This window comes from Mustela putorius, unplaced genomic scaffold (genome assembly GCF_011764305.1).
Source record: "Mustela putorius furo isolate JIRA1106 unplaced genomic scaffold, ASM1176430v1.1 tig00000633_pilon_pilon_pilon, whole genome shotgun sequence".
Classification (NCBI taxonomy): Eukaryota; Metazoa; Chordata; class Mammalia; order Carnivora; family Mustelidae; genus Mustela; species Mustela putorius.
In genome coordinates, this window is record NW_025421430.1 from 153,293 (window position 1) to 225,381 (window position 72,089).

A 72,089-nucleotide genomic window follows, 5' to 3' on the forward strand; every position below is an offset into this window, starting at 1 on the left:
CACGTCGCTCGCTGCTACCGCCGCCGCTGAAGCCGCTGCCGTCTGCCCCGTCGCCATTGTGCGCCGAGGCCGCTTGCACCCTTGACGCCGTCGTCGGAGCCGTTGCTGGTTCCGCCGCTGAAATCGTCTGCGCCGCCACCGACGCCGCTTGTGCCGCCGCTGAAGCCGCTGCCACTGCTATCCCCGCCGACGCCAACGCTTATGCCGCTGCCGCCACCGCTTGAGCCCCGGAGGCCTTCGGAGCCGAAGCCGCTTGTGCAGCTACGCCCCTTGGTGACATCGAAGCCACTGTCTGCGGCGTCACTGCTTCCGCCGCCGCTTCCGCCGCCGCCACCATCTGCGCCACCAGCGGCGTCAGCCCCCATAGCGGCGATGCCGCAGCTGGGGCATCGGCGGCCTAAGCGGCGTCTGAGGCGGTGCAGAGGGCGTTGGCCGGAGAAGAGGCGGCGGCGTCGCCAAACACGCGGGGACGGCGTTGGCGTCGGCGGCGCAAGCGGTCTGGGCTGTACAAGCGGCGTCGGGATTCACGTGGCGGCGGCCGTGCAGACGGCGGCGGCGAAGCGTCGGCGGTGGCGGCAGAGTCGGTAACAGCGGCGGTGCAGACAGCGGCGTTGGCGGCGGTGCCAATGGCGGTGGTTTGGTCGCGGCGGCATTGTCGGCGGCGGCGGCGGAAGCAGCGGCGGCGCATACGACTGCGTTGGCGGTTCAGGAGGCCTCCGGGCAGACAGCGGGGGCGGTGCACAAGGCGGCGGCTTCGGCGGCGGCGGCAGAGTCGGCGGCGGCGGCGGTGCAGACAGCGGGGTCGACGGTGCAAGCGGGGCGGTGCAGAGGGCGGTGGCTTCCGCGGCACAGGCGGCATCGGCGGCGGCGCAGGCGGTGTCTGCGGCGGAAGCGGCGGAGGTGCAAGCGGCGTGGGCGCAGACAGCGTCCGCTACACAAGTGGCAACGTCTTAGGCGTCGAGGACTCAAGAGGCGACGGCGGCGGCAGCATAAGCGGTGTTGGCGGCGGCACAGACGACAGAGTGGGCCGTGCAAGCGGCATTGGCGCAGACAGCTGGGCTGCATAAGCGGCAACCGCTTGGGCGTTTTCAGCTCCAGCAGCGGCAGCGGCGGCGTGGGCGGTGGTAGCAGCGGTGGAGCAGACAGCGGCCTCGGTGCAGACTCGTCGGCTGCACAAGCGGTGTTGGCGACTCAAGCGGCGGCTGCGGCGCAGATGACAGCAACGCAGATGGCGGCGGCGAAGCGGCGGCGGGGGCCACGGAAGCGGCGGCAGCGGCAGCTCGAGCGTGGGCCAGCAACTGAGGAAGGGCAGAGGTAGGGTTGAGGACTGGCGCCGAGAAGGGAGGGGCAGGTTTGGGAGGAATTCCTGGATGGCATTTCTCCTTCCAGTGGCGCCACTTTGGGCTTTGGTGCGGGGGAGCATGCGGGGGTAGAGCCCACCCTTGTCCTTGCGGGATAAGGAGAGCCCGACCAGGTACCTGCTCTGAGCTGAGAGGGTGGAAGGGGAGGGAGGGCTGGGGGGGGGGCGAGAGGGGGCTGGCGACGACCAGTCTCCGTGGCTACTCAGGGCCGAGGGAGGCGCGCGCTGCTAAAATGGAGATCCTCGGGGCTGGGGGAGTCTGTGGGGGGTCAGCGGGGCGCGGTCGCTCCCGCGAGCGGCTGGCGGCTCTGGTGCAGCAGCCCTGGCGCTGGCTCCTCAGCGGCCCTCCGACGCCGCCACCGCCAAGGCCATTCCTCCCAGGCAAAGGGAGATTTACCCAGGTGAGGAGGGAGGGAGGGCGCCAGCCTGGGAGGGGAGAGTGAAGGAGCCGGCCCACTCCCGGCCACTGGCCTCTCGCTGCCTCTGCGTGCCCCGTCCAGATCCAGCCAGAGTCTCCTCTGCTGCCCCCGCCCCCAGCCCCACGCTGCAGTCCACAAGTCAGCCTGCTCCCCGCGCCCACCACGGCCTCTCTTGGGCCGCTGCCATCTCCGAAGCCTGTTCGAGGTAGCATGGTCTGGGGCCTGAGGTTGCGGGGTGCCCTTGGGGACGCCCGATGCACTCCCCGGTCCCTGCTTCGGTCCCTGAAAAGGGTGGGTGGGTGGTCTCCGAGCCAAGTTTGCAGCACTGGATGCCTGGGAAATTGTGAGGGCTCACCAGTGCCTGCGTTTTGCTGTTTCTCCTATTTAACTGGATCCCTGTCTCTTCCCTCCCCTTTCCCCCACTCCTCACTCCTCAGAAGGCCAGAAAGACCAGGGAACCTGCTGCAGAGAAAGGCTTTTGGGGTTAGAGCATCTGCACCTTCAGAAGCTGTGCTGAAGCCTTGATAGGCAGCCTCTGCCATGTGAGGGATAGGCACCTCCACCAGGTACCTCAAGATCTGGGTTAGCTTTGGTGGGTGGACTTTTGTTGCTTAAGGTGTGGGAGAGGGTGGAGGGCTCTCCTTGAGGTTCTCTTTCCAACTTGTTGAGGATGGCTTTATTGTATTTGCAGGTGGTTGATGTGTGGTTTTGGTTGTGTGTATTTCTTGTTCAGTGCAAAGGGGTCCTATTCACAGCATGACTTGAGGGAGTACATTTGTCCAAGTTTTTGTCTCATTTCTAACGGGCTGGATTGGTTTGACACTTGTGTCCATTGGGTTATTGGTATGGATGGGCTCAAAAAGAGAGGAAGCAGGGATTTTTCTGTGGATTGGAGGAGTTTAGACGTTTTCTTTTGACCATGTGTAGAGTGGTTTTAATTTGCCTGTCCTGAATTACGTTTTCTTCTCCTGAGCGATTTGGTGGTGGAGGTACAGTTATGCTGGTTGTTGTGCTTTTCCTGTTTTGAGCGGCAAATGTGTGTTCTTTTCTTGTGTTTGGAGAAAAACGTTGGGGTTGGATAAAGAAAGTGTAATTTTTTGGAAAGCTGAACTGTCAGTTTGTGTTTGTTTGTTTTCTGATGATCTCTGCAGAGGGGTGATGGGTGTCTTTCTAGACAGCGTTAAGGTACACATTTGTCTTTTTGGGCAGCACACAATCTCCTCTCTCTTGGGGCAAGGGATAGTTACTTCTGTAGGTTATTACTGTAGGCTTTGCCGTTTAGCTCATTGGGTTGGGGATAATATAAAGTTGAGACCTTTGTGTAGAGGCTAGTCTGCTTTTCCTTAGTTGCCTGCCATTTTCTGAGGCCAGGCCAGCTAACTTGTCAGTGTATGCTGTCAGTTGCTGGGACGGGAGGTTTCAGTGACGTAGGTTCATCCTGTGCTTCAGTCAATGCTGAAGAAATTCCAAGATGAATAAAAACAATTTTGGTAGGGACGCCTGGGTGGCACAGTGGGTTAAGCCACTGCTTTCGGCTCAGGTCATGATCCTGGGGTCCTGGGATGGAGTCCCGCATCGGGCTCCTGGCTCGGCGGGGAGCCTGCCTCTCTCTCTCCACCTCTGCCTGCCTCTCTGCCTGCTTGTGTGCTTTCGCCCTCTCTTTATGACCAAAAAATCCAAAACCAAAACCAAAAACAAAACTATTTTGGTGAATGGCAGCTGGGTGAGGAAGTTGTCAACACTAACTCAGTTCGTTAGAACTTCAGGTAATAGTGGATCCCTGGATGTCTCCTCTGCAGTCTGAACTGAAACATGCTGTATTCTTTGGCTCTCAGTTTCTCTATGGCTCTGTCACCTGGGCCCCTTTGGTTGTGTTGTCTTCCTCCCCATGGGGAAGTTCTCTTCTTCTTTTTAAGGAAAGGGGTTTTTTGTTTGTTTGTTTTTAAGGCCTATTTATTATCTTAAATATGCTTGTTTCCTTGAGAGAGTCTCTGTGGGGGCAGGGGAGGGCAGAGGGACAGAGAGAGAATGTCAAGTACACTCTGCACTGAGCCAGGAGCCAGACTGAGGGCTCCATCCCAGGACCCTGAGATCATGACCTGAGCCAGAGTCAGGAGTAGGATGCTTAGCCCATGGAGCCACCCAGGCACCCCTTTAAGTCAACTTTTTGAACCTCAGCATATATACAGAGAAGTGCACAGATCATAAGCCAAAAGCTTGAGGAACCTCCACAAGGGGAACACACCATGCGACTTTACACCCAGGATCCCAGAGTCTGTGATAACCCTCTTGAGGGTCACTTCTGCCACGGTTCTTGACTGCCGTTGCTGGGGAGCTGTTGTGCATGTTCCTGAATTTGGTGTACGTGGAGTCATCCAGTTGGATGCACTCCTGGGCCTGCCTTACGGAGAGTCATCCATGTTTGAGTGTGTGGTGGTGAGTTGACCAGTGCTGCTGTTTCATCCTCAGACTATTTTAGAGCTCCACTCTGCTTTTAGACCCTTAGACATTCTAGAAATAGGATAGCTCCTTGGTGCCTTTTAATTACCTGCATTAAAACAGGTAATTTTTTAATGAACAAAAGGTGTTCATTTGAACACAGGTGTCTTCTCTCAGCTGTAGTGTAAGGATCAAGCCTGGTGTGTGGAACTTTTCTACAGCCCATAAACAGAGAAAGCTTTTGCCTCCTCAGTTGTAGAGTTCTATCAGTCACTGCTCTTTCAAGTCATTGGTGAAGTGGATAGAAAATGCCTGCTTTCAGGGAACCGAACGGATGTTGAAAAGGTGAGACAAAAAAGGTCTTCAGTGGTGGGAGGCGCACCCTTGGAATAAGTGAGTCCATGGGAGACATAGTTGGTCTGTGTGGGTACATGGGGAAAGGCCTTACTGAATCTGGGATTTATGATTCTTGGAGGTCGTTTGTTGGGCAGGCCAATACACGTTAGTTTTTTGTTCCCTCCTCCATCCTTTTTCAGCTCTTCCTTCACTTCAGAGGTCATCCACACCTTTCCACTTCTTCCCACAGGCTGGTAACTCCCATTTACTGTATAATAACCATCACCAGCCTTATGCGTCCGGGCCCGAGGCAGGCAAATCCAACTCTCTCTGCTTGGTCCACTGGCAGTTTTCATGCCTTTTCTTTTCTTTCTTTCTTTCTTTTTTTTTTTTTTCTTTTTAAAGATTTTGTTCATTTATTTGACAGAGATCACATGTAGACAGAGAGGCAGGCAGAGAGAGAGAGAGAGAGAGGAGGAAGCAGGCTCCCCGCTGAGCAGAGAGCCTGATGTGGGGCTAGATTCCAGGACCCTGGGATCATGACCTGAGCCGAAGGCAGAGGCTTTAACCCACTGAGCCACCCAGGTGCCCCTCTCGTTGCCTTTGTAATAAAGTCCAAATGCCAAGCATCACGAGGGGCTCCTGATTCAGTTCTTTTGTGTTCCTTTAGGATTTCTGCAAGCAGACTGCCACCAATCCCCATCTGCCCTCCACATATAGGGGTCTGTGTTTCCTGCCAACTGCTTTTGTCTTGGGCTTGGACCATGGGACCTCATTTCCATACCTTCACACCTTCTCTTCCTCTGGATTTTCTCTGAAATGCTTTACCTTGCTTCTGTGTCCTGCCTCACTACCATTTGGACTCCTAGATGTCTCGGGAAGCCTTTTCATCAATCCAGTCAGGTGTAGCTCATCTTTGTAACACTCGAGTTGTATTTTTATTGGCTTACCTCACCCTCCAAATCATGTACAATTCGTTTAACACTTGAACAGAAGTTTTATTGGATCACCTATTCCATTTTACCATTTTTGAGGGTAGGACCTTTTGAAAACAAAACAGAACAAAGAAACCTAATGATTTTGAGGGGGGTGGGACAGAGGGAGAGAGAAAGTTTTAAGCAGTCTTCATGCAGACTCTGAGCCCCACATGGGGCTCCGTCTGATGACCCTGAGATCCTGAGCGTCTGACCCTTAACTGATTTGAGTCCTGTCAAAGAAGAATTGTCAGTAAAGACACTGCAAGAAACCTTCAGTGTTAGTCAGAAATCAGGAATAGTGGAAATCATAAGGTAAACAAGGGAAATTTTAATTTTACAACAGGATTAGATAATGCTCTCTTTTCCCTCCCTTTCTCAGTTTAGAAAAACTATTTAAGTGATCCTTTGGTTGAGAAAAGAAACTGGTAGAAGGGATACGTTAAAAATAATCTTACTTAAACCTTCATATTAAGAGCATTCGCAATACATTTTAAGATGAAGTTACTACTGCGGGGGACAGGAAATTAAAGGGGGTGTAGGCTGCCAGTATTATCAGCCTGTATTGGATCTTCAAATCTGTCGAGTACTTGGTGGTTAGTCAGGGAGAAAACAAAAGAAAACCAAACTTAAACCTGATGACTGCTTTCTGAGAAGAGATGAGATTTCCTATGTACGGTAGAAGGTTTATACACTGTTCATTCTTTTCTAGAAGTAAAAGTTGTCGAATATCATAAGTCTGCCAGAATATTCGAGGTTTCAAGAAATAAAAATTCAGCTTAAAACGACCTTCAGTCAAAACCAAACCGTTCTGTGGTCTTGGGGTGCCTGGGTGGCTCAGTTGGTTAAGCATCTGCCTTTGGCTCACGACAGGATCCTGAGGTCCTGGGATTGAGCCCCACGTCGGGCTCCCTGCTCAGAAGGTCTTACTTGGAGGGAAATGGGGCACTTACCCAGGTGGATAGGAGGTAGCGCTACCGTAGTAACACCTGCTTGTAACCAGGTTAATACCCATGTGTTCACTTCGAATTTCAAACTTTAATAAGCATGAAGGTTGGAACTCGGTTTTATCTGGTACTACCAAAGCCTCTTTTGAATTTTTATCCCGCGAAGGAGAGAGATTATCAGCACATTGGTCAAATTTAAAAAAAAAAATAAGTGATGTATTTGTAGGGTATGTTCCTGTATCATTCCATATATTCCTGATTCTCCTTTCTTTTGGTTGTGAAGGTGGTAATACATGCTTGGATGGAATTAGGGGACAAAACAACATGAAGGTCACTTTTATGCTGCCCATGCAGAATTACTTTTATTTGACCAATTTATTTGTTTATTCCCTGGACCACAAATATTTGCATAATTATAGTTTTTTTCCTGCTGCTGTTTAATATGCTAGTTCATTGAATTTTGAACGTGCTATAGGTTGTAGTTCCATGTAGAAATGGGGGTATCAGGCAGTGTATGATACAAAACTAATTGAGTCTCTGGTTTGAAAGACATCAGTTCTGACCTGTTGGTTCTCTGTGGTTCATTTTGGGTTTTTTCTACTCTAAGGAAATTTTTTTGTGATCACTTCATAGTTTTAGGGATTCCTTTTTGTAGGAAATAAAGCTAACATCCAGTTTCCAGTTTTCTTTTTGTTTTTTTTTTTGTTTTTTGCTTTGGGGGAGAATGAAAATATGTCTCTGGATTCTTAGGATCTGTGGCATGATTAACTTTGCTGAAGTCTTTCATGAAAAGAAAAAGTATGGAAGACAATCCAGATTTAATGTTTTTCTACTAAATTTGTTTAACATTGTGGAGCTCCAACGTTCCTATGTATCGGAATCCCCTGGAATGCTTGTTGAAACACATTGCTTGATTTCCGGCTCTACCCACCACCTTCTGGGTTTTTTTATGAAGTAGGTCTGGGGTAGGGCCTGTGAATTTGCATTTATTTCTTAGAAGTTACTAGGTGATGTTAGTGCTGCTAGTGCTGGTCTAGAGAGCGCTATTGGGAACTATTGGTTAGATGACCTTAAATGCGAAAGAGAGGCCAGCCATGTTTCTTAATGAAACTGGAGATAGTTTTATTGTTACAGAAAATTGACATCTTGGTATTTCACAGGGAATTTAAGAGAAGTGATATGCATTCACGTTTTAGTTAATTAATTAATTAATTAATTAATTAAAATGATTTTATTTGTCGGGGGAGGTGGGGGAGAATGAGGAAGCACAAGCAAGGAGAGAGGCAGGCAGAGGCAGAATCAGGCTCCCTGCTAAGTGGGAAGCTCCATGCGGGACTATATCCCAGGACCCTGGGATCATGACGGGAGCTGAAGTCAGTTGCTTAAGTGCCTGAGCCACCAAGGCTTCATTGCATTCATTTTTTTTCACTTAGAGCTGGAATTAGATGCAGTTTCTTAATAAAGACATTGTGTGTAGTAGAAGAGCACTTATCAATTGGGGAACCATATCCACTAAATTTTTATCATCCACATTGAAAAGTCAGATATTGTCTTGGGTAATTAATATGTGTTGGATTTCAGATACATGTAATTTTAAAGGATGTTTCTTTTTAACATATGTTTGAGCCAAGTTTGATAGTCAGTAAACTAACCTTTCAATAGAATATTGGCCAAAGAATATGAATAGGTAGTTAAAGAATGACAAATTAAGTCCAGCAACATGAGAAATATATAACTTCTATTACTTCAATACAAAACAATATTTTTGGGAAGTCAAATTTTAAAGACTACAAAATTGTTAGTGCATCTAGTAGTAAGAAGTGGACATTGTAACAGCCGTGGTGGCTAAGATAAGCTGCTTTACATTTTCTGAAGGCCAGTTGGTAGCAATTCCTTTAAAAATATTTGTAGCTTGTGACCCATCATTTGCACTAGGAATTAGTGTTCTCTGCATATACATTTTCTGTGTAAATTTATTTGTTACATCATTGTTACAAACAAAAAAAATAGCTTCCTGGCCAATATACTCATTAAATGTTGGTAGTTTGCTTCATGAGGGGCAGTTTGGTCTTTTGCTAAGACAACAAGGGTCTGTGGCCCATGAAAAGTAGAGCTTTGATAGTAATTCTTGCAAGTAAATAAATAAAATCAAGTTAAAAAAAAAAACAACCAAACAAAACAGTCTACATAGAGGTCAGGGAATTGATACAAAACTGTGTAATAGTTACAAATATTTTGCAGGTCTTAAAAATGTCAGCTTTACTTTTTGTATGGTAAAACTGGAAATAACCCAAATGTCCTTCTGTAGAGGAGTGGCACATCCATACCAGATGGAATACTTCTCAGCAATTAAGAAGGAACAAACTCTGGATGCATGCAACAACTAGTGTGGATTTCAAGGGCATGATGCTGAATGAAAAAAAGCCAGTCTGTACAGGTCACACACTGTAGGCAGCCATTCACGTTTTTGTTATCACAAAGTTAGATTAGCAGTCACCAAAGGGTTAGGGCTGGTGAGGTTGGGGGTGGGGTGGGTGGTTGTGACTGGAAAGGGTTACCAAGAGGGAACGTTTTTGTGTTGATGAAATCTGATCTTGATTGTGGTGGTTGTTACCTGAATCTACACTTGTGATAAGGTGACCTAAAATGGTACACATGTGTTCCAATGTCAGTTTCCTGGTTTTCATGTACTGTAATCCAGAGGATGCAACCCTGTCTGGGAAATGGGGTGCAAATTATATGGGACTTGATACTGTTTTTGCAACACCCTGTGGTTCTGTAGTTATTTCAAATTAAAATGTGAAGTTTTATAAAGAATATATAATAAAAGGAAGTGTTCCTAGGGAAGTGGGCGGTAAGGATCCCATGTGTTGGAATGTCACATAGACCATGATGGGTTTCAGTCTTTACTGTTTCACATCAGTGTCTTCTCCAAATGACATAAAGCTATGAAATTGGGTAATTTCCCCTTGCCAAACATTTCCCATGGGGTTAAAAATTGCAGGGCAGCCACACAACTTTTAGAGTATAGGATGGCACAATATCCTAGTCCATTCACCGGGGCACCCATCTGTAGCCTAGGAGGATGCAATGGGGGGAAGAAGAGGGGTGCTGGAACCCCTCCAGGGCCTTTTATGGCAGGAATGCCTTCCCGAGAAGGTAGAATGGTGATCAATAGCGAGGTCTTGAGGGACACCTTCTTGAGGGTGGCTTTTGACATATGGGCAGCTCTGACATATCCTGTGTGGGACACCACCCAGGCATCAGGGGGGATTTGGTAATGGACCTTCGTTTCCTTTTCTGGGAGCATGGCCTTAGTAGGCTTCTTCAGTCCCAAGGACTCTACCATGGGATGCTTTTGAACGCACTGGAAATAATTTGGATTGCAAAACTTAGGAGAGGACTGAGCTCCTGTAACACTGCATGGCCTCAGTGGGATCTATCAGTTAGATCTCCTGTGCAGGAAAAGGGGTGAATGAGCCTAGGGTGCCTTCATTGTTCATGCCTAGGCCATCATCGCTCTACACTAGGACCCCGACCTAAGGGCGTTTTGCAGAATGTGTTTGCCTGAACTGAACGAGTGAGCTAGTCAACTCCCTCCTGACATATTGGGTGATAATTACGTCAATAAGCCTTCTAGTAAACCCAGGTTGCTAGGCCACCCCTAGGAAAGGGGACTCTGACTTTCCCTCTCTCTGTTTCTCCTCATAGATGGGGGGGGGGGGGCTTCTCCTTTACTCATTTCTGTGTTAATGGCTATAACTGGAGGCAACTGGGGTTAGTCTAACTCGAGATGGAGACTTTGAGGAATATTCCCAGGCAGCTGCCCAAACTCCCTTTGTTTCAGGGAAATTCCCTTTCTTCTTTGGCCTGACATGGACTACTTAACCCCTCCTTCCTGGCGGGAAAACATGGCTTTTGCTCCTCTGTTCGAGCTGTCCTTTTAACCATTGCTGGTTCTCTAAGGTTTGCTCTTCCAGACTAAGGAAACTTTATTCTTAAGAGGTCTGTGATTTAGAGCTATGTAAAAATATTTATTTTTAAATAAAGCCTTCAACTTTTCTATGTGAACCTCTAAAAACTCAAAAGGTCTCAGGAAGTATTTTCCTCCATCGCAATCAGTCTTTTTAATAAGTTCAATAAGAATCTGTTCTCCTTGTAACAGAACACCATGGGAAACATGGGATATTTTGCCAAGGCTTTGACTGGAATGCCCTATTTGAGAAAGACAAAAAGAACAACCCAGATATGACCAGACAGCTTTAAGGAACTAAGGTTGCCTTTTTGAAACCTGGAGCCATAAAGCCCCTTGAAACTGTTGGCCCAATACCTGGCTTACAGTGTTCCCAGCAGCCTCACCAGGTGAGTAAAGAATGTCACTTTCTGGCAGGTGCTGGAACCTCGGGATACCCTGGGGGACCTCAAGAAGAGGAATTCACCCAAATCCACAGGTATTGCAGGCATGTCTGATGGCAAGTACATGGCTTGGCTTCTGGCCTGGAGAGGCTATAAAAAGTTCAACCTAGAAATTCCTTACAAGAAGTTCCAGTAAAGCAGATTCTAAAAGATCTATATGATCGCTCACTGTTCTTGCTGAGCTTATGTAAATAATTAGGCCACATCTGTTAAAACTGGACTTGTTTTTCAAATAAACTAGTCCTGATTTGCCTATCTCTGGAAATGAGGGTTATTTTAGAGAGAAATTTACGTTTTAATAACACACCTTTATGAAGGTTACATTCTAGATTGAATTGTCTTTAAATGTTTGTTTACCTAAGCTAGAGAATTTGAGGTGCACTTCAGAAAAGTTGCACAATAGCTCATTCCGAGGATCTCTTTGCATTTTTATTCTGTGGGGATAATAACAAGAGCCCATGGCACTTGGTTAAACCACTGGAAAATAAAATTGATTCCCAAACAGTTGTATAACTTAACTATCACCTTGACCATTGTACTTCTCTATAGAGCATAACTGTTCAGATGTTACTGATCTTGCTTACTGTATTTGGCCAGATTTAAGATGCCCCTGTTTAAAATACAAATGATAGTTGGTTTACTGATGCCATTAGTTTTCATGATGAAAAGAGTAAGAAAATCTAGGTGTGCCATAGTGCCCATTAGCACTTTGTAATTGCCAAAGCCTTAAAAAGTTAAATATATCCTGCATTTAGCCTGGCATCCAAAATCTTCTGGAAAGGTAGAAAAAAAACTAATCCTACTTTACAATGTCATATTACTAAGCTTAGTCTATAAACCCAGGAAAATTGAATTACTCTCCTACCAATAGGACTTCTCACGATGAGAACTGCTCCAAAATAACCTGTGGGACTCAGCCCTTTTGACTTATTACATAATAATATTATATAATAATTATTATAATTATTATATAGGAATGAGTTATTATATATATATGTATATAAAATATCTCTTTCCATAGATCTGTTATTAGATGAAGATTATAATGCCTTATTAAATACTCACTAGAGGCTGGTTTAACTTATAAGATACTAATCATGTACTCCCCAAACCTGATTTAATTATAGTTGAAAACCCACCCCATGTAAATCTCAGAGAGACATGGTTTTATTTAAAAAACAAAACTGGAAGACACATACAACAGAAAGCCTACATCCAAACTGGAAAGGTCCATATCGGGTCATACTATGTATCCCCACTGCAGGAAAGCTAGAAAGATACTCTTCATGGGTGCGTATATCTAGAGTAAAACCCTAACCTCCTTCACAGAAACCGAGTGAGCAAAGGAATGTGCCTTCTTACTCCTCTGAGCCCATAGAAGACCTCAAACTTCTCTTCAAACCAAAATGAAGGTTGTAATTCTCTTTATCTTCCTTTCACCTATCTTAACTGACCGTTCCTTTCTACAGTGGGCACAGCAGTATACTGAACTACATAATCAGTTTGTTGTTGGATATGTGGAATTTTGCCTATGTCAAGTACATCCAGGTTACCCTGGTGTGTTTTGCCTTTACAGGGCACTGATTGGCATTCTCTGCAGGATTATATTTCAGATGTATATATGGAGACATTATGTACCAGGATAACTCTATCACTAATCCAATCCAGATGTTTCTTCCTGGCCCATCCTCAGCGAAACATAGAGTTCACCAGGACTCCATGACCAAACTTTTTCATACTCTCAAGCTATTAATGTCTTACCTGACCTTATAAGCCTACAAATTAATACCCAACAACTAGGGCCTAAGCCTAAGATACAAAACCCTCCTCGTTGCTATATCAAGGATGGCATATATCAAATTTGGGATACATATTTGTGGGTCCTACCCACCATTGGACAGCTCAGTCAAAAGGCAGTTTTATGTCAGGAACAAAGAAATCATACATATGATACATGGGCAAAATGCACACGACATCTAGGACGGCTATCATTAGAAATATGTTCTGAAATAATAGTACTCCAGGCTACTGACTGGTTTGCTACTGATTGGGTAAGGTGTCCTGGCATTAGATGGACAGCTCCAGACGGAACCCACTGGATATGTGGAACTAACCTGTGGCCCTGGCTTCCTCCAGGGTGGATAGGTTGCTGCACCTTAGGATTTGCCTGGATTCATGGGCGCGATACTAAAATCATCACTACTCCAGCTAATCTCCCAGTTTAAAGCAAAGATGGACACGATCTGTTTTTAAGTGCTATGATCACTTCACATTCATTTTTGCTCCATCTGTGGGACAAGAGGATGTCATCTGGCATGTAGAAGCCCTTATATACTGCAAAGGCACTCAGTGATTCACTAAATAGCATCTCCTTACTTAATATTGAAGTCTCACAGATGCGCAAGGCAGTCCTACCAAATAAGATGGCCTTAGATGTCCTGACAGCAGCATAGGGTGACACATGTGCAATTATCAAAGCAGAATGTTGTGTGTACATCCCAGAATATCACAGAAATGTCACAGGACTAGTAAAAGATAATATTACCCAGATTGAGACTCTTCAGGATCTCTCTCTCTCTCTCTCTCTCTCTCTCTCTCTCTCTCAGTGATTGGTTAAGTTCCTGGTTTAAAGGAGGACTGTGGCCAACAATTAAATATCTCCTTTTGGCGTTCTCAACCTTATGGCCTTGATAATCTTAATGTGTTGCCTTGTTCAGTGTTTCTCTGCTTGGTGCCGAGCTCCATTGCTGCAATGACTTCATGACGACAGATGATACTTACCACACACAGAGACACTTCCTCACTGTCAGTGCTGGATTCAGCTGCCTCCCTCTTTTGTAACTTCCTTACACATTCCTCAGCTGATCAATGTTGACCCGAGTAGGTAGGGACCACTCTACTCCCCTATTCAGCAGGAAGAAGTTACAGAAGATGAGACCTTCCATCTTCAACTAACGTAAAGATTTAAGGGTCAACATAGTTCAGGGGGGGATGATGTGGGAAACAGAGGCAGAAGAAAAATTATTAAATTTTCTTACCTACTGACAAGCCCTTAGAACAGGCAGAGTGACCCTCCTCTAGGGACTCAACTACCCCCACCTTAAGGCTTTGCTAAGGGCAAAGGGCAATCCTAGCCTGCCTGACCTCTACCCCCAACCAGGATCCTATAAATCTACTTTAACAATTCCTTTGGAAACTTTATATCTAAACCTCCAAGATAGTGTTGACAAACATTCCCAAGCATATGGCCCACTGGTAGACATCGAAAGGGTCTCACATAAAGGTTTAATTACTGGTAATGAATAACCTTTTTTCCCCAAAACAATAGCTAGCCCCTCAGGTCCTAGAAACTTGCTTCCATAATTCCTTAGAGACTGACACCATCCCTAACTTATTCCCTCCCCAACTTATAAGTACATAATAGACCACTCCTGATAACCCCAGGGCCTCTCTTCTTATCTACCAAGCCTGTAAATGTACAAAGAACGCCTCAGCATTCTTGATGAAGAACTCATTTCTGATTTTGGTGAATCTTAGCAGCATGAAATTCTGCAATTAGAGTGTTTTTTTTTTCTTTATTGAACATTTGTGAGGATTGTGGAATGTGGCTGTCCAGACTAAAGTGAATTTGGTATAATGATGTTTCATAGATTTTTTGTTTTTTTTTTCTCAGTACTTTAGGGTGTCGTAAAAGTTTCAGTATACAGTTTCTGTTTATTGCCATTACTTTGTGGATAAAAGCTTAAAAAATATCACATTGAAGGATATTATGTATGTGTAGACACATATGCAGGTTGGGATTTTAAACGCTGGGTTGCAGTTAATTGAAGTTCAATGAAATTCATGGAACTGGATGATTTCTTGGTTCTGCCAGTTATGCTGTGATTTATGTCAGTTTTGGCAGTTTCTAATGCAATAATGAAATATCTTGATGCCAAATTACTTGTCTAAAGTTTATTGAAAATAATTTATTGGTAATGTCTCACTCCTCCACCCCCAGGATATGTCAGTAGCTATTTATACATTTCCAAATCTCTGAATAGGAAGGTTTTCTCTGTTAAAACTTGTTGGCAAGAGTATGTGTAGTTGGAGATGCCGGGTGGGTCAGTCAGTTAAGCGGATGCCTTTTGCTCAGGTCATGATCCCAGGGTGCTAGGATTAATTCCCTCATCGGGCTACTTTTTAGGCGGGGAGCCCTTCTCTCTCTCTCTCCCTTTGCCTGCCACCCTGCCTGCTTATGCCCTCTCTGTCTCAAATAAATAAAATCTTTTTAAAAAAGTATGTACAGTGGAAATTTCCTTAGTTAAGTTATAATTAAGCTTTATATTTTGAAATCCTTCACTAATAATCCTTCATTTATGGACTTAAATATATTTGCCCTTCTCTTTCCCAGTCTAAGAACTTAAACTCATCACAGACTGACCAGATGACTAGATGCAGTAATCCTCCTATTTACAGATCTTTAAGATAAGAGTTTTTTCTGTCAAAACACCTGGTGTGGAAGGTGTATTCCCTACAGACTTCCTGTACTACAGCCCGAGGGGTCGTCATAGTCTTTGCTGTTTAATTAAGAGAAAGACTCAGGGCTTCGCTTTTTCTTTATCGTTCATTTTTTTTTTTTTTTTATTTTGTTTTTGGAAAGTGTATTACTGAAATAGTTAATACTTTGTGATGCCCCAAGGTAACGTTTGGTTCTGTTAAAACAGGTGAACATTTGCACTTTTTCATGCTTAGTGTTTATTGAATGGCCATTATTTTTTTTAACTATTTTATTTATTTATTTGACAGACAGAGATTACAAGTAGGCAGAGAGGCAGGCAGAGAGAGAGAGAAGAGTTAGCAGGCTCCCTGCAGAGCAGAGAGCTCCATGCGGGGCTCGATCCCAGGACCCTGGGATCACGACCTGAGCCAAAGGCAGAGGCTTTAACCCACTGAGCCACGCAGGCACCCCTTGAATGGCCATTATTGAGGGAGTAATCGGAACAACAGACGGAGGCGGAGCTTCACTGGGTAACAGGAAGAAGAGTGGGACACCTTATCAAGTCTTCATCTGTAACGTACACTCACCCTAATACGAATGCTGATAAGGGCCACCACTTAACCTGCATTTAATAAATGGGCAGTATATTAAGCCTATTTCATGGATTGTCTCATTTAATCCTTTTAAGGGTATGATACTTCGCTCCATTTTGCAGATAACAAAATGAGCCTTAGAGTTTACATTTCCAGCTGGGTTTATATTGTACTATTGCACTTGACTCAGATCTTTTCCTACTTCACGTTCATATTGTTTTTAATAAATTTTTTTCTGAAAACGGTATTGCCATCACTACAGCCACCAGTCTGTACGCATCATTAGACACCCATTGTAGCGGTCAGATGCCAAATTCTATTGTTTTATTCTTCCTAAGGTCACTACCACCTTAATTTAAGTCCTCATTCTTTAATTTTTCAGTTCAGTGTGAACTTCATTAATTGCAAATCTCTACAGTACAGACCTACACCTGGACTCTTGGAGTAGCTTTGCTCAACCAGGTGTCCAGTGATCTCTCTAGGAAACAGAGCTCAAGTAGCTTGTCTGCCTAGAATTCTTGGTTGCTGCCTGATGGCTGCCTGATTGCCTGAGGAGGTATTGCCTTTTTTCCTTGAACGACCTGGGAGGCCTGGTCACGGTCTGGCTCTGTCCTACCTACCAGCTCATCTTTGCCACTTCTTCCCATGCATCTTTGTGTTAAGCTTGTGTTCCTCAGCATGTTCTCTCATGTCCCTGTGTTTCCTGAAGACTTTCCACCTCTTAGTTTTACCGGTAAAAGCCACTTTTAGATGTAAGACCCAGCTCATGTAAACTCTTTTGGGAAACCTCTTGATTCCTTTTTTTCTGTGGTCACTGAAGAAGTATGTGTATTTTATTTTATGGTGGAATTTACTTTTTACATTTTTGCCCCAGATTTAAATTGGAAGCCCACATGGCCAAGGATAGTGCCTCTGACAACTGTTAAATCTTCAGAGGCAAGGTCCTAATGTGCTACAGCATTTGTACTCTTAGGTATAATTTTAAAGTGTAATCCATTCTCCCAATCTCTAGTTTTAAAATGTTTCCTTTTAAAAATAATGTCCTATATTGGTCAGTTTTTTCTGCAAATAGGGCATGTCTATTAAAAATTTTAAAAGGCACTGGGGGGGGGGGCACCTGGCTGGCTCAGTGGGTTGAACCGCTGCCTTCAGTTCAGGTCATGATCTCAGGGTCCTGGGCTCGAGTTCCGCATCGGGCTCTCTGCTCAGCAGGAAGCCTGCTTCCCTCTCTTTCTCTCTCTCTCTGCCTGCCTCTCTGCCTACTCTGTCTGTCAAATGAATGAATAAAATCTTAAAAAAAAATTCTTAAAAAAAAAAGCACTTGGGGGGCACCTGGGTGGCTCAGTGGGTTCAGCCTCTGCCTTCAGCTCAGGTCATGATCTCAGGCTCCTGGGATCGATTCCCCACAGCAGGCCCCTGCTCCACGGGGAGCCTGCTTCCCCCCACCCCAGCCCTCTCTCTTTGCCTCTCTGCCTACTTGTGATCGTTGTCTATCAAATAAATAAATAAAATCTTTTAAAAAAAAAAAGCACTTGGCAAATGACTTAGATACACTGCCAATATTCGTTTACTTCCTCTCTTTAGTTTTTAATTTTACTCTTTGTATAGCCCCTCTTTAAAATTTTGTTTGTTTTTATTTAATTTCTTTTCAGTGTAACAGATTTCATTGTTTATGCACCCAGTGCTCCACCCAGTGCTCCATGCAATACCTGCCCTCCATAACCCCCCACCACCAGCCCTCCCCCAACCTCCCACCGACCCACCCCTTCAAAACCCTCAGATTGTTTTTCAGAGTCTATAGTCTCTCATTGTTCATCTCCCCCTCCAATTTCCCTCAACTCCCTTCTCCTGTCCATCTCCCCATGTCCTCCATGTTACTTGTTATGCTCCACAAATAAGTGAATCCATATGATAATTGACTCTCTCTGCTTGACTTATTTTATTTCACTCAGCATAATCTCTTCGTTTTCATGTTGATACAAAAGTTGGGTATTCATCCTTTCTGATGGAGGTATAATACTCCGTAGTATGTATGTATGGACCACATCTTCCTTATCCATTCATCCGTTGAGGGGCATCTTGGTTCTTTCCACAGTTTGGCGACCGTGGCCATTGCTGCTATTAACATTGGGGTAGAGATGGCCCTTCTTTACACGACATCTGTGTCTTTGAAGTAAATACCCAGTAGTGCAATTGCAGGGCCACAGAGAAGCTCTATTTTTAATTTCTTGAGGAATCTCCACACTGTTCTCCAAATTGGTTGCACCAACTTGCATTCCGTCCAATAGTGTAAGAGGGTTCCCCTTTCTCCACATCCTCTCCAACTCATATTGTTTCCTGACTTGCTAATTTTGGCCATTGTAACTGGTGTAAGGTAGTATCTCAGTGTGGTTTTAATTGGAATCTCCCTGATGATGAACATTTTTTCATGTGTCTGATAGCCATTTGTATGTCTTCATTGGAGAAGTGTCTTTTCATGTGTTCTGCCCATTTTTTTGACATGATTACCTGTGTGTATTGAGTTTGAGAAGTTCTTTGTAGATCCTGGATATCAGCCTTTTGTCTGTATATTCATTTGCAAATATCTTCTCCCATTCTGTGGGTTGCCTTTGTTTTGTTGACTGTTTCCTTTCTTGTGCAGAAGTTTTTGATATTTGACAAGGATTTCTTACATGCAGATATGATTGTGTTTCTTTTTTGTAAATATTGTAGTCTTTGCCTTTATAAAGAGACCATTTTGGGTTTTTATGTTTATTGATAGGATTTGTTTTAAAACTGTCTTGCTATTTGTTCTCTGTTTTTCCCACCCATCCTCTTTCCCCTTTTCTTCTACTGTCTTTGGCTTAGTTGAATTGGTTTTTGTTTTTGTTTTTAAATCCAGTTTTTATCATTTCTTCTTAGCTATAACTCTCTGGTTTTAGTTGTTCGTTTAGTATACCTCTTTAGTATGTATCTAAGGCTATCTTCCAGATTTTTTCCCTATCCAGGTGACCCCTGACCAGCTTGGGGATTAGGGATGCCAGCCCCATATAGAGTTGAAATCCCAATATAACTTATGAGTCCCCCAGAACTTACATACTTCCAGCCTACTGTTTACAGGAACACTTACCAATAACATAAGCAGTCAGTTAACGTATTATGTATGCTGTCTATATTTTACAGTGTATAATGTGGTGAATTAAGTTAGAGAAAAGAAAATACGAAGAAAATCATAAGGAAGAGAAATACTGTATGATAAATACAGTATTTTTCATACCATGTATTTTTTGAAAAAAAAAAATCCACTTGTAATTGAACCCACGTAGTTCAAACCATGTTGTTCAAGGTTCATCTGTAGTTGAAGAGTACAGGTGTGTGGCCACTTTCCTGTAACTAGCCTTTCTGCGATAGTGCTGTTGTAATCCTCCGTAAAAAAAAATTTTATATAGTCACTTATCTTTTAAAGTGATTGCAAAATATAAAAGAAGAAATCTTTCCTATTTTCCCACATACGTACCAGTTCTGGTGCTTCCATTCCTTTGTGTAGAGCCAGATTTCCATGGGGAATGTTTTCATTCTGCCTGAAGGACCTCCTCTAACATTCTTTTTTTTTAAAGGTTTTATTTATTTATTTGACACAGAGATAGATCACAAGTTGGCAGAGAGGCAGGCAGAGAGAGAGGGGGAGGCAGGCTCCCTTCTGAGCAGAGAGCCTGATGCAGGACTCGATCCCAGGACCCTGAGATCATGCCCTGAGCCGAAGTCAGGGGTTAACACTCTGAGCCACCCAGGTGCCCCTTCCTGTAACATTCTTATAGTTTGCATCTGCCAGTGATTCATTCTTCTGTTTATTTCTCAGTTTTTATTTTGCTTTTCTTCTGATAACAGCTTTTTGAGCTATAACGCATATATAGTACGGTTCATCTAGTTAAAGAGTGTGGTTCATTGGTGCTGAGTGTATTGACAGAATTATGAACTGTGGCCTCATTTCATCACCCCCAAAAGGAATCCCCTGGTTTTTCCTTGTCACTGTTCAGGGTGCCCCCAGTCCCAGTGCACACAGCCATCCCCAGTGCTAGGGAACCCCTGATAAACCCTCTCTCTAAAGATTCAGGGTTCTGGGTATTCTGTATAAATGGAATCAGATGACATGTGGTCTCTTGTGACTGGGTCCTTTCACTATCATCACGTTTCTAAGGCTCACCTTGGAAACATGCATGTTGTAGCATGTATCAGTACCTACACCTGTTAATAGCCAGATGATATTCTGTTGTATAGGTAAACCACCTTTTGGCTATGAATGAATAATGCTGCCATGAACGTGAGTGTACACGTTTTTGTATGGATCCATGTTTTAATTTCTCTGGGATTTAGGCTTAGACTCGGAATCACTGGGACAAATGGTAACTCGTTAACCTTTTGAAGTATAGGCTGTTTTCCAATGTGGCTGCACCATTTCATATTGCCAACGGTGTATGAGGCTTCCAGTTTCTGTCCTTGTTTTGAAAGACGTTTTCAGTGGGTATAGAATTCTGGGTTCAGTTTATTTCTTTCAGTACCTTAAAGGTGGTGTTCCACTGTTTTCTGGGTTTCATTATTTCAGATGAGTAATCTGCTGCCATCTTCCACCCCCCCCCCTTTTTCCTTGTCTACAAGGTGTGTCTTAGTCGCTTCTAAGATTTCTCTTTATCCCTGGCTTTTAGCAGTTTATGATGGTCCTTGGTGTTGTTTTCTACATGTTTCTTGTGCTTAGGGTTTGTTGAGCAGCACTGAGCTTTCTACTTAAAGCCTGTAGTCTGTTGGGAAATAAATAAGGAACATTTTTATAAAATGAACTAATGTTCAATCTACATACCTAATGACTATAGTTGCAGCTGGCCCAGAAGAGCTAGAATTCTTTGAATTGCCCTGGGTACTGTTTTTCCTCCATGGAAAAATTGCTTTAGAATGGACCTTAGAGATCATTTTATCCAGTCATTACATCCAGGAATCCAGTGAGCTTAAGTGACTGGCCCCAAGTCATGAAACAGGTTAGTAGTAATAGAACCTAGACTAGACTTCTCGATTAGTTTTGTCCTCTTCTGCCAAGTCGTATCACCTTTCTGACAGACCAAGCATTAGGAAGATGATAAGAGGCATTCCTCTGTACTCTGCAGTATGAGTGCTATTATGCCTTAGATTTTATGGTTTCTTTACATTGAAGATTCAGAACTGTGGTAGACACGTGTGTATTTCATAACGAAATAAGAACTGTTTCTTCTCAATTCCAGCTCTCATTTTTCTCTGTAGAAAGCACTTCCGTGAAATACTCCCCGTTACAGTCTGAACTATCTTAGACTTCCAATACTTGGGTGCTGTCATAGGAAGCCCTGTGATTTGGTTTGCACAGGGAAATTTGATACAAGGGGATTCAGGGTGTGAATTAGCTTTCTCTTGATTTGTCTGTGGACCTAATGTCTCCCAGTGGGAGAGATGTATTAATGTGGGTGGTGATTTGTAGTTGTTGCCATCACATGCATAAAACTCCCTAAGATTTCCTTTGTTTTTCGACTCCTTTCCTTTGATGATTCTTCTCGGATGATTTTCTTCATAGATGATTGTGGAGCTCCTGTAGTACTTTGGCAGAGGCGGAATGTTTTCATGCTTTTATCCTTTTTGAAGTTTATGAGATTAGCTCTACAAAACATGCATTGGAAATACTAGATTGTCTCGTCATATGGAACATCTGGTTTTCTTGGAGTTGAAGTTTGATCAGTATGCTTATATGATGCTTTCAGAAGTACATTTAGAAGTACATGATGAGAGTATTTGTTAGAGAAGTTTGAATGGAGTTTGGAAAACTGAAATGCTAAAATATTTTAAAGAATATAATTAAGAAAAGGATGTTTTTTTTAAAGGTTAGATATACATATACAGAATAGTCAGATTAATCCTTCTTGGTGTACAGGTCTGTGAATGTTCATGAACTTATTAACCCTGTAATTACAAGCAGTAATAATATTTGCATCATCCCCAAGAGAACCATTTTTTTTTTTTCATCATCAACAGTGTAGAGTTTGTTTGTGCATCCTCAGTATTTGACATTGCTGGTTCTTTGTCCTTTTGTAATACCAATATAATAGATTTAATGGTCTATCTTTGTAGTCTTAATTTGCATTGCCTTAATGACTAATGATAAGTGTCTTTTAATGCGAGGTTTTTTTTAAGATTCAATTTATTTAACAGAGATCACAAGTAGCCAGAGAGGCAGGCAGAGACAGAGAGGGGGAAACAGTCTCCCCACTGAGTGGAGATCCCTAGGTGGGGCTTGATCCCAGAACCCTAGAATCATGACCTGAGCCGAAGGCAGAGGCTTTAACCCACTGAGCCACCCAGGCACCCCATCCTTTCATGTGTTTTTATGCAAGTCACCCATCTATCTCTGGGGAAATGCCTTCAGATATATTTTTTTTTGCCCATTGCATTTATTACTCAGCTTTCATACAGGTTTTCATATATTCCAAATAACAGTTTATTAGATACATATTTTGCATATTTTCTCTCCTAGTCATTGGCTTTTCATTTCCTTCGTGGTGTCTTTCAGTGGGAGAGGGAATTTGAGGAAGGTGGTCAAAAGTCACAAATGCCAAGTTAGAAATAAGTACTAAGGATGAAATGTACAGCATCATGACCATGAGTCTGTTGTATTATGTATAGGAAAGTTGTTAAAGGAGTACATTCTGAGAGTTCTTACCCAAGGAGAACTTTTTTCCTTTTTATTGTATTTTTAGAGAAGATGATGGCTGTTCCAAACTTGTGGTAATCATTTTATGACATATGTAAATCAAATCTTCATGCTGTTCACCTTAAACTTTTATAGTGGTATGTGTCAATTATTTCTCAAACCTGGGGAAATGCCCTCTTTCAGAAAATGGAGATTTTTAATTTTTTGAAAGTCAATATATGTATTTTTTTCTTTTGCAGGTTATGCTTTTTATGTTTTGTTTTTTTGAAGATTTTGCTTATTTGACAGAGATCACAAGCAGGCTGGGAGGCAGGCAGAGAGAGGGGGGTGTGGGGAAGCAGGCTCCCTGCTAAGCAGAGAGCTCGATGTGGGGCTCCATCCCAGGACCCTGGGATGAGGACCTGAGCGGAGGGCAGAGGCTTTAGCTCACTGAGCCACCCAGGCGCCCCTGCTTTTTATGTTTTATCCAAGGAATCTTTGCATAGACATGGTCCTAAAGATTTTCCTTTATTTTTTCTCAGAAGTTTTATAATAACTTTAGTTTTACAATTAGGTATTTAATCCATTCTTATATATGGATAAGAATATGGATTGAGGTTCTTAATTTTTATGTATGGACATCCCACCTTTATCATTACCAGTTATTGAAGACTCTCTTTTCTCTAATGAGTTAAATTGGTATCTTTGTTCAAAATCAAATGATCCTATGTATGCGTGTATATGTATCTGAACTTTGTGTTTTTGCCAATACCACACCATCTTTAATTACTATTAGCAGTCATCATAAATCATGAAATCCAGTAACATCAGTCCCTCAGCTGGGTACTACTTTTTCAGAATTTTAAAAAAATTACTTTCTTACTCATTTAGAGTCTATGAGGTCCTCTTTTTTCATCCTCATTTCTGTGAAATTTGGTGAGATTGTGACTGGATTGCATTGACTCTGTAGCTAGCACTGTCCAGTAGCAATAAGAACTTCTTGTAATGAGGGGGATGTTTCCCATCTACACTGTCCAGTATGGCAGTGATGGACAACATGTGACTTGAGCACTTGAAAAGTGATTAGTGAAATTGAGGAAACGAATTTTAAATTTTATGTGATTTTAATTAAGTGCAAATGTAAATAGCCATGTATCTAGTGACTGCTGTGTTGTGTATCATAACTACAGGTCATTTTGAGGAAAATTGATTTTAACATTAATAAGTTTTCTCACCTACAAGCATGGTATAGCTCTTACTCAGTTAAGTCTCTGATTTCTCTCATCAGTGTTTCGTATATTGTAGCGTACAGATCTCCTACATATCTTTTTACATTTATCCCTGAATAGTTAATGTGTTTTTTTTTTTTATGCTATTAAGTTGTACTTTATGTTTTATTTCCAGTTGTTGGTAATATGTCAATAATATTGTATTTATTTTAGTATTTTCATGTTTCAGGTATGAAAGAACTTTGCACTCCTGGTATAAACTCAATTCTTTATTACATTTTACCCTTTTTATGTATTGCTGGATTCAATTTTCTAATTTCTTAAGGAGTTTTGGTTCCATATTCTTGAGAGAGCTGGATCGTTCTCATGTGTTGTCTTTATTTTTGGTGTTCTGATAATGCTGACTTCATAACACTGAGTTGAAAAGGGTGTTCTTTTGGGAAGGAAGAATTGGTGAAGAATTCTTTCTTAAGTTTTTGGTGGAAATTCACCAATGAAGTTGTCTTGGTGGGGGTATTCTTTTGGTTTTGTTGTTTTAATTGTTGAAGTCTTTAAGTACAAATCAGTTATTTTAAATATATATAGGTCTTTTTACTTCACCTATTCTTATGAAACCTTTGATAATTGGAGAAATTCTTTGAGACATCTCATCTAAGCTGTCACATACACAAATTGTAAGTTTCCCTTGTCCTTTTAATATCTATAAGACTTGTAATGATGTCTTTTTCTTGATTCTTGGTAGAATTTGCATCTTCTTTTTTCCTTTGACTTAATGTAGTTTTCCGTTTTTGAAACCTTTGGAAAGACAATCTTTTACACTAATAGAAAAAGACGAAGTAATACTCATTCCCTAAATTTAAGAAATGTTAACTCTTTTTGTGCATTTGATTTGGATAGTTGTTTTTTTAAATTAAGATTTTATTTATTTATTTGCCAGAGAGAGAGAGAGTCAGTGAGCACAGGCAGGCAGAGTGGCAGCAGAGGCAGAGGGAGAAGCAGGCTCCGCACCAAGCAAGGCGCCTGATGTGGGACTTGATCCCAGGACGCTGGGATCATGACCTGAGCCAAAGGCAGCCGCTTAACCAACTGAGCCACCCAGGCATTCCTGATTTGGATAGTTTTGATTAAAATATTCAAACACTGAATAATTTGCAGGAATTGAAACAGTGAGCACGTCTTCTTTTTCTCCCTCAGTGCCTTTCCGAACCACCGTTACTGAAGAAGATCTATATCATTCCTTTGCATATTTCTGTATTTTTTGGTACATATTTGTATGAATTCATCATCTGCATAAACCTTTTTTCTAGTTGGAAAATCTGTCTAAATGGTGTACTTTACGTATCTTTTTGCACCTTGGGTTTTTTGTTTTTGTTGTTGTTGTTGTTTGACTTAGCTTTGTGTGACATACAACCAAGTTGATACTGGATCTAGCATGCATAAACATAATTCCAATTTTTTTGTAGAATACCAACAGTTTGGGGTTATCAGGTTTCAGGTGTAGAAAGAGATTGGCAAATGGGAGGGTGGTAAATTGTATTCGAATCTTTTACTGTACATTTTCCTTATCCAGAAGTATAAACTTCTTTTCGTATGTTTGTTAGCTGTTTGAAATTCTTCTGTTTGTTAACTGTGTTGGAATGTTAAGAAAGTATAATCTTCTGGACATTGTTCCCAGAGTTATAATTTGAACGTTGGTGTTCCTTTCATTTAGTGCCTTTATACACTTTTCTTATGTTTTCTGTCCTTTGTCTTGTTACCTGTAATTTCAGGGTGCAAAAGGACCAGAGTATGTGCCCATCTTGATTTTCTTTCTTTTATAAGTTTCAGGTAATGTAAGGATGTTACAGTTTTCAGATGGCTCCTTTACTGTTGCTTGTTACTTTGAAATGGGAAGGAAAGCTTCTCACCTTTACTCTCTGCCTTTCTTTGTCTGGCAGCATCCATTGCATGTGAAGACTTGCTGGGTGCCATCAGTAGGTCACCAGGTGGAAAGGGGATAGCTTTGCATGCTTTATGTGGAGTTAAGAGACAAATCGGGCTCCCAAAAGATTTCCACTAACCAGATATCCCATCAGATGGGAGTTGAAGGTGTCAAGGTGCTAAGAACCTAGTTTGGTGATTTGAACTGAGATGGTAAACTTGGAATTAATAATAAAGTGTATGCCTTTGTGTGTGTCCTACAATCTCGAAGGCATGGCTGCATCTGTACCATACCTTTCTTTCTTTTTTTTTTTTATTAATTTTTTATTTTTTATAAACATATATTTTTATCCCCAGGGGTACAGGTCTGTGAATCACCAGGTTTACACACTTCACATCACTCACCAAAGCACATACCCTCCCCAATGTCCATAATCCCACCCCCTTCTCCCAAACCCCGTCCCCCCAGCAACCCTCAGTTTGTTTTGTGAGATTAAGAGTCACTTATGGTTTGTCTCCCTCCCAATCCCATCTTCTTTCATTTATTCTTCTCCTACCCACTTAAGCCATACCTTTCTGATTGAAGAGATTGTTCCAGGGTTTTTGGTTAAAAATTTAAATCCACCTCTAGAGATTGTTTTTTGCAGCTCGATGTAGAAGTTTTCAGTGCTGAATTTCTTTCCTGTGTTTGTTCTCTGGTGTTTAAGAATCAGTAGGTAATGGTTTTTTGAAATCACTTTTCTTTGGTCTGCTGTGTGGAGAGTTTATACCCCATAAAAAAGATTCATATATTGCAAGACTTCAAACGTGATGCAGCCTCAGAATATGTGAGCTACTGGTATTCTTTAGAGGTAGCAGTGCAAATATGCTATGTTGAAATTTTTTTAACTTTAAAAAAAATTTTATCTTGAAATACTTGTAGATTTATATGCAGTTATAAGAAATACTAGAGACATCTCACATCTCCTATAACCTTTATCCTGTTTTTCCCAGTGATAATGTCTTGAATGACTGTAGGAAACTAACACATCCAGAAACTTGACACTGACACAATCCAGACTTTATTTAAATTCCCAAGTTTTACTTAGACCTATCTGTGACATTGTCAGGTAGAAGAAATGAGAAAGAAAGAGAGTGTATGCATAATTAGTTGTAGGTACTGTTACCATACATGTAGTTTGGAATGCCACCATCACAGTGAAGATACAGAGGAAGTCCGTCACAAGAATCCCTACAGCCCAGTCCTCTGCTCCCAGCCTCTTCGGCAACCACTCATCTGGCCTCTCTCCAGTGATGTTGTCATTTCAAGAAGGTTTTGTAGATGGAATCCTATATATGTTACCCATTAAGAGTGGATTTTTTTCACTTAATTATAATTTATTTAAGTTGAATTCAAATTGTGTGTTTTACTAGTTATCCCTTTTTACTCTTCAGTTGGTATTCCATGCTGTGGACATACTGTGGCTATAATATCCACCCATTGTAGGGTATTTGAGTTGTTTTCAGTTTTGGGCTATGATCAGATAAAGCTGCTAGAAACACTTACGTAAAGGTTTTTTTGGTGTGAAAATAGGTTTTTCTTTCTTTAGAATAAATGCCCAAGAGTATACTTACTGAGCAATGTATTGACTGTGTTTTCGCTTTTTTTTTTTTTTTTTGACCATGTAGATGAGAATGAAATACCTGCTGTTAGACATTGCTAAACAATACACCTTAAATGGAAAACTTTCATCTTAAGTTCCTTTTAATTCTATTACAGTTTGTGTTTGAAAATACAATCTTTTGCCTTTGGTAACTGTGAGAATTTGTTGAAAACTAAATTACCTTCTACTAAAAATTTTGGAGGGTTGGGTTTTCACTTATAACAGCATTTTTTTAATATTATTATACACAATTCACCTGTCAAACAATATAGCGAGTTTATACATGTGTCCATTAAACAGATATTTATGGAGAGAGGGAGAGAGAATCCTGAAGCAGACTTCCCACTCACGATGAAGTCCAATGCCGGGCTGGATCCCAGGACCCTGAGATCGGGACCTGAGCTGAAACCAAGAGCTGACCGCGCATACCATTTGGTTTAAATGGTAAAGATGTTTCTTAATTCCCAAGATACCCATTGAAGGGCAAAGGTCAAAATGCCCCCCCCTTTGGAGCCCTGGGGACCTGGGTTCCCTGAGGCAGCGAGTCAGCAGCCTGCCTGCCTTCTTTCTCTGCATGGGCTGGCATGTCCAGAGTGCTTCCCAAGTAGGGTGTGGTGAGCATCTTTTCAGTTTTTGTTTCAACATCCAGTCTGTTGTGGATGATACTGTATAACATACAACAAAAAAGATTTCCTAGAAATAAAGTGCAAGATAACCTGTAAAGTACAAGCTCAAATGATTTTTTAGGAGAATCAATAGACACAGAACTCCTATATCACATTGCAGTACATTTCTAAATGCTGCTGAGGTTTTGTTCTTAAGATAGTTACACTTTAAGCAACAGGGCTATAGAACACAGATTTTATCTTCCTTTCCCCCTTTTTTTATTCGCCATCCCCTTTACCCAAGCTCCTCACCCTGGAGCTGAATAAGTCCATTTTGGGGGGCAATGTTTGCTCGTGCCTTCCTCTCCTGCAGTCAGTCTGCGAGGTCAGTTTATAAACATATAGAGAGTTTTACCCACACAGGTTGGAGATGAAGGGAACATGGTAAGAAATACGTCTTTATTTTATTTCATTTTGCTTGGACATTTATCTGCCCCATATTCTGACTGCAAAATATTATAGCGTCTTGATCTCGCATGTTGATGTTGAGCTGAGTCCTCAGTAGTTTGCACCTGGGCACGAAAAGCATATTTCGAAGAGGAACATTAAGATCTGATGTTTTGATGTAAAACACTTGTGTTTCCTGTGGACAATCATGGGACATTTTATGGTAATCTTTAAAGATTTCCTTTATTTATTTATTGGAGAGGGAGAGCATGAGTGGGAGAGCCAGAGGGAGAGGGAAAAACAGGCTGTCATCAGAGCAGGGAGCAGATCCTGACCTGAGCCAAAGGCAGATGCTTTACCGACTGAGCCACCCAGGTGGCCCAAGGGACATTTTTATTTCTAAGATCTTTATTTCCACCATTAAATCATTAAATAGATTGTAGTTACTTTGGTTCCAGCAGGTTTAAGTTAAAAAGAAGAGAATGCGAAAGTCTTGATTTCTCCCATGAGTCCGCAGGAAAATCACTGACCCCAAAGAAGAGCAGCCGAATCCTCATTGGCTCTTCTCCTAGGGCGGGCTCTGCAGGGATGCTTTCTATCTCACTGAGCGATAACTTGTCTCTGTGTCTCTGTCTCAGGATATTTTGCTCGAGTCCATGGCGTCAGTCAGCTGGTAAGGGCATTTCTGCAGAAGACAGAATGTCATTGTCAAATTCTAAATCTTGGGACTGGGATGGAGACCACCTTCTGGAGATTAAAGGTAAGTGAACATTCGCCCTCTTCTTTCCCGAATTGTTTCATTTGTGAATGTGGCCGCCTGGTTCAAAATGTTCAAAATATATTAGGAGGTGACTGCCTCTCTCCCACACCTGTCCCCAGCTACTTGCGCCTGCTGCCACCGTCAGCCACGTACTTGAGGTCACCGGGTCCCCGGTGAAGAATGGGTGCCTGGCTTCTCATCCTTTGCTGTTATCAACAGGGCTCCTGATCAAAACCCTTATCGACGTGTCCTCTGCATGAGTGGAAGACCCTGCCAGTGGGACTGTGAGCGCTAGACCCCCGTGTCTGCTGTATTCACAGTCACGAAGATTTTATTGTCAGCGTGACAGTGTCTTCAGTACAGTTTAGAGATGTGCAAGGCTGGTGATAGTGATATGTACAAAGGCCTTTCATAGCTGCTCCCTGATTTCATCCCTCACCTGCTTGGTTAATGATCAAGAACAGTTTTAACTTCTCTTACAGGAAATGAGACGGGTCCAGTTATTGGCAGAACCAGGACCGAATAGACTGCAAGTCCCACAAGTCCAGGTTGCTTCCGTGTTTCTCTGTACAGAGCCTTGTGCTTGCTCAGGGAGGTCTTTGTGGTCCATCAGTGGTGCCTGTACCTCAGTGGCCATCGTGTGGCGGAAGGAGCTGGATCAGAATGCAGGGGCAGATTGTGTGCAGTAGGAACAGATGCGACTGGAGAAATGCCTCCTCTCAGCCCCACGTCCTTTCAAGTTGGTCCCGAGGTTTGTTTTTTCCTTCATGTCATATAGTTGGGTTGATCAGGAATACATCTGACATTTTCATTTCTCGTCCAGGTACACTGAGTCTTAGGTACCCCTTCCAAGGATAAGGTTATCTGCCAGTAGTAAGGACGGCAAATAGCACAGGGTAGAACAGATTTAGTGGAGGTGTTTTGGATCGGTCCAAAGGGTTTTTTTAAAAAAACTCAAGTACCCTTGAAACAAAAGAATGCCTGTTCCAACCATCTTCATGTTAATTCACGGCTAGAGGGTAAAACTACTTGACACTTGCCACTTGACAATGGCAAGGTCTCCAGTATCTTGTAGGTCTTCCTTAGCATAGGAAAGTTCTTTTGAAACCCTTCCCTCTCCTTACCTCCCCCACCTTTCAAGGGTGTATCAGTTCCCCCGCCCAACACTGATGCCACTCTTTCTGTGCACGGATCCTGTCCCCGTGCTTTAATAAAACCACCGTTTTGCACCAAAGAGGTCTCAAGAACTCTTTCTCGATATCGTCTCTGGACCTCACCCCACCAAACATCACCTACATTCCAAACCTCTATGACTGCTCCCCTGTCTACCTGCCGTTTGGCATTATTTCTATCTTTTCCTACAAATGACAGCAAAGGAGGCACTGCTAGGCTTTAGGGGACAGGCATCAACTCTGGAACAGGATCAGTGCACACGAAGATCATGGAGTGGAGTAGCAACCAAATTAAACACAAAACAAAGCCACTTAGCGAAAAGTTATGGGGGAGGGAACCGCAAACCCTCAATTGCAAGTTTAGAAAATGAGAGGGGAAGGAAAAGCATTTTGGTACACGCACACCAGAAGAACTGTCACATGTGCTTTGGCCAAACCTCACTCTCCATTTGACCCAGTCGTTGGGGGAAAAAACAAAAAAGCAATAGCTGTGGAAGACTCACACTTTGGTATCTCATCCAGAATAAGCAGTCAGTAAGTCCAGTACAGCCAGCAGCCCTAAGGACCTTGAAAGCTGTGCCCCAGATAACTGGGCATATGACCATCACCTCCAGGAGCTCTGAAAACCACCAGTGAGTGATTCCTATTCCAACAGCCAGGTGGTCTACAAACCTTGGTGTCTGCTGTCATTTCATAGTGGATAATGTTTCCCATCAGGCATTAAAGCAGAAACAAAAGAAACTTTGAGAGGATCTGCATCCAAACCCAGAGGGAGAAAGGATTTTTTAAAAGCTCTTTAAAAAAATAAAAAGAAAAATAAACCTAAAAGTCGGCCCAAAGCGTTTCCACAGTTCTTTCATCCCAGAGGCCTGGGTTTGGATGCAGCAGCACCTCTACGGTCCCTCCATGGATAGCAGGAACTCCGGAGGCAGATCCTATGGGCCCTGACCTCCAATTACTTCTTTCTTGCAATTAGGCCCTTGGAGGCTGAGGATCTGCACAGGTAGGGCTCCCCCAAAAGGCAGAGAACACCTCCCCCAGAGCACAGCGTCCATGGGGCCTCAGGCACATCAGTGCCCAGAGTTTTCGCCCAGGGCAAACCCTGGTGTGGGGGGCAGGGGAAGGCTCAGGTGCAGTTTCCCCAGGGCGATGCTGGGCATGGCCAGGACAGAGGGCGGTGGACACCCCCTGTAGGGGGTGTCTTGGAAAGGCCAATCCACCAAGTAACTCTTTCCAGAGTCTGGCACCGGCCCAAGCTGGCCTCCAGTCTGTGGCTTGGCGCAGACCCAGACCAGGACCCCTTTTGCCTGGTGCGTGGTGGTGGCAGGGGACGGGAGCTTGCCACCAGGAGAGCCGCCAGCCCTCCAGTTCTGGCTCCTGACCTAACCTGGCACAATCCCGGCCCGAATGGGTGTATTTACAGGCCAGGGTCTAGTTGGCCAGCTGCTTCACACAGTAGAATTGCTTCTTCATCGTGGCGATGGGGTGGGCAGCGGGGCTTCCGCGGGGCAGCTGCCAGCACGGTTCCTAACCCTACCCCCTGGACTAGCATCAGTCAGGACTGCCAAGGGGGGTGGAATCAGGCCTCTGCTACTGCACACCTGCCACTCTGCAGGCGGAGGACCCGCGGACCAGGCGTGTCCACCATTCTGCCCTACCACCTGCCTGGTCTAGGCGCACAGCTGAGGGAGGTGATAGAGGCGAAGCGTGGGCAGTGGCCAGTGAACCGCCAGAGCAAATCATGACCAAGCTGTCCCTGCAAAACTGATGGGGCAAGGAGGGACAAAGCAATCTGGAGCCACTGGAGGCTGGAAATACACAAAGTCTCCATGAGGGCCATCCTCTGTGCAGATATAGACCTCTGTGAAGTGCTCTGAGGATCCTCTCTCCTAGCTGGATGGATGTGTGTGACCCTGTAATTTACACCAGAACAAAAAATGTACTATTGGGTGGAAAGACCATACCAAAGGACGTTGTGTATTTTGATCCCACTTAGGGGAAGTAGAGGGCCATGTGCATTTTCTGGGACAGGCACCTGGGTGCATTCAGGCACGATCATGCACTAGGGGCACACCCTGGACAGGCACCAAGGAGGCCAAGGGACCCAGGCCTGGGTGGGAAGTTGTGGGGATGAGCTGTGGGGACAGGGACCCGGACCAGTGGCCAGAGGGCCTTGGCTGTTCAGAGCTAACTGACCAGCAGAGGCGCGCGGAGTGATCGGCAGGAGGTGGGGTGGGGGGGTGGGGGAGTAGGGAAGGGGCATGCAGGCATTGCCTGGAAAGGTCTGTATTCTTAGGCACAAGGGAGCTCTGGAGAGGGGGGTGGGGGAGGGGCATGCAGGTGTTGCTTGGGAACATCTGTATGCTTAGGCATATCTGAGCTTACAGAAGGGGGCGGGGGAGGGGCATGCAGGTGTTGCCTGGAAACCTCTGTAGGCTTTTGATTCTTAGCCTTGAGCAGCTTGGGGATCTGGGACACTTGGCGGGGTAGTCCGACTGGGCTGGCTTTTGTACCGCGGACCAGGACAGTTGTATGACCGTCAGATGTTCTCCTGGGCTGGTAGGCTGGGCTCTGGCCTAGGCCATTCCCTAGGGGCCGTGGACAGCAGCCAAACCTCTTTGACCAGGGACATCGATATTAAGAGACATGTGCTGGGGAAAGGGACTTTCCCTGGGGATGCCAGGGATTTGGTTGATGTCATCTTAACCCAGACACTGATCAGTAAACTCCTCCATGAGATTGAAACATTGGAGGCTGAAGTGACTCATTGGAAGAAGTTGTACCAGTGTTCCACCAGGGACCAAATACCATCAACACAGAAATACTGTGGAAACTGAAGAGCCACATCAGGGACCGACAGCAGCGGCGGAAGCGCGAGCTGGACAAACATCAGCTGGAGGTGGAGGGGTTGCAAAACACCCACCGGCAGAAGCTAGCAGACCTCACTGACCGACACCGCCAACAACTTAGAGACTATCAACGGATGGATCAGCTCTCCAAAGAGAAGATTGGGAAACTCACTCAAATTATCCAGCAAAAGGATTTGGAAATGCAGGATCATTCTAGGAAAATCTCTGTGGCTTCTCACTGCCAGAATGGGCATGTGGAACAACTTCAGCGCCAATTGCAAGAGTGTACTTTGAAAGCGAATAGGTCTTGGTGTTCCTAAATGAGAAGACGAGGGAGAATAGCAAGCTGAAAAGGAACTATCACAGAATGACCAATCAACTTGCTGCCAAAGAAGCAGAACTCCAGAAGATGCAAGAGGAAAATCAAAAACTGTCCACTAGAATAGAAAGCAGTGACATAGAGGTGTTTAGAGAAATGATTCGGAATTTGTCACACATTATTCGAGAAAAAGTCCTGGAAGTGAATGCGTTAAGTCAAAAATGCCAGACTTTAATGACAATCCTGCAGACACCCAGCACTGGTCATGCAGTTGGAGGAGTTTCTATTGATCAGTTCCAGCAGCTTCCACAGGAACGGGACACATTAAGACAGCGGGTGACGATCATGGAGGAGTGGAAAGAGCAGGTGCTGACCACGGTCCAAAATATGAAGCGTGAGTCACCCCAGCTTCAGAGAGATCTGCGACAACTCCAGGCATGGGCTTGCACCAACAGCGAGGTTTTGAAACTGCAGACGACCTCTCTTGACCAGATCCACACTTACCAAGGACATGAAATAAACTTACAAGAGCTAGAGAAGGAACTAGCACAACTTCAGCTCTGCATCAGAGAGCTCTGCAATGCCATGGACCTCCTTTTAGGGAACCTTGACGTGATTTTCCTCCGGCCCTCCAGCGACTCTGCAGAGGCAGCCGACTCTGAAGGCTGTGAAATCTGACCGAGTGAGTGAGTCTTCTCAGGTGCTCAGAGAGGAGGTAGAAGAGCTCAGAAAATCAGGGCAAGGAAAAGATAAAAAGATTGAAACCCTCCAGGAAGATCAGCAGAGACGGATTGCTTCAGGGGCTGCTATAGGGGAAGGAGAAGGCAAGCCACAGGAACACAGCGATTCCGATTCACACATGGAAAAGCAGAAGGAGAAACAGGCTGTTCTACAAGATTTCCCGCAGGCTCAGGACCTCCGAATCCCAGCAAAAAGTGAGGAACTGCTTTCTTTACAGGAGAAGCTCAGGGGCCAACTGAGTGAGAATGAGCTGCTGAGGCAGGCAGTCACCAGCCTGAAGGAGAGGATAGCAGATTTTGAAATGGATGTGTGTCGGCTGAAAGAGGAAAATGGAAAGATGGTGGAAACATGTAGAGAAAAGGACATGGAAAAACAGGCCTTGCAAGAGACAAATCGGCTGCTTTCAAAGATGCAGAGGGAGGAGGAATCCCAGCCTGCCATGATGAAAGAGAAGGCACTTTCTCTGGAGCAACTGCTGCAAGTGAAAGAACACGGCGAGAGCGGGGAATTGAACCGGCATATGGACGGCATTCAGTCAAAGCAGGAAAAGGCAGTTGTGGGTCAACAGGAGAGAGATGATGTCGTGTTGGCACAGAAACAGAAAGAAACGGAAACCTGTGCCCACCAGAAGGAGGGTCACCAGTTACATGAGAGAGAATTGCGCCTAACCCAGGAGCTGGAGAGAGGATGGCACCTCGCTTCAGAAGCCCAAGATTCTCGTTGCCCAGAAAGTTTGGCTTCAGAAGACCAAGTGGCTCAGCTAAGAGAGGAAGTGACAGTCCTGCAGGGAAAACTCGTTTTGTCTTCCGCTGCCATGGAAAAGGGCAACCATAGAGCCAGTCTGCAGGTGGAGTTGCTGCGGGAGCTTTTGCACATGGTCACCCAGCATAAAGAGGAAGCTGCGCTCCGGCTTGCCGCCTCCCAGGAAGAGGGAAGGCACTATGATCGAAGGCTAGCGAACCTCAAGCTGGAAATCACTGAATGGATGGAAAAGGCAGACACCCTAGAACGAAAACTGAAGTCGTTACAGGGACGATGGCATCAAACAAATGCCGACTTGGAGGTGAAGGAGGACCAACTCCAAGAGTTCAAGAAACAGAATGAGGTCCAGCAGGAAATACTGGAGGTCACACAGAAGAAACTCTTGACCTTAGTAATAAGGCTGGAGGAATGGTGGACAAAACCCTCCTAAGGAGACTCTTCGTGGGATGTTTCCAGGCAGCTGATGTGGAACGGCAAGAAGCGTTGAGGTTGATGGCAAGCACACTGGGGATCCAAGAAGACCAGCTGCGGCAGCTGCGTGGTCAAGAGCCTGCGGGTGTGCCCAGTGGGGTGTCTGGGGAGCCTGGATCCAGAAGCGCCCCCAATGCACCTGGGAAGCCAAATCACCAAGCTGTGCCCAATTCTTTTTCAGGACTTTTTGTCCAGTTTCTAGAAGCGGAATCTCATTCAGCTTCTTCATCACCAAACTCCTCTGCTCATGACATGAAACCCCCAGATTCAGGAGGAATGGGACAACTGCCTAAGAAACAAGGCCCACCACGACTGAATGCTACCCTGGGATCCACACCCGGAGAAAAAGATGTCAAGCCCCGAACCACAGCTGTGTCTCTTATTAACCCACCTGGACCGGAAATGGATGGGTCGGAGCACCTTCTTCTACATGTTATCTCTAATTCTTTACCCAGATACACACCCTATATACTGTCACCTGCCAAGAAGGTTGGAATGACGGCCAAAGACCTCTCAAAGAAATAGATGATTGTCAAGCCAGAGACGAGACCATGCTTTGAAGATCCCAAGTCACTCTGTGTCTTCCTTAACCCCAAATGCCCTTTTTCAAAATGTAAACTATTTGCAGTTCTGCTTTCAGCTTAATAAACATAGGATTTTATGACTTAACAAAAAAAGGGGTCATTTAATAACTGCAGAAGTATTTGCCAAAGTGAAAACAGTGGTGACTTCTTTTTCTTTTTTTAAGATTTTTTTTTTTGACAGAAATTGGGGGCACACAAACAGGGGGAGAAGCAGAGGGAGAGAAAGAAGTAGGTTCTCCACTGAGCAGGGGAACCTGTGACCTGATCCTAGGACCCCGGGATCATGACCAGAGCCAAAGGCAGACGGTTAACAGACTGAGCCACCCAGATACCAGAACAGTGGTCACTTTGTTAGGACAGTCCGACACTGCTGGGCTTGGGGGCTGTGGTCAAAGGATTCTTCCAATAATGTCTGTAATGCTTTAAGGTTTTCACAAGGGTCAGGTGTCTTCGTATATCTGATCTAGGAAACACATCAACTCGTTTTAGTCTTCCAAATTTATCAAATACACGAGTACACACTCCTTATATGGAAAACAAAGTGAATAGCATGAAGTACAAGATGAATATAAGGTTAAAAACAAAAAGGCAAGTTTGCTTTTCCTAGGTAAGTCTCATTTCTGTTAGCTTATTTTTTAGTTTCTATTTTTTCAAAATCATTTCCTTTTCTGTGGTCTGCAAAAGCACTCTATGGGTAACCTGAGTCCTCTTGGGCCTTATGTATATTTGTCTAGTTAGGAGTATTGTATTCTCTGACTTGTTTTATTTTTTTCCGTCCAAATCACTCTGCCTTGGAGACCATTTGAAATGGGAATTAATCCCATCTTATTCTTTAAAAGAAAATCCAGCTGCTTATGGTTCTACCCTACATTATGCAAATAGCTCCCCTTGATTAGCATTTAAGCGGTTTTTACCTGGAATGTCCATGGTCAACTCCCTTGTTCATTTCTTCAAAAGCCCCTTCAAATCTTCCTTTGCCCTTCGAGGCGAATTGTTCCATTGCCCCCTTGGAAAGGATCCATTCAGATTTTTTTAAGGACTTCATTCCATTTTCCATTCTGCTCTCTCTTCAACCTGCCAAATATGGTCATTCCTTCCCTGCTTTCCTGTTGTCAGTGCTCTGATTCACCCACTGCTGTCTCAGACTGGTGCAGTAGACTCCCTAACAATCTTGCTGGTTCCACTCTTAGCCTCCCTTGAATCCATTCTGAACTCTGCTGTCAGGAAGAACTGAGATGAACATGTGATGGTACTTCCCTGCTGTAATTACTGGAGGGTTTCCCCACTGCCTGGAGTTTGACCTTTAAGAGAGCATCCAAGCCCTTGCCTTTGCAGCCTTCCTTCCTCTTCATCGTTCACATAAAGGCTGCCCTTTAGCTCCAGGTGAATTCTTGCAAGCCCCAAATAGATTATTATCCAAATAACTTCAAGTCCATGAGCCTCCTCTTTGTGCCTTGACAAAGGTACAAGTGAGAAAGATTTCATCCTCTTCTTCACCCGTTGGTGAAGGGAGGGATTCCAGCCCTAAAGCTATACAGTGTCCGCATGCAACATAGCTGAGATCCACCGTGATTTGTTACCGACCTATCCTCATGGCCCAGGGAAGGAGGATACACACATCATGCAGGGCCATGGGGGGACGTTGCACCTGGGAACAGAATGGACAAGGGCTGTGGGTGCAGAGGAGAGTGAAGGTGAGCCCTACTTCCTGCAGGAGAGAATGACTGGCTTGCTGGATCATTCCACAGGCTGTCAGGGAATCAGAACTTACTACTTGGGGAGGAACTGTGCCTGGTACCTGTGCTTAGGAGGCCTTGTTGGCCAGAGGATCTGATCTGTGGGAGCAGAGTGGGAAGAGAACATGGAGTGAGGCCATTTGAGGCCATCTGAATCTTAATCAAACTCAGGCTTTCCATCACAGTGGACTCTGATATTTGGACATCCATTTCATCTGAGACCCTTAAGGCATAGGAAAGGTGCTTCTCCAGGACGTGAAGCTGTCATGTGAGCAGGAGGGAGACGTGGTCATCAAAACCAAAATGTAATATCTTCCATAGATGTTCATGCAGTTGATCCCAAGGAAATCCCTGGGTGGCCAAGGGGTAGAAGGAAGAGCTGAAGTCCTCCAGCACCATGGAATCTGGCAATGCACTGTGGACAGAAGCCTCCACCTCCACCTGCAGGTAGGATAAGCAGACTTTGGCTTCAGCCTGTAGCAAGTAGGCCTTGGTGACTCTATTAAGCTGGTGGGGATGCCATGACCCAGAGAATAATAGACAGCTGGATAGGAAGGCTCAGAGCCTGTGAGAGACTCTATTTCCAGGAGAGCCCTGTGCATGGCCAGCAACTGCTGCTTTCCTGGTCTATAACCCAGGGCTAAGGAGGGCTGTTTCTTGCATTGAGATCCCATGGACAATTGTCAGATAGCATGGGTGGTCCAGGGATTCCAGGAAGGAGAGAGGAGGCTACTGAAGCCTTTTCTCCTGGGTACTAACAGGTGATTTTTAAAAAAGATTTTATATATGTAGTTAAGAGAGAGCTCTGGCTGGAAGAGGGTGTGGAAGGGAGAGGGAGAAGCAGGCTCCCCACCAAGGAGGGAATCCCCCTGCCTGGCTTGATGTCAGGATCCTGAGATCAGGACCTGAAACTAAAGCAGATGCTTCACCAACTGAGCCACCCCATCACCCTCAACAGATCATTTTTACTTGCACATTTTTTACTTGCCTTTTGTTAAGGGCAGACCCTCCTGCCTTCATTGTGAGCTCATTGACAAGTAACAGCCTAAATGGGCTTCTGTAAAATTTATAAACAAGGAATATGTTGCCTCAGAACCCAAAAAGTACTGAGAGATGTTGGACTTCTATGTCCTTTTTTCTTTTTTAAAGATTGAATTTGTTAGTTGATAGAGCACGAGAGAGAGAGAGAGAGAGAGAGAGAGAGAAGAATAGTAGGGCTGGCAGGGGCAGAGGGAGAGGGAGAAGCATGCTTCCCGCTGATCAGGGAGCCTGATGCAGGGTTTTTTGCAGGACCCTGAGATCAGGACCTGAGCTGAAGGCAGGCACTTAACTGACAGAGCCAGCCAGGAACACCCGCATTTGTAGGTCCTTAACAAGTTTGCCAAATAAATTTCCTTACAGTAGGATGTCTTTTTTTTTAAGATTTTTTTTTTATTTATTTGTCATAGAGAGAGAAGCGAGAGCAAGCACAGGCAGACAGAGTGGCAGGCAGAGGCAGAGGGAGAAGCAGGCTCCCCGCCAAGCAAGGAGCCCAATGTGGGACTCGATCCCAGGACGCTGGGATCATGACCTGAGCCGAAGGCAGCCGCTCAACCAACTGAGCCACCCAGGCGTCCCACAGTAGGATGTCTTAAATGTGATGTCACACCTATGTTCCTCGAGAAAGATGGGTGTAGTAAGTTCCTACCCACAAAGGTTGCCTATGATAGCCGAGCGGTTTGGATGCCCTTTGTATAACAAGGTATATCATGTGTCCTTAAAGGTTGAGGCACACATGCCTGTGAGGATGTTGAAATAGGCACTGATCAGAACATCTTGGCCACATCTATCATAGCGAAGTTTTCACCATCTTTAAATTGGTTGGGCTCCCTCATTTTTTTTTTATTTTTTAAAAAATGTTATTTATTTATTTTGACAGAGAGAGAGATCACAAGTAGTCAGAGAGGCAGGCAGGGGTGTGGGGGAAGCAGGCTCCCCACTGAGCAGAGAGCCCAATGTGGGCCCAATCCCAGGACCCTGAGACCATGACTGGAGTTGAAGGCAGAGGCTTTAACCCACCGAGCCACCCAGGTGCCCCATCACTCATGGTTTTTTAAATGACCTTATTTCTTTATTTTAAAGAGAGAGTAAGAGAGAGAGAGAGATAGCAAAGGAGCGGGGGTAGGGGGTGATGTTGGGAAGGGAAGGGCAGAGGCAGAGAAAATCCCAAGTGGACTTCACCCCGAGCTTGTAGCTGGACATGGGACCCAATCCTATGACTCTGAGATCATGACCTGAGCCAAAAGCTTAACCTACTGAGCCCCTCAGGTGTCTCAGATGTTTTAAGGGGACTGGGGTTTATTTTAATCAGGTATGGTAAGACAGGCAGATATACAAGTAACTCTCACAACATAAAAAGTGTTTTTGGACTCACAGATCCATGAAAGGAGGTGCTGGGAGGCATGGAGGGCGGCCCCGGGAAGCACCAGGCTTGGTCAAGAAAAAGAAGTGAAGGGACAATAGGGGCAAGACCGTTTATCATGGATTCCGTGGGAAGGGGCAGGTGAGTCCGGGTAAGCACGTTTAGGACTGCCTGGTTTGTGTCATCTCAGTGGGTTCTGGGACACAGTGGTGTCTGGAGTAGCCTGTCCTTGCCCCTGGGGTGATCAGGGCAGGGCATAGTAGCCCAGAGTGTAAGAGTTTCTTATAAGAGATGGTTGGGGGTAAAGCCTCTGATTTGGTTGCTTTACCTGTGAAAGGTTTGCTGGCAGGCAAGCTGCTGACCATCTCTAGGAATTCAGTAAGCCTGCCAAGGACAGTCCCTCCGAAGTCAGCAAGGCCTGAGATGTCAAAGCATTAAATACAGAGGATAGAAAATATGGTTATTATATTTGCTATAGACAGGATTTGAGCCCTCGTAATAAGTCCATTAAGGTTAGGCAACCAGTGCCTCCTAGCAGCATTAAAGTTCATTCAGAACTTATGATGTAGAGGCACAAAAGCCAGTCGGCCTCCTTTTATTTTTGCCAATTAAATTATTTTAGTAAATTTTGGATTTCTTTTTTTTTTCAAAGATTTTATTTATTTATTGGAGAGAGAGAGAGAGAGAGAGAGCACAAGTACGTGTGATAGAGCAGGCCTCAGGGGGAGTAGCGGGGAGAAGCAGACTGACTCCTTGCCCAGCAGGGAGCTTGATATGCGGCTCTATCCCAGGATCCTGGAATCAAGACCCAAGCTAAAGTCATTGACTAACCATGTGAGCCACCCAGGTGCCCCTGTAAATTTTGGATTTACAGTTGGGTCAAATTTTGAACCTATGTTGAATTAGTCATGGTAGGTGGGTGTTGGGTTCTGCCACCTGTATTCAGATTTCTCTCTTCCACTCCTCCTATGCTTAGGTCTGTTTCTTCCTGGAAGAAGAAACCCCTGTGGGGTGGGGGAATGTCTCATTACCCTGCTGCTCTTTCTCGGGTTTTTTTTCCAGAGTGTCCCAAATCAGCATCATCAGCCTTGGAGCTTCCGTTGTGGCAATGGTTGTATGGTTTCAAGTCTCCTGGTGTAAGTCAAGTGGGAATTGATCCCCTCACTGTACCACAGGGGTCCCCCATATGTTTCCCCCATAATCCTGAGGATCAGGATCTTGTGCCAAACAGATTAGGCAATGGGGTGGTCAGTGGAAAGGCACAAGACCCACAGCCTAGTCGTTGATGAAGCAAAACCATCTTCTGCTACAGCCCTACCTTCTCTCAGTATAGATTGTTTCCCTTCCCCCCTTTTCCCTCTCTACAGATTTCCTCAGGAGAGATTTTCATTTCTAACCACACAAAGCCATGAGATTTTGTTTCTGTCCCCATCTAATCACATGGCGCACATGTTCTGCATGTTTATGGGGAAAGGGAGCTGATTTGGTCAGCCCACAGATGGCCATCCTCTTCTTGTGGGAATGCCAGTCCATCTCCCAGTGTTCGAGTGCACAGCCAGGAAAATCATTCTGTCCATGGCCAGAGTCAGAGCCTCAAGCCCCTGAATCACAAGATTAGTCTATCGACGAGCTGGGGAGCAACAACACTACGAGAAAGGCAAGTGTGCTGGTGAGGTGTTTGGCACTGCGAGAGAAGTGGAACACCAAATGCCCCCTCCCCCCTCCACTTTTCTGTTTTTGATCAGCTGGTGGGCCCTGGGCTGCCATGGATGTCTACCTGAAAACCTTGAGGGCTCAGGAAGACACATGGTTACAGGGAGAGGAGTGGCAGCTCGGAGTCGGGCAAGGCCACTCCCAATGCCTGAAACACAGTGACTCGGGAAGCAGCCAGGGAGCCATTCTTACATTTCCCTGGGGCCGCGGTCTCCCTCCTTTGCACCCACAACACAGAGGGTCAGCCCCAGGACTGTGCTTGAGGTGCACTTTCCCCCATAGACCCGTACATCAGCCCCAAGCACTGGGCCATCACCCAGTCCCTGGAACTCAAGCACACCAGTCAGCATGTCCTGCAGTTGCCAACCTTAGGGGGGAGCCTTGGAGACCAATGCAGGCCACATAGGTGACACCTCTCCCCCAGATAGTCAATTCTCATTCATTGTCACCTTTTTGGCAAGGATGGGGTATTATTTTGGAAATGGATGGCGACCTCCATTTGAGAGAATAGAACAAGAGCCAACACAGCTTGCCAGTGATTGCCAGTTCCCTCCCAGATCGTCATTGTCACCCCTGAAGCCAGTGACTTAGCAAAGCAGCAGGTCAAGCTGACACCATGTCTTCATTTAATGTGGGGACACCCTGTTTGTGATGCCACTTGTTTGAATCACCTTCTCCTCAGGCCCCTGATGAGGCCTGAGGAGACCTGCTCCAGATGTTTGGGGATCCCCTGACACCTGCTACATGCGATTAACAACAGTTTACTAGTCACATATACTCACACTTCAGGGGAGAGGATACCAAACACGGTGCAGGACTGCACAGAGATTGCACTTGGGAACAGAGAGTAGGAGCAGGGCCTTGGAAGGGCAGACTTGGTTGAAACAAGAGGGCAGGCAAGTCCTGGTTCCCACGGGAGGGTATGAGTTGCTTCCTTGAATAATTCAGTGGGCTTCTAGAGAACTGAACACTACTCCCCCAAAACCAGTAGGCTCTATGTCTGGTCCCTATGATGAGAAGGGTGTTTGGTTAAGAGACCTCCCCTGTGATAGGGAGAGGAGAACGTGCATGATGCCATTTGAGTCCCTCCTTGATCTTCAGGTGTCAAGACAGCCCTTATTACAGAATCTTAATTTCAGGCCTTATGCCATAAGAGGGTACGACAAAGTAATTCTTACCTTATGTAAAGTAACTTGTATTCCTCTATGCTAGCAATGAATATGTGGGCTCCACAATCAAACACACATTCACAATTACTCGTACAAAGAAAGTACTTCGGGATAAATCTAACAGTGCCTGTCCAGGCATCCCATGCTGAAAGCTATTTAGCACTGATACAGGAAGTCAAAGATATAAATAAATGGAGAAATACACCATGCTCGTGATTTGGAAGACTAAGCATTGTAAAGATGTCAATTCTCCCCAGACTGATAGAGTTAATGCAGTTCCTATCAAAGTCCTGTCAGCTTTGTTTGTTTTTGTTGAAATAGACAAAAATATTCCAAAATGTATGTGGAAGGACAAAGGAAGTAGAGTAGATTCAAAAACTATTTTGAAAATAATACTAATGTGTGAACACAGTCTACAGAGTTTCAGAACTTAGTAGTTAAAATAAGGAAGGCTGTGTGCTATTTGCAGGACAGAAACATGGAACCGAGCAGAACAGGGGCACCTGGGTGGCTCAGTGGGTTAAAGCCTCTGCCTTTGGCTCAGGTCATGATCTCAGAGTCCTGGGATGGAGCCCCACATTGGGCTCTCCCCTCAGCAGGGAGCCAGCTTCCTCCTCTCTCTCTGCCTGCCTCTCTGCCTACTTGTAATCTCTGTCTGTCGGGTAAATAAATAAAATCTTCAAAAAAAAAATTTTTTTTAAAAGAACAGAGCAGAACAAGGAACCCAGGAATAGTCCCCACAAATAAGCCCAACTGTGTTTTGAAAAGGGCACTAAAGCAACTCCAATGGGAGAAAGCTGGGTTTGTACTCTCTACAGCCTTCTAAAGCTTGTGGAAGTCAGAGAGGCCAAACTCAGAAACAGCAGCAGCAGAGAAGAATGATGGTGGTGTGACCCAGGCCCTACCAGGTGGGAATGGGGAAGGAGTGATATTGGGTGACCCAGGTTGTGTGGGCAGGGTCCAAAGAGCTTTCCAGTGATGCTTTCCAAAGGCCTAGGGAGCTGGGAAACTGTCCAATCAGCATGTGGGCACAGGCGCCAATGAGGGGGAGGGTTGTTAGGATAGCTGACAGGGGGCGGATCAACAAGATGCCTCTGCTGAGTGCGGGGCTTGTGTGGCATCTCCGGATCCCACTTCCTTGCCCCAAAGGGTGCAGAACCTCCAGACCCATGGCCATTGGCCTGAGGACGCTCTTTTTCACCTCGTGTACTTCCTCTTCAAGGTCGACGCAGAGGATGACAGATTGAGCAGCAACTGGGAAGATGCTTCTGTGCAGAGATACCTGTGGGGCATGATGTCAGGACCCTGTGTCCTTGGGGGGCTGGGGCCTTGTTGGGAGGCAGCCTGTGTCTCAGGAATACACTGGATTGCCAAAAGGTATCTGTCAGCTCCTGTGCCCCTCGTTTCCCATCTGTGAGGAGCCCAGAGCAAGGCTTCATTTATGGAGCTGCTAATTATCTCAAGTGTGTTGTGAGAAAGGGGGAGTGGGAATGCGGCCTGAACCAGGCACATGGACTTTCGGCCTTCTTGGCCGAAAAGTCCTGCTAAAAACCCGACATGAAGCGAGTAAGTTGTAGTTTTGATGAGGGAGAAGTTTTGCTTCTCCCTCTTGAATAGTTACATTCCACTAGGGGTTGTCAGGATCTCCACTGTGCACCTGAGATAGGGCCAAATAGGGGTGTGCGTGAGTGTGTGTGTGTGTGTGTGTGTGTGTGTGTGTGTAGGGGTAATGGCCTTTTGGATGGGTGGTGGGCCGTCAGTGACTGGAAAGCATGATCAGTAGGACTGACAGGATGTGTGAGGGACTCACCAACTGGTTGGAAAAGACAGGAAGGAAATAATGATCCATGAAATTCATCATTACTATTTTGCATTGAGTGCTGAAAACTACAGCGTGCATTAGAGTTTATCCTTTACTGAGTAGTGTTGAAGCTGAGACCAGAAGGCTAAGAAATAAAAGGCGGATGTGGGAAGGTGTTCAGTGAGAGCAGGGAAGGATGTGTACTGTTACAGGAACTGAGAGAATGTCCTTGAATCTTGGGCCACGTGGGGACTGTAGGGTGGGGAAAACCAAGGTTTGGGTTGAGGACTTGGACTTTTTGTAGGTTCTTGGAGACTAATCATAGTGATTTAAAACATGATGCCCAGGCCCAAGCTGATCCTAGCTCTGCCTCTTATGAGCCGTGTTACTCTACCATTGTAGGTCTGAAGGAAGAAATGGGGGTGATAATAATCCCACTTCATAGATGATTGTAAAGGTGAAATGATATTTAACGTTAATAAAACACTCAGAGCCATGTCTGACATGTAATAGGTGTCGGTGGTTGATTCAAGAAATAAATAGGGGCACCTGGGGACTCAGTGGGTTATAGCTCTGCCTTTGTCTCAGGTCATGATCCCAGGGTCCTGGGATCCAGCTTCACATTGGGCTCTCTGCCAACAAGAGTTTGGATCCCAGGACCCTGAGATCAGGACCTGAGCTGATACCAAGAGTCGGATGCTTTGCCAAACTGAGCCACCCAGGCACCCTTACAGGGCCTGTTGCCTTAGGAAAATATATTGCGAGGGTAAAGAAAGAGGAGAGAGAAAGTGAGGCCTGTTATTAAGAGAGGCTTGAGAGACTTGTTAACCAATTGCAAGGTATGGATCTTATCCTCACTCAGGTTTTAACAAATAGTGAGAGTCAAAATATTTATGACATAATCAGCTAAATTTCTTATTTTCCCCAAGATTTTACTTATTTAGACAGAGGTCACAAGTAGGCAGGGGCAAGGCAGAGAGAGAGGAGGAAGCAGGTGCCCCGCTGTGCAGGGAGCCAGATGCGGGGCTTGATCCCAGGGTCCTGGGATCATGACATGAGCCGAAGGCACAGGCTTTAACCCACTGAGCCACCCAGGCGCCCCAATCTGCTAAATTTGAACTGTGACTTGACATGTCATGATATTGCGAAATTATTTTGAAATGTTCAAAGAGTGAGTATAGTTTTGCGGGCATATCTATGTGTGTCCATTAAGGGCAGTTTTGCTCCCTAGATGTTTGGCAAAGTCTAGGACACATTCGGTGGTCATAAGCACAAGTTAGGAAGAGGCTCTCTGCACCTCATGTATGGAGACCAGGGGTGCTGCTAAGCATCGTAGTATACTCAGGACAGCGCCCTCAGCAAAGAATGATGGGGTCCAAGGTGTGGGTCATGCCAAGGTTGTGTAAGCCTGTTCTTGAGACAGGTGTTGACGTAGCCATGGGTTCAATGATAGGATGAAGATAGTTGTTTCAAAATGTGATGGGGGCTGTGGGGATGGGCTGTGAGCTGAGAATTATTTAAGTTAGTGATGGGAGTTCCTTATACCATTCTCTCTATTTGGGTGTGTGTATATGTATGTATCTGTATGTTTATATCGTGTGTGTGTGTGTGTGTGTGTGTGCAGTATGTGTGTATATTATATGCAATTGTATATTTCCATAACAAAAGCTCACAAGCTTGCTAGGGGTGATGTAGAGTCTGTGTTCACGTGGCATCTGGTGCCAGCACGTGGGGAGGGTGGATTTCGCAGGAGCGGCAGCAGTGGCGTCCTTAGCAGGCTTGGTCTGCAGTGGAATGTTGGTGGTGTCTGGCTGTCAAGCTTCCCTTTATCCCTGTTGTATTTTCATTTTTTTGTCTTCTTCTTCGGTCTTCCTAATAGCCTTCCAATAAATTCTTTTTCTGTTAAATTTAGTCAGAACCAGTTTCTGTGAAGCAAGAATTCTGACTTACACAAAAAAAGGGTTAAGCTGATGTATAGAGAAAAGGTGATCTGACAGACTGTGGGAGGAGAGAGAGGAATTAGGAGAAACAGATATATAAAAATATATGTCATTTATATATCTAACAACTAAAATTTACAGAGTATATAGATAGATAGATAGATAGATAGATGTAGATAGATAGATTTATCTATATGCACATACATATGTATATAATATTTGAGAGAAAGAGAATCTCATGGTTTCTGTTTTTCTTATTCTTAACTTCTATCCCTCTCAAGACCACAGTTTAATTCTTGTCCAGGGATATTATGAGATAGCCCCATTTTTTTAATATAAGAAACTCTCATTTCTACTTCAATAAATGCAAGTGATCTTCTGTCACCTACAACCCACAGAAGCTCAGCATAGTTTAGATGGTGATGTGCTCACCTAACCACCTTGTTGCTATACTTGCTTTTGCTCACTGCTGTGCAGAGGTTCCACAAATGTCTGTTTCATGGGCACATGATTGTCATTTGGCTCCAGACAAGGAATAAATGTGCTGTTCATGGCAGCAGAGGCACTCTGGTCTTCTTGGCCTTTCCAATAATCATTGTAAGTGGACACACTTATCGAGAGTTCATTCTGTCAATTGTGCTTGTCTTTTATAAGTTTTGCCAGTAAGCCTCAGTCTCTCTGAACACCCCTGACTGTAGGGTCCTCAGTCCTTGGGTTTGTGAGGCACAAGGAATGAATGAATCCAGCGGGGTCCCTTGAGAGACAGCCTGCCGGCCTCTCCTGGTGGATCCTATACCGACAGACAAAGGCCATTGCAACTTCATTGAGGAAGGTGGCATATAATGTGAAAGAGTGTACAGGGAGGATAGCTTGGGATTTCCAAGAACAGGCTTTGAGTCAAATAGCCTTAGACTATCACCCTATTTCTACCCTGTGCTCCTGTGCTTCCTTAGGCATGTTTTTTCACCTCTCTATCCTCGGTTTTGTCGTCTGTAAAATGGACTGTTTGATGGATTAAATGAAAAAATGTATACATATGTAAATTCACAGAGAAGATGGCCTATGGGGAGCCGTGTAGAAATGGTATTTTTATTATTACTCAACATTGTGGTTAATATTATCATAGGAAAGTTCTTCCGGTATAAAGAGCATGAAGCACGAGATGCTCCATTTGGCCCCTTCCAGGCCCTGTGGTTTCCATGATGCCACTTACTCATGAGCTTCGTGATCTCATGCGTGGGTGACTCCTTCTGGGCCAGCACATTAATTATGTAGCCTTGGTAGCTCCCAGGGGCCAGGTCTTGTGGGGAGGGTTTTTATGTTGGAGCTGTTGGGTCCTGGCTACCTGGACTCCATCACCTTCTACCTGTGTGACACTCGGGACCTAATAACCCTGTGACAGGAAAGCAATTCGGGCTGTTCCTTAGGGTTGTTGATGATGATTAGATGGAATGATACATATAAGATGCCTGGAACATGTCAAGAAGTGTTTGACCTCATTCCATTTTCTTACTCTTTTTTACTAGCTCCCAGAATGACCCACTTCTACCCATTTCTGTTTCAGAGAGGTGAGGTGATTCTGCGAAGGCCATAGTGTTAGGCGAATAAGGTGAGGAAAAGACATTGCAGGTGTCATGAAGAGCATGAGTAAAAACTGGGTAGTAAGAACCCGCTGTGAAGCTGCAGGTAACCGGGAGTGGCTGGAGAGCCAGAAGTGGGCGAGGGAAGGGTGAGGGATGAGTTTAGGAAGGACTTTGGATGTTGTGCTGAAAGACAGTGGGTCCCTGAGGGACTTTTAAGTTGGAGTGACCTCGTTTAATTTGCATTGTCAGAGCATTCCAGAAGAGAGGTTGGAGGAGGAGCCAGTAGAGACAGAGAGACTCCAGAGGAGGAGGATCTTCTCTGAGGGATCATGGCAGCCAGTGCAGAGGGTTTGAAGCAGGAGTGAAAGGATCTGGGTCCTTAAGAAGGCACAGCCCACTGGGGAAGAAGACGCCTGCATGGGAGGGAAAATGATGTAGTACAGTGCCCAGCATGGATGCCAAGAGCATGCAGCCTGGAACCACCGGTCACACAGGCCTATGGTGACGGGTCCCATATTCACGGAGCAGTGCATTCAGATCACATGGGATCAGAGCAATAGATTTCTGCCAGTTCTGCTTTGGTCAGTAAAACTCAGGATTTAGCTTCCTAAAGTCCTGCTTTGTTAGGACTGCTCTCTCTTTTCAAGGGGTATATGTGTGTATTGGAATAAGGGACCAACATCCTAGTTACAAAATCAGGAGAGAAGCCTTATTTTTGTCTGTGAGATTCTACCTGCCTCCAGCCCTCAAATGAGAGTGCAGCATTTTTTGTCATCAGGCAGATGTGATTCCAAGTTCACACCCTGCCACGTCATTGTATGACCTTGAGAAGAAAACCTCATTTCTGGGTCCTCGGTTTTCTTATATAGACAGTGGGAGTTATTATGCTGTCTTCTTCCTAGAGTTGCTGTAAAGAAGAGATAGTGCACGTGTGTTTCTTATCTCAGAACATAGCGTGAAGTGCTCAATGGACATTAAGCATTGTTTCTTGCCTTGTCATTTGTGGCCTTGTGCCCAGGTCAGATAGTGTGGGTTCCCATTCTGACATCAAGTCATGAGAGCCATTTTGTTTCTATACAGATTTCAGTGACTACAAGAGAGTCTGAATACATGACCAATCAGACTTGATTTGTCCTCAGTGGTCCAGAGCCTCCGATTTCCAGGAATGGTTCAAGGATCCCCCTGGGGGCATAGCCTACGTGGAATTCACTCAGAAGCTTTCTGGGACTTGGTGATCCTTCTCACTGTGATAATGGCACAGCTGAATTTTCCAGAAGGAATCATTAATCACAGCAGCCACTGATCCCACAAAGGACAGAGCTGAGCTCTTTGCCAGGCATCTAGGACAAAAAGGATTCTTGCTTATGATTCTCTCCACCAAGGAGAGAAGGAGAAGCAGACTCCCCCTTTCCATGGAGTAAGTCATGGTTAGATATAGACCATGGATTAGCTTTCAACTTCCCTTACCTCTAAACTCAGCCCTTGCTTCCTTCTACCCTGTCTACCCCCAAATCATAACAAATGCTGACCTGCTGGGATATATGATGGGGCTGAGGAGGAGGAATGCTAAAAAGTAGAGCAAGGATATATCCCATATCTTCTTGCATATTCACTGTATGTCCACTCCAGGTTTTTGATCCTGTGATGAATAAGAAAAGAAATAATAAATGGAACTTCATGAGTCTAAGCTTTTCTTCACAGCATCCTTCCTTTCAAATAAAATCCAGAAGCCATATGCAACCATGCAAAAGTATCTGTGTCACTCAAGTGTAGAGCCCGTCTCCTGCAGTGAAACATGCAGATCAAATGTGAATGCTTTTCTGTTGCTGTCTAAAGCTGCTTTCCACCAGGATGGCACTGCAGAACTCATTGCTTTGAGGAAAGGACAAACATGGAAAAATTAGTCCTCAATTTCAGTTCAAAAAAGGGAAACTGAAGATCTCTTGCACGCAGAATAGAACCAGGACCTATAGACTCTGCAGAAGAATTGATGATCTTGAGTATATCATTGACATTGGCCCCAGTTTTTTTGTCTGTAAAATGGGGAGATGAAGTTAGATCAAGTGTCCCAGTAGGTATAGTCTGGGCTCTTGGCATTCTGGGTTGGATAATTCTCATTGTGGAAGCTGTTCTGTGCATCGCAGAATGTCTAGAAGCACCCCTGGCCTCAATTCAGTAGACGTCAATAGGATTTCCCTTATGGTGACCAATGGTGTCTCTAGACGTTGCCAGATATCCTTTGGACATAAAATCACCCTGCCTGAGAACCACTGAATTAGATCTGTTAGATAATAAGCAATTTAAAATTTTCCAAGCTGGAGTGAGAGTCGGGGCTCTGCTATCTCCTGGTACCTAGCCCTGTGTGTGGCATTGTGGCAAGCATTCAGTACAAGCTGAACAAGTGAGATGAAATACACAGTTCCTTCCAGTTCTAGATCAGTTCTTTGGCAGCAAGAGAATCACTAGATGGTGATGATCTTATCACCCATGTGACTGCCTCTATTTGGGTACTGTTTAACATTCCTGGATAGAAGTAGACTAAAAATACCACCCGGTGCTATGAGACAAATAGGTCTGTCTGGCAGTTTAGCAACAAATAGTGACTATAATTATCAAGGAGGGTCCACTCAATTTCGACAGCGATCTTAGATTGTGTCCTCTGAAAGTTAACTCTGAATTTTATGAATATGACAAAAAATTTAGTTGAGAAAAATGAGTCCAGATCTTGGAATATCATGATCTGAACTAACGTCAGACACTTATCCTGGTGAGCCACCCAGGTGCCCTCAGCCTGTTTTTTAAAATGGGATTTTACTGGAATACTGCCATACTCATTCATTAACAGATTGTTTAGGGCTTCTTTGATAACACCAATGGCAAAGTGGAATCCTTGGGACAGAGAATCTTTAGCAAGTAAAGTCCAAAGTATTGACCATGTGGTCCCCTTATAAAGAAGCTTACTGGCCCCTCTTGTAGAGCACAAGTTTTCTCAGGGATGCCCTGTTGCACAGTAGGAAATATGCTTATATTTAATGAGCGTGTGTTAGGTTGCACCATATTAAATTGTCATCATTATAGGACAAAATGGTCAGGTATTTGCACTTATGTATATGGTCCACATAATGTAACTTTCCAAGCATAGATACATGGAGTACAGTCTGTGCCCTTAAGGACACGCACATAGGTACACACATGCACACATGCTACTGCTGTCAGTGAATGTAGGAATCGTTATACTGGAGGCACAACCTCAGTATTTCAGGAGCACAGAGTAGCGTGTGCACGGTTCTTTCCAGTAAGGGTGAGGGAAAGGGACTAGAAGCTTGAGAGGCGTCCAGAGAAGTGGCTGTGTTTCTGGCTGCTGTGCATTTGAGCTGCACTTCATGGCACCTGTAGGATTTGTTTCGGGTCAAAAGAAGCGTTTTCTACAGGGGTGGGGGTGGGATTGACATTGAGCTATAAGAAACATGCTGCATTTTTTCGTTCAAGCACAATTGCCGTTCATCCTGGAAAACAGTTGCTTAGAATTAGAGGACATTAAAGATCGAGTGAGCATGACTCCCTAATTTTTAGATGAAGGTTGGCGGCAAAGGGATCGGTTCAAGGTCTCCCTGCTGTTGACCAGTTGTTTTATTGGCAGGACTAGAGCCTATGTCTTCTACGCCCCATCTCAAGGTGATGTCCATCAGGCCACTCGGATGTCCAAGGCAAGAGTCAGAGAAATCACCTACTAGGGACAGTGGTGGCAGCCAGGCCTGGGCTTGCATTCTGGCTCTGGTACTTACTGTCTCTGTTACTCATCACAGGGTTTGTGAGCCAGAATTGCCTCCTACACAGACACCCTCAGAGTAGAGGTTTAGAAAGCTCAGAGTCTGAAACCAGACTCTCTGAGTTTCATCCCCGCACCACTATGTGCTAGCTATGTCACCCTGGGCACATTACTTAACTTATCTGACCAGTAATATAGAGACAGTACTACTACGTACCTCACTGAGCTATAGGACTGAGTGATTTTAGGATTAAATGCAGGCATAAGGCACACAGAAAAATGCCTGGGATATGCTGAGTTCTATATGCTAACCTTATTAGAAGAAAAACAGTGGATTGGGACATCTCAGTGGCTCAGTTGGTTAATAAGTGTGTGCCTATGGTGCAACTCATGATCCATGAGTCCTGGGATGCAGCCCTGCCATGGGCTCCTTGCTCAGCAGGGGGCCTGCTTCTCCCTCTACTACTGTTCTCTTTGCTTATGCTCTCCCATTCTCTCCCTGACAAATAAGTAAATAAATAATAAAACCTTTCAAAAAAGAAAGAAAAAACAGTGTATCCTAGGAGTGTTCTAAGGACCAAGGAGAGTAATTTAGGGGAAGCCTTTTTTCATACTTGTAGAACAATACAATTAGAAATGTATTTTTCTTCTCTTTGTGAATTGAAAGACTAGCATCCTGGAGATTGATGGTGATGATTTTCATTTCTTTCAGCCTTACTATTTGCCAGGGACGTGACTTCTGTTAGTTAAGCGTCACAAGATCCAGAGATGGTTCTTAGTTTTGGCTGACAATTGTGACTGCATCGCATAGTGTAGGAGGACAGTGTGCTGCCGACTCTGGGGCCAGGCTGCCTGGGTCTGAATCCTTGCTCAGCCTCTTACTGGCTGTGTGAACCCAGCTGTGTTGCTTACACCCTGTGCCTTGGGTTTCTAGTCTATAAATGAGAATGATGAATATAGTGGTTTTGAGGATTAAAGGAGGTAATTTTGTGAAGTGCTTAGGACAGAGTTTGATGTATAGTATTTGTTTAAGGAAGAATGAAAGCGAGAAGCAGACTCCTTGCTGAGCAGGGAGATGGATACAGGGCCCAGTCTCAGGACTCTGAGATCATGATGTGAGTTAAAGGCAGATGCTTAACTGACTGAGCCACCCACGTACGCCTGTCATCACCATTTTCACTATTACTGTAGGTAGAGTGCTGTGGGCATTCAATATATGCTGGGGATTAACTCTGTTGATATTATTGATATCACCAGTAGAGCACAGGGCCTGTACACAGTAGGCACTCAGCACACAGGGAATCAATGAATGCATACTCTAGAGCCAGTCTGCTCAGATTCCCATTCCGGCTCCACCACTTTAGAGCTTTGTGATCAGGCAACTTATTTAATCTCCTTATGCTTGTTTCTGTCTCTGTAAAAGAGGGTCTCAAAGTCCTAAATTAATGGGGTTGCTGTGAGCTGGATATAAGCCAGCCCATGCGCACACGCACACACACACACACACACACACACACACACACACACACGTGAGGCCACACTACCCTCTGCTGACCACCCCGTGTAAATGCACATGTACGTCCCCTGGGCCTCCTTCCACCCTAGGTCCAAGGCATCCCTGTACCTGCCTTAATGCGCACAGACACAAGGACGGGCCTCTGTGTCCTCCTTACCTCCCTTCAAGTCGGGTCCGGGCTGCTCCCCACAGCTGATTCAGCACCTCAGGATGTTCGCTCAGGTCGTTCTCCCCCTCCATGGGCCCGATGAGGTTCCTGCAGGATCGATGGCTCTTGCTTGATTTCTGAGCAGCTGCCCAGGCCAGGAGACCCAGGCCCTCAGGACTCGGGTTTTAAAGGCTCCCATCTACCTGTGGCCTGCAGGGAAACTGTCGCAGGGAGCCAGATACCTGGGACCTGTCTCTGTCATGGGCCCCAGACATGAAGAATGCGCACTCCATGATGAGGAATACAACACTCGCACGCTCCCCAGAGTTTCTCACCTCACTGCCTCCGCTCAGAGAGGTGGGTGAATATTTAACCCTCCCCAAGCTCTAGGTCTTGACTCTAGCAGCTTCCCGTGGCCTGAAACGTAATGGAACTCTCAACCTTTAACTTAAATATTGATGCAAATTGTGCATACTCTTCCCCGTTAGATTAGCATGTTTCCATCTGAACCCTGCATTTAGCCCATCCAGTCTGAGCCTTTCAGGGACTCCTACGGTGTCAATCCGCACTATTGGTCAGAGGGAGGGTCTTGCCACACTTGCCAGCCAGTCCTGGAAAGTGGTTGCAGGACCACGTGAGGGTTCACGTGGTTTAGAGCAGAATGCTGGACACCAAGACCGCTGCTCTCATCCAGGAAAGAGGATGTATGACACACCATTAGAATTTTCGTAGGAATTGCACTGAATCTATAGATTGTTTTGGGTAGTATGGGCATTTCAATCATGGTAATTCTTCCAACGCATGAGCATGGAGTAAGTTTCCATTTGTTTGCGTCTTCTTCGATTTCTTTCAGCAGTTTCTGGTAGTTTTCAGTATACAGGTCTTTGCCTCCTTGATTAATTAGACTCTAGGTATTTTATCTTTTTGACCCATTTATAAATGGGATTGCTTTCTTACTTTCTCTTTCTGATAGTTCATTTGCCTTTACCGCTAACTGGTCTTAAGTTTTACCTTTATCTCTCTTGACATCAGTAACCATTATTCTGACTTCTAAAACCATTGATCAATTTTGCCTTCTCACTTATACAAATGGAGTCATACAGTCTGTGCATCTTTGTATCTCACTTCTCTTCAAATAATGCCTCTGAGATTTATACATGTCATTGTCTGTATCTGTACCAATAGTACATTCTTCATCATTTTGTAGAATCCCATTCTTTGAACATACCTAAAATGTACTTCACTCTACTTTTGTGAGAGAATGGAATTGTTTCCAATCTGGGATAACATGAATAAAGTGGCTATACATATTATAGTACATGTCTGTTGCTGAATACTTGCAGAGATTTTATGATTGGTATATATTCAGGAGTCGAGATGCAGAATCGTAATTGTGTACATAGTTTAAGTTTGATTAAGTTATTACCACACAGTTTTTTAATGCCTAACATATACTCCTACCACAGTGGAAGCTGAATAAAATTGAATAAAAGTTCCAATTGCATAATTATGCTGAGCAAAATAAGTCAGAGAACGACAAATATCATATGATTTCACTCATGAAAAATCATTGATGAGCACTGGATTTTGTACTGTGTGCTGAATCACTAAATCCTACACTTGAAACTAATATTATACTTTATGTTAACTAACCAGAATTTAAAATAAAACTTAATTAATTAAAAAGTTCTATTCGCTCCATACCCTCAACAACACTTGTTATTATGAATCTTTCAAACTTTAGTTATCCCTATAAGCATGCAGTATTATTTCATCAGAGTTTTCGTATATTTTTAAGGGCCATGTAGTAGTTCCTTCTGTCAAGATGATAAAGTTGTTTAGTTTACTAATCTTTAATTGTTGGAGGCTTGTTTTTGTTTTCTTTTTAATTCTTTACAAAACACCTGGATGATCAATCTTTAATATAAAATTTTTGTGTGCCAATATCAGAAATGAAAAGAGAGTTATAACTACAGAGGAAACTGGGTGGCTCAGTGGGTTGAAGCCTCTGCCTTCGGCTCGGGTCATGATCCCAGGGTCCTGGGATTGAGCCCTGCATTGGACTCTCTGCTCAGCGGGGAGCCTGCTTTCTCCTCTCTCTCTCCCCCTGCCTCTCTGCCTACTTGTGATCTCTGCCTGTCAAATAAATATATAAAATAAAAAAAAAGAGTTATCACTACATATCTTACACTTAAAAAAGTTAGGGGCACCTGGGTGGGTCAGTTGATTAAGTGTTTGCCTCAACAGTTTTGGCTTAGGTCATGGTCTCAGGGTCATGGAATCGGGCCCCAAGTTGGGCTCTGTGCTCAGGAAGGAACCTGCTTGAGATTCTCTCTCTCCCTCTATGCCTGTACCAATCTCTCACAATCTCTCTCTAACATACATAAATCAATCTTTTTTTAAAAAAAAAAAAAGATAACAAGACAATACTATGAGCAGTTTTATGTCAACAGATTCAACAATGTAGACGAAAATGGAAAGATGCCTTTAAAAATATACCTTAGTGGCACCCACATGGCCCAGTGGGTTAATCCTCTGCCTTCGGCTTTGGTCATGATTTCAGGGTCCTGGGATTGAGCCCAGATTGGGCTCCCTGCTTCCCCCTCCTCCTCTGCCTGCCTGTCGACTTGTGATCTCTCTCTTTCTCTGTATCAAATAAGTAAAATCTTTAAAAAATATATATAACACTACAAAATAAAACAAAAATCTGAATGATTCTATATCTATTATAATAATTGAAATAATTATTAACAACTTTACCAGAAAGAAAGTCCTAGATCCAAGTAGTTTTACTGGCAAATCCTATCAAACATTTATGGAAGAAATAACACCAAAATTACAAAAACCCTTTCAGACAGTAAAGGAGCAAATAACACTGGGTGTTATGAGGTTTTAAGCCTTTGCCAATGTGAAAAGTGAAATCACTTTAATCTTATTTGTCCTTTCATTACTAATAAGATTGGATATTTTTTAAAAGATTTTTGTTTGTTTTTTTCAGAGAGAGACAGTGAGAGTGGCAACACAAGCAGGGGCAGTGGGAAAGGGAGAAGCAGGCTTCCCACTGAGCAGGGAGCCTGATGTGGGGTGTGATCTGAGCCATGACCTGAGCCAAAGGGAGATGCTTAACAACTGAACCACCCAGGCACTCCAAAATGTTTCTTTTTTTTTAAAAAAGAAAATTTATTTATTTGAGAGAGAGAGAGAGATACCACAAGTAGGCAGAGGGCCTGGCAGAGAGAGAGCAGGGGAAGCAGGCTCCCTGTTGAGCAAAGAGCTTGATGTGGGTCTCGATCCCAGGACTCTGAGATCATGACCCAAGAGGAAGGCAGAGGTTTAACCCACTGAGCCATCCAGTTGCCCCAGATTGAAGTTTTCTGTATATTTGCTGTCCTTTTCCCATTTTAAAATCTTTGAGAGAGGGAGAGAGAACAAGGGAGAGAGAACACGAGTATGGAGGGGAAGGCAGAGGAAGAGAAAGAGTCAGAGAAGAGAGAATCTCAAGCAGGCTCCCCACTGCATGGGGAGCCTGGTACTGACATGGGGCTCAATCTGACAACTTAAAGTTCATGAACTGAGCCAAAATACATCAAGGTTTCGACCCCTAACTGAGTGAGACTGAGCAGAGTGTGGTGTGCTCATTATGAAAGTAAAAGTCCTCAGTTCACAGTCCCTCTACCTCCACACTATGGTCTAAAATACCTGCTTGTTATTAGAGCACTTTTGACCTAAGGTATCATTCAAAGACTGCAACTGTGGAGAGACGGATCATGAATCCAGTCACTCCTCATTTACTAGATTTTCAGTAGTGCACTAAGGCACAAGGAGACAAGGTAGTTTCTTTTTGATGGAGAAAGGAGACAGGTTGTGAAAAACCAGAATATAAAAACCATAAAACTCAGTCCTGAAGGAGGCCCCATGCAGCCTGATAAGTGGAGTTAAAGAAGCAAAACGAGCCCTCTGGCAAAATATTTCATTACAGACCAGGGCCTGTACAATATTTGTCTGGGGGATAATCTGTTCAGGGAACCAGAAATGTAATAAGACAAAGAAAAGTGCAGGATTATAATTCTTGGAGAGACGGAGAGTGTGTGGCTGGAAGTAATTTGGAATATTGTCTAAGAAACCCATAAAGGACACAGGAGTCAAAGGAGGAAGTTGCTAACCACCTACCTGAGCAAAGTAGATCAGACCAGCTGCAGGGCTTTGCTTCTGACTGAGAGGGGGATGCGAGTTTTGGGCCAGAGGTGCTATGCTTGGCACTCTAGGGATGAGGCTTCACACTGTCACCTCTTTCTTTTTAATCCTTCCCCACTCAGCAAGCAGCTTTTTCTCCAAACAGATGTTGAACAAGTGTCTAAAGGATGTTGGTTAAATTTTCGTTATGAAGAATATTGGGCTGCCCAATATTGGGCTGCTGAAGGGCTGCCCATCTCAGTCTCACCCTGGCTGCAAGAAGGTGGAGAGAAGAGAAGTGGAGAGATGCTGCACTTTTCCTGGTACTCACTTGAATCCTCAAACTCTCCAGCTTGCTCCCTCCTCCCTTCCTGACAAAACAAAGAGAAAAAGAAGAAAAGGGTAAAAGTCGGAGGATGTATTTGGTTATAAAACACCAGAACTCCTTTCCCCTGCCTATAATGTAAGGGTGATAGAACTCCGACATCTCCTACCCCCATTCCAAAATTGGAGAAGCTCTGAAAAATAAAACTGCTTCTCATATTTCATTTGATGCAAAACCTGACCTATCAGGAAGTGAAACTCTGTGTAGTCTTTATCCTAATCAGTAGACATATTCATATATTTCAATGCAGAAATATTTACTGGTATGATTTCAAGATGCAGCTCCATGGTTTTATGTACCATATCACCTTTATAAAAGCTGAGAAACAATGAAATCTATAACACATTAGCCCTATAGTTTTCAGGTAAGAAATAATATTGAAAGATATTTCAGAAGCGATAAGTGAGAGAATGTTCACAAAGCACCCAGAACGTGCCTGACACCCAAGAAACAAGAATTCAGTTTCCTTCTGCCCATGTTTGGCTTATTTGGAGAAGGAGCTCTTCTTCAGAAATTAGCTCCAGGCTGGATAACGGGGATCAGATATTACCAATGAGGTATAGAATGAAAATATTTGCAACTTCTACAACAGAGAGCTAATATATATCTAACATATCCAGAACTCTTAAAGAAGAAAAAGACCAAACTTGGTAGGAAAATAGGAAAAATAAACGAATAGATAGTTTATAGGAAATGATAAGCAAATGTTCCTTAAACATTAAAAAAAAAAAAAAAGCCCACAGAGGGTTACAAGAGGGAAGGGATGGGGTGAAAGGGTAATTGGGTGATCGGTCCTGAGGAGGGCAGGTGTGGTGATAAACACTGGGTGTTACATTCAACTAATGAATCTGTGAACACTGCATCAGAAACTAATGATGTAGTATATGTTGGTTAATGGGACATAATAACAATAATGATGATAATAATAATAATAAATAAGCCACCCTTGGAAGACTTCTTGTTTTTTGCTCCCTTCAACCCAGGTCCCTGTTCCCTCTTCTGGATGCTCTCTCCTTCCGTTCCAAACTCCTGTCCGAGAACCACGAGGTGAACAATGTAGAAAGCAAAGCAGGACCAAACTGCAACAACAAGCAATTACACAACCAGAGTAGGAGGTTCCAGCCCTCTCTCAGCAACTCAATGCAGTCTACAGAGCATCCACGAAATACAGGTCTTGATGGCGAACCATCTGAATCCCACAGCTGTCTCCATACATCTGTCCACATCCACATCTACTGCAGAGGACACATTGATTTTAGGCACAGAGACCATTACAAAAATGCTCCCAATTTACTTTGGCCATAAGGGAAATTTCAATCTGTTTCAGAGGCATGAAATCACACAAAACATATTGTGGTAACATAATGTGCTAGAAATCACTGATATAAAACTAACCAGAAATTCCCATATGTTTAGACAGAGAGAAGTACCTCTAACAATGATATAGGAGTAAAGAAATAGAAAAAAAGAGCTACATTGGAACTGAATGATATGAGCATGATACAATTGCAATCAAATATGTCTTTGGCTGAGAATATCCTGGAAATGTGGTGAGAACACTATATGGTCTCAAAATTATGCCTAATAGACTGAACCCTATAAATCCTATGTGATGAAGGAGAACACAAACTCATCCTGACATAGGCCTCCTGTCATTTGCTACCAATATCCCATGTCCCTCCAACCCTGCACAGTACCCCAAATGGACTGGCACCATGTGGTGGCCCCAAGTGGCTCCAGAAAGGATGCCAAGCTGTCCTCTGACTCAGGAAGTTGGATGCAGTCCTGTAGACATGCTCTGACCAGTAAGATGTGCGAGGCAGTGAGACGTGCCATCTCGAAAAGAACACCTGGGACTGAGTCTGGCTCCTCCTCTGTCCATCTCATATAGCACCTGGCAATTACCTATGGTAGGTGCTCTTTTATCCTGGCCCCATGAAGAGCGTGTGGACATGTGGCAGGTGCTAGAAACATACTTCCCTAATAGAAGCTGCTAAGGCACAGGGTTACAGGTTACTCACAGTAACTCACAGCCCTTCCTAAATGGCACGCATCCTCCAGTCTTCTCTCTGTGAGGCAGCACAGCCTTAAAGGCAAACCATGAACTCTCTTGTCTGAGACACAGGGTTTGACTTCCACCTCTGCCCATGTCTTTACTCCAACCTCAGGCAATTTACTGTGAGTCTCTGAGCCTCCATTTCTACTCTAGAAGGTGGTTGGTTATACCATCTCAGGTTTGGGGGGATTAAGGAAATAATAATACATGTAAAGTTTGAGTCAGCAACTGGCACAGACAGCAAATGCTCAATAAATTTTTGCTGTATACCTTTATGTCTCAATTGTAAACATTCTGAAAGCTCAGAAATGTATTGTGACAAAAGAAGGACTTGTTCAATTTTTGGCTTGTGCATCCTTTTGATCTGTGTTTTTCAACAAACAGTGTAATATTTACATTCATTGACAGTATTTTTCCTCTTAACAAGGTACTCTGCTCTTTTTAAGTTACAAATTATAGCTTGCTTCAGCTTTTTAAATTATTTAATGTTAAATATTGCCAATAATTTAATCATTTTTCTATTGTGGGGCATTTTCATGGGCTGCACACGGCATCAAAAACAAATGAAGTAGATTAAAGCATATGATGTATTACAGGCTAGAATAAACACTTTGTTCACTTTTGTTTGTCATGTATCTATATATGTCTACATATATGTATATATGTATACAATTTAAGATGTACTCCCAGAGACTCTAAGATGGTGGAGAAATAGGAGACCTTCATTTCATCTGGTCACAGGAATTCAGTTAGACAGTTATCAAATCATTCTGAACGCCTGTGAACTCACCCAGAGATGTAAGAAAAGAGTAGCTGCAACTCTAGAAATATAAAAGCGACCTCTTTCTACAAGATAGGACATGTGGAGAAGTGAATTCGCGTTGATATATGGGAAGATAAACTGCAGGGAGGTACCAGAAAATGATATAGTAGAGGACTGTAAAGTAAGGACTTTTAGAAGTTTGCTCTGATGAGGGCCATTCTTGCTTGAACGGTACCCAGGTGGTGAAGCAGGGCAGAATCCTAGGTAGGACAGTGTCATCTCGAGATGCCCAAGGTCACAGAAATAACAGAGTTGCCAAGTGTGGCAGACCTCCCAGGCATTGAAGCAGGGACTCTTGCTGGAATCATCAAGCCCCAGTGTGGACTCTCAGCTCCAGGCTGCCAGAAGCCATGGGACCCAGCAACAGCACACAGTGCCAGCAGGGACCCAGCAACAGCACACAGGCAACATCCCCTCTCCTCCCAGAAGGAGCGGCCTGGGTGTGCCCTGCAGGAGTCTCTAGGGTTTGGAGACTCGAACAGGGTTCCGCCCTGAGATACAAATGCGAGTCATAGGCTGGGTTAGCACACAGAGCAGACAGGTACCAGGGAGCCAGGAACGATTCACTGCTTTTCCCTTAGGGTGCACTGAGGAATGGGGCCTCAGACTCTTGGATCCCAGCCTGGACTTTGCGAGGCTGCCTTTTTCATTCTCCTCCTCTAAGGAGGCACAGAGAACCTTCAGGGAACAAAAGCCGGAGCAAACTGGAGTAGATTACTGAGCTTGACACCTAGGCAAGTGCAGTGCAATTCTGCCCTGGGGCAAAAATGCCACAGAATCAAAGCAACAGGCTCCTTACCCAGAGGATCAGCAAGAACACACCACCAAGTTTACTGATCACTGAGAATGCCCAAACCCCAGTGCTAGGGGAATATAGCATATAGAATTCATGGGGTTTTTTTCCCTACGATTTTGTCCTTGGCTTTAAAAATAAAAATATTTTTAATTGTGTTGTTAGTCACCATCAAATATATCATTAGTTTTTGAGGCAGTGTTCCAAGATTCATTGTTTATGTACAACAGCCAGTGCTCCGTGCAATACATGCCCTCCTTAATACCTACCACCAGATTCACGCATCCCCCCCACGCCCTCCCCTCTAAATCCCTCAGTTTGTTTCTCAGTCTCTCATGGTTCAACTCCCCTTCTGATTTCCCCCAATTCACTTTTCCTTTCCTCTGCTGATGTCTTCCATGTTATTCCTTATGTTCCACAAGTAATTGAAACCATATGATAATTGACTTTCTCTGCTTGACTTATTTCATTCAGCATAATCTCCTCCAGTCCCATCCACACTGATCCAAAAGTTGAGTATTCATCCTTTCTGATGGCTGAGTATATTCCATTGTATATTATGGACCACATCTTCTTTATCCATTCACAGTTTTGTCTTTCAGTTTTAATTTTTTGGTCTCTCTTCTTGTCAACCAATTTATTTTATCCACAATTCTTTAATCTTAACTTTCACTTTTGTACTTAACTTTCTATCCTTCCATTATATTTAATTTTCTTTTTGTAAATATTTAAGTTTCTCTTTCTTTATAAGTTTGGGGTGCAGTTTCTTCTAACAGACCAAAATACACCTAGAATCTAGTGTAGTATTCTCTTTGCTTTAACTACCTAATCATACTCTCTTTTATTCCTCTCCATCTTTCTCTTCCACTTCTTGTTTTTGTATGTTAAGTTTTTAGTTGTTTTTGTTTTGTTTTGTTTTCTTCAAATCTTTTTAAATTTTCATCTTCATGGATACATTCTATCCTTTCTGTATATTTAATTTTATTTTTGTGTATATACATGTGCACATATATATAAAATATATATATATGTATACATATATATGTTACAAGATTATATATATGGAAACCTGTAAATTTGTAAAATATAGAAGTGCCAGCAGGGACCATATTATTTCATATGTATTATATAATACTGTATATTGTATGTATTATTTATATATATTTCATATGTATATTTATGGAAGATTTTCCTTCTATACAATTTTGAGGTGGAGCTTTTTCTAACAAACCAAAGGATACACTCAGGATATGTAGCGTATTGCTCTGTTTTCCCTACATGTCCCATGATATTCTCTCTGTTCTTTTCACCTGGCTGAGTAACTTCCCTTTATTTTTTCTTTTTTTTGTTTTTGGACTTTTAGGTTTCATTTATAGGTGGGTATTATAGAGGGCACAGATTGCATGGAGCACTGGGTGTGGTGAAAAAATAATGATACTGTTATGCTGAAAATAAATAAATGAAAAAAATTTGAAAAATAAAAAGACCTCATGTGAGACAGGAATCCATCAGAATCCTAGAGGAGAACATAGGCAGTAATCTCTTCGATATCAGCCACAGGAACTTCTTTCAACATATGTCTCCAAAGGCAAAGAAAACAAATGCGAAGATGAACTTTTGGGACTTCATCAAAATCAAAAGCTCCTGCACAGCAGAGAATATGGAGCTTGAAATCATATATGGAAAGTCTTGGTGGATAAATAAAAGTCACACAAACACACAAAAAAATATAATGGCACTAACTTCCTATTTTTTCATAGTTACTCTGAATGTAAATGAAATAAATGGACAATCAAAAGGCACAGGGTATAGGATTGGATGAAAAGGCCAAGACCCATCCATAATGTTATCTAAAGAGAATCAGTTTAGACCTAAAGATACCCCCAGTCAGGAAGTGAGGGTTTTGGAAAAATATTTATCATGCTAATGGACATCAAAAGAAAACTGGCATAGCAACCCTTATCAGACAAATTAGATTTTATGGGCACCTGGGTGGCTCAGTGGGTTAAAACCTTTGCCTTCGGCTCAGGTCATGATCCCAGGGTCTTGCGCTCGAGCCCCACATCAGGCTCTCTGCTCAGCAGTGAGCCTGCTTCCCTCTCTCTCTCTCTCTCCTGCCTCTCTGTCTTCTTGTGATCTCTGTCAAATAAATAAATAAAATCTTTTTAAAAAATTAGATTTTAAACCAAAGACTGTCATAAGAGATGAAGAAGGCTACTATATCATATTAAAGGCTCTATCAAACAAGAAGATCTAATAATGATAAATATTTGTGTTGCTAACACAGGAGCAGCCAATTATATAAGCAAAATATAACAAAATTAAAGAAACACAGCAACAGTAATACAATAGTAGTAGGGGACTTGAACATCCCACTTACAGGAATGGACCTATCATTTAAGCAGAAAATCAACCAGGAAACAAGTGTTTTGAATGACACAGGGCACCAAGTGGACTTCACATATATATTCAGAACATTCCATCCTCAAGCAAAAAAAAAAAAAGACATTTTTCTTGAGTACACATAGAACATTCATACTGGGTCACAATCACATTTCAACCAGTACCAAAGACTGGTATTATTCCTCACGTATCCTTAGACCCCAGTGCTGTGTGAATTTTTAACTTAATCATGAAAGGAACTCACATACATGGAGGCAAAAGAGCTTCCTACTAAAGAATGAATGGGTCAACCAGGAAATTAAACAAGAACTGAAAAAAATCATGAAAACATATGAAAATTAAAAAAAAAAGGAAAACAATGTTTTAAAACGTTTGGGATGCAGCAACGTTGGGCATGAGAGGGAAGCATATAGTAATACAAGGATTTCACAAGAAACTAGAAGAGTCTCAAATACACAACCTATCCTTACACCCAAAGGAGCTGGAAGAAGAACAGCAAAGAAGCCTAAACATGGCAGATGAAAAGAACTAATAAAAATCAGAGCATAAGACAATGAAATAGAAATCAAAGAACGGTAGAACAGATAAATGAAACAAGGAGCTAGTTGCGTGAAAGAATCCATAAGATTGATAAATCCCTGCCAGACTTATCAAAAACAGAAAAGAAAGGAACTAAATAAATATAATAATGAATTGTATTTGACCAACAACAAAGAAATACAAACACTGAAGAAACACAATTATAAGAACATATAATGAGCAGTTCTACGTCAACAATTAGGCAATCTGGAAGAAATGGAGGCACTCCTAGTGTTGTCTAAACTACCAAAACTGAAATGGGAAAAAATAGAAAACCTGAACACATAACCAGCCAGGAAGTTGAACCAATAATCACAAATCTCCCAACAACAAGAGTCCAGCACCTGATGACTTCACAGAGGAATTATACCTCAAAAGGAACTCTACCAAACATTTAATGAAAAACTTACACCTATTCTTCTGACACTGCTTCAAAAAACAGAAATGGGAGGAACACTTTCAAACTCTTTCTGTGAAGCCAGCATTACCTGCTCCCCAAAACAAAGACCCCAGCAAGAAGGAGAATTACAGGCCAGTATCCTGATGAACATGGATGCAAAAATTGTCACCAAAATACTAGCCAATAGGATCCAACAGTCCATTAAAAGGATTATTCACCGCAACCAAGTGGTATTTATTCCTGAGTTGCAAGGGTGGCTCAACATCTGCATATCAATCAATACGATATACTCCATAAATAAAAGAAAGGACAAGAACCATATGATCCACTCATAGATGCAAAAAAAAAAAAGCACTGACAGGTATAGCATTTTTTCTTGATTAAAAGTCTTTACAGTGTAGGGCTAGAAGGAACATACCTTAATATCATAAAAGTCAAATAAGAAAAGACTAGTGAATATCATTTTCAGTGGGGAAAAACTGAGAGCATTTCCCCTAAGAACAGGAATATAACAGGGATGTCTACTATCACCACAGCTATTCAGCACAGTACTAAAAGTCCTAGCCTCAGCAATCAGATAAAGAAGAAATGAAAGGCATCTGAATCAGCAAAGACATAGTCAAACTCTCACTCTGCAGATCACAAGATACTCTATGTGGAAAACCCAAAAGACTTCACTCCAATATTCTAGAACTCATGCAGAAATTCATCAATATGGTAGGATATAAAATCAATGCACAGTAATCAGCAGCACTTCTATATCATGTGAGAGAAGAACGGAGAAATTAAGGAGTCGATCCCCTTTACAATTGCATCAAAACTGTAATATACCTAGGAATAAACCTAACCAAAGAGGCATAGGATTTGTCCTCTGAAAACTATGGAACACTCACGAAAGAAATTGAGGAAGACACAAATAAGTGGAAAAACATTTCATACTCATGGGTTACAAGAATGAATGCTGTTCAAATGTCTATGCTGCCTACAGCAATCTATATATTCAACGCAATCTCTATGAAAATACCATCAACTCTTCACAGAGCTGGAAGAAATAATCCTAAAATATGTACAGAGCCACAAAAGACCCTGAAAATCCAAAGGAATGTTGAAAAATAAAACCAAAGGTGGTGGCATTATAATTCCTGACTTTAAGCTCTACTACAAAGCTGTAGTAATCAAGACAGTATGGTACTGGCACAAAAACAGACACACAGAGCAATGGAACAGAACAGAGAGTCCAGAAATGGACCCTTACCTCTATGGTCAACCAATTTTGACAAGGCAGGAAAGAATAGTCAATGGAAAAAATGCAGTCTCTTCAACAAATGGTGTTGGAAAAATTGGACAGCCACATGCAGGAGAATGCAAGGTGGACCATTTCCTTACACTATACTCAAAATGGATGAAAGACCTAAATGTAAGACAGGAATCTAGAGAAGAACAGACAGGAACCTCTATGACCTCAGCCACTACAATTCCTTGCTAGACATATCTCCAAAGGCAAGGGAAACAAAGGCAAAAATGAAGTACTGGGAATTCATCAAAATAAAAAATTTTGCACAACACAAGAAACAGTGGACCATACCAAACAACTGACGGAATGGGAGAAGACTATTGGAAATGACCTATCAGATAAAGATCTGGTGTCCCAGATCTATAAAGAATTTCTAAAACTCAACACTCAAGGGACAAATAATATAGTCAAGAAATGGGGAGAAGACATGAACAGACACTTCTCCTAAGAAGACATACAAATGGCCAGCAGGTACATGAAAAAATGTTCCACATCACTCAGCATCAGGGAAATAGAATTCAAATGCACAATTAAATAAAAGAAAAAAAGCACAATGAAATACCACCTCACACCAGCCAGAATGCCTAAAATTAACAAGTCAGGACATAACAGATGTTGGTGAGGATGCAGAGAAAGAGGAATCCTCTTAGAGTGTTGGTGGAATGCAAGCTGGTACAGGCACTCTGGAAAACAGTACAGATGTTCCTCAAATAATTGCAAATAGAGCTACCCTACGACCCACCAATCACAGTACTGGCTATTTACCCTCAAGATACAAAATGTAATGATCTGAAGGGGCACATGCACCCAAATGTTTACAGCAGCAATGTCCACAATAACCAAACTGGGAAGAGCCCAGATGTCTTCCAATCCATTCCAGTCTTCCTATCCATTCCAAAAGATGAATGGATAAAGATTATATAATGTGTGTTTGTGTGTGTGTGTACACATATACACACAATGGAATGCCACTCAGGCATCAAAAACTGAAATCTTGCCATCTGCAATGACACTGGAACTATGACAATAGAACTAGAAAGTATTACTGTAAACAAAATAAAGCAGAGGAAGTCAATGATCATATGATATCATACTATCATACTAGTGAAAGTATGTGGAATTTAAGGCACAAAACAGAGCATCATAGGGGAAGAGAGGGAAAAATAAAACCAGACGAAACCAGTGAGGTGCACAAACCAGAAGTACTCTTAATCATAGGAAAAGAACTGAGAACCTCTAGAGAGGAGGATGGTGGAGGGATACGGTAACTGGGTGATGGGCATTAAGGGGTGCATGTGACGCAATGAGCCTTGTGTTTGATAAAAGACTGATATCACTAATCTCTACCTCTGAAACCTGTAATATATACTAACTAACTGGAATTAAATTAAAGAACTAAAAACAAAAACAATGTACTGCCTACTATGACTAATGTTTTGAAAAGCATGTTAGCAGTTCTTGATTTGAATTTCTTTTTCAAATTTTGAAAGATGACAAAAAGCCTTCAGGGCACCTCAGTGACTCAGTTTTTTAGGCACCCAACTCTTGATTTTGGCTCAAATCATTATCTTAGGATCATGACATCAAGCCCTGAGATAGGGCCCAGGCTCAAAAGAGTATCTTAAGTGAGCCCTCTCTCTCCCTCTCCTCTCTCTCTCCCCTGCCCCATCTCTCTCAAAGACAAATAAATCTTAAAAAAAAAAGATTACATATAAACTTCTCATATATTTCTAGACACTGGTCTGATGTTTTTTCCTGTAGGTTGACATGCCAGCCATAGATTCCCATTGGTTTTCCACCACAGGAAAGAAACTTTCGCTCTTTTGAGATGATATGCTACTATACAGAGAAAACACTAAAGACTCTACCAAGTAACTACTAGAGTGATTAATGAATTCAGTGAAGTTTCAGGATATAAAGCTAATACACAGAGATCTTTTGCATTTTTATACACTCCTAAGGTAAGTCAAGAAAGAGAAATTAAGAAAACAATCCTGTTTACAATTACTGCAGAACGTTTAAAACACCTAGCAATAAACTTAACCAAGGAGGTGAAGCACCTGTACTCTGAAAGCTATCCAACACTGGTGAAAGAAATGGAAGATGGCAGAAAAAAATTCATGAGCAAATGCCATGTTCCGCAATTGGGACAACGAAGATTAAAATGTCCATACCACCTAAAAGAACCCACGGTTTAATGCAATCCTACCAAAATATCAACACCAGTTTTCACTCAACCAGAACAAAGAATCCAACAGAACAGAAAATACCCCGAGTGGCCAAAGCTATCTTGAAAAAGAAGAACAACACTGGAAGTACCAAAATTCCAGATTTGAAGGTATACTACAATGCTGTAGTAATCAAAACAATAAGGCCTGGTACAAAAATGAACACACACATCAATGAACACAACAGACAGTCCAGAAATAACCCCATTCTTATATGGTCAATTCACCCATGACAAAGGAGATCAGAAATGCACAATGGGGAAAAGATCTGTCTCTTCAGCGAATGATATGGAAAGAGGACAGCCACCCACAAACAATGAAATTGCACTGCTTCCTTACACTATGCCTAATAAAGACTCAAAAGAGATTAAAGACTTACATGTGAAACCTGACGCCAGTGGCAGTATCATAGCCAATGAGGTTTATCCGAGGCTCGATTATTGCTAATTGAAAATTCCTAAAAGAATATAGGCTGTGATGTCTTTAATATTGACCAGACATGCCCAGGAATTGGGCCCAGACAAGGAGAAACAATGTTGCAAATCTAATGACATAAAAATTAAATAATGATAAAAATATAATAAAAATATTTTAAATATTTAGATATTTATTAAATATAAATTATTTTTAATAGTTAAATATTATTAAATGTATATTTAAATATTTATTAAATATTAAATAAATAAAATAAACAAAATGATAAAAAAGAGGGAATTCAGGCTTGGAGCAAAGAACAATCTGGCCCTGCCCCACATTCTATAATTCCCATTCCTGACAACTGTACCAGCATTAAAAGATTGGTCTGCTGACAACTTGAGAGAGTTCATGAACCACTATTGGCGGGGAAATGTTACAAGACCTTTTGCAAAGACTGCAAAAAGGGCATACCTTGCTTGTCCCACTTCCCCAAAATACAATCTTGGGAAACAAACCGATACCTCCCCTGGGCATTTTAAACCACTCAATGAACCATCTGACATTTGGCAACTGAATTTCATGCAATTTCCTCATTTCATGGATAGAAGTAAGTGTTAGTTAATGTGCCTATGTCTTCTCACTAGACAAACGCTTTCCCTTGGAGAAAGGCCAATGACTCTTTTGCGGCTAAAATCCTGTTAGAAAAAAATTACCCCTCCCAGCGAAGCCCTCTTGAAGTATACACAGTGACCAGAAAACCCACTTTACCCTGCAGGCGTTTCACCAGTTTGCGATGTTTTGCTAGTTTTAGAAATATTTCATTGTATGTTACTGTCCTCTGTCTTCAAAGTTAGTCTCACAAAATGACCACACTACTGGGGACTCCATTGGCAAAATCTACGGAGACTTTCCAGCTCCCTGGGTCAAAGGGATTGCTGTCACTCCTAAATCTCAAGTCCACCCCTTTGTGGAAATCAGTCTTCGATGTGCATTCGACCACTGCCTCTCTGGACCCACAGTTGGGAAAAGGGGATGTATTTCTAGAAAGCAAAGATCGAATTGCCTCTATTCAACCTAACCACACTGCAGTAGATCAGACTTTTTCATAGTGCACTCCCAGGGGACACTTACCTTGACTGCCACACCTTGCAACCTGGAGATTCTGTTGGGAAAAATCTCCACAAAGATTCTCTCCAACCTCCCCTGAGAAGCCTCTCTCCAATACTGCTAATAAAACCTTGCACTCCCAAACTCCAGGGAATGGACTCTTGGGTCCAGGGACACCTTTAAAGGAAGAACCAAAGCCTGACTTGACCTATACATCATCTGGTCACAAGAAGGTTAATACTGCACCAACTGAAATACAAATCATCTGGGGAGACAGCCTTCCCCACATGTATGGACCAGGCCTGCATTCCTCTCCTTACTATTGCTCCTTCTCCATATTCTGTGCAAAGAACACGTCATTTTCTGCATTCTGAGTCTCTTGCAAAAGGAAGAAACTTCTTTGGATTATGGCCTTCCCAGAAAACACTAATTTTGATCTTGTGAGCATTTCTAGACATTTAGATGGTTCAGAATTCAAAAGTCATTCCTTTACCTCTACTATTAACTGAATCCTGATTCCAATCCAAATGCATGGTTTCTGAACTTACAACATAACAGACAACTTTTGATAACACATAGAGTTCTAAACTGTTCTTTTGAAAGAACAATACTGTTTGGAAATGTCCCGGAAGTATTCCTAGTCTTACAACACGTTCTCTAATGAATGCTTCATGTTTTTCAGTGTACTCTATGTCCCCAAACACACTCCCTGATTTCATTCAGTGCACTCTCACAGTATTTCACTATTTTGCTCATAGCCACTCATGGAGGACACTTCCAGGAGGCATACAGGATTCTGAGTTGGCCTTCATATGGAGAAACCCTCCCTCCTTCAGTCCAAACAAGTGCCAATATATATTTTTAGCTCGCTCCTATCATATGTAGAGCCCTGGTTTAGAAACAACACATGGTTTGGAATTGTCTCCTTACTTTGGTTCTGTACTTGCTGTTCCTCAAATCCTTTGTGTTAACACCATGCCCAGTGAGGTGATGCTGGCTCACTGGTTTCAATCTTGAGGAGATACAACCTAACAAGGGGAGTGGGAGAGAGTTTCTCCCTTTTAAACCTCTCTGTTCCTCAAGGTTCACTTGAGTAGTTTACAACTGTCATGCACATTCAACCAACATGGGATATGCCAACTAGAAAAGGCTTTGCTGGCACTGAAACACAAAACCACTAAATACAAAGAGCTTGACTGTTGATTTGAAATTCCTCCAAGGAAAGTTTCCTGAAGTTGTAATTTATAGTACAATTAACTCACACACACTGTTGTATTCATTTCAGGTGTATAATAATGATTCAGCACTTCCATGCAATAGCTGGCATTCATCACAAGAATACAACTCAGTCCCCATCGTCTGTTGAACCCATCTGCCCCACCAACACCTCCTTTCTGATTACCAACAGGTTGTTCTCTATTTAAGAGTCTGTTTTGTAGTGTGCCTCTTTTTAATTTCTCTTCGCTCATATGCTTTATATCATAATTTCCACAAATGAGTGAAATCG

The 72,089-nt window shown here is 43.4% G+C and overlaps 1 long non-coding RNA gene and 1 pseudogene across 1 annotated transcript; both read left to right on the forward strand.

The window, feature by feature from the left end:
- The first annotated feature begins 1,262 nt into the window (after positions 1-1,262).
- Positions 1,263-29,272, forward strand: LOC123392849. The gene is made up of 4 exons (XR_006607525.1): positions 1,263-1,314; positions 2,217-2,345; positions 27,739-27,882; positions 29,129-29,272. It is a non-coding gene; the product is annotated as an uncharacterized LOC123392849 (long non-coding RNA).
- Positions 29,273-69,443: 40,171 nt separating this feature from the next.
- Positions 69,444-69,626, forward strand: LOC123392853 (annotated as a pseudogene).
- The last annotated feature ends 2,463 nt before the right edge of the window (positions 69,627-72,089 follow it).